The sequence below is a fragment of the Haemaphysalis longicornis genome, unplaced genomic scaffold (genome assembly GCF_048455015.1).
Source record: "Haemaphysalis longicornis isolate Haplotype H1 unplaced genomic scaffold, Haemaphysalis longicornis Haplotype H1 scaffold_12, whole genome shotgun sequence".
Classification (NCBI taxonomy): Eukaryota; Metazoa; Arthropoda; class Arachnida; order Ixodida; family Ixodidae; genus Haemaphysalis; species Haemaphysalis longicornis.
In genome coordinates, this window is record NW_027526225.1 from 59,441,955 (window position 1) to 59,513,853 (window position 71,899).

The 71,899-nt window shown below is 48.4% G+C and overlaps 1 protein-coding gene across 1 annotated transcript; it reads left to right on the plus strand.

Moving 5' to 3' along the window:
* Positions 1-510: 510 nt before the first annotated feature.
* Positions 511-54,758, plus strand: LOC144162710 (uncharacterized). Its single transcript, XM_077693353.1, has 32 exons — positions 511-778; positions 10,125-10,166; positions 11,516-11,676; positions 12,256-12,504; positions 13,184-13,330; positions 14,465-14,660; positions 15,740-15,980; positions 16,649-16,814; positions 17,818-17,985; positions 18,580-18,729; positions 19,721-19,865; positions 21,014-21,297; positions 21,984-22,106; positions 23,398-23,726; positions 26,068-26,250; positions 27,226-27,496; positions 28,263-28,404; positions 28,877-28,983; positions 29,852-30,011; positions 30,641-30,999; positions 32,919-38,963; positions 39,637-39,957; positions 40,624-40,789; positions 41,982-42,157; positions 42,967-43,250; positions 44,629-44,969; positions 46,385-46,620; positions 47,045-47,411; positions 48,408-49,175; positions 49,716-50,161; positions 50,858-51,295; positions 54,099-54,758. Exons 1-32 carry the CDS (start codon positions 733-735, stop codon positions 54,189-54,191), a joined length of 13,350 nt encoding a protein of 4,449 aa, XP_077549479.1. The 5' UTR covers positions 511-732; the 3' UTR covers positions 54,192-54,758.
* Positions 54,759-71,899: the final 17,141 nt, after the last annotated feature.

Below are 71,899 nucleotides of genomic sequence, written 5' to 3' on the forward strand. Positions count from 1 at the left end.
TTAACCCCAAGCTTATTTTGGTATTTTCATGTAAATTAAGGTATTCATCCCCTGTTTCGCAAGCATTACTTCAGCGCTCACGTTTTCTGTCGTGAGCGTCCTTCCTGGTATACGAAGCATCGTAGCATCGTCACCTTTCTCTTATTTTTTCTCAAATTCCTTAAACTGCTCAAATTTCCTAAATTCTCATTCACAGCTATCCACACTCAGCTATTCGCATAGAAATTCACACTCCTCGCGTATTTTATCAACGTCGGTTCAGGTCTTTATCAACCTCTTTCTTGCTCTTTTGGTCCTCTTGAAGACAAGATGGCAGTCGCGTACTGCTCCTCCCCTTCCCCAACCTGATATCTTGAGAGACCCGCTGTCTTGTGGCCCCTCCTTAGCTCTATCTTCCTTCCCGGCCCCCACTCCTCCCCCTCTCGCCTCTCTTCTGGCCTGGAGAGAGGGAGCAAGGTTGGCAACAGTGTGCGCGCGACGCGCATGGCATATAAGCTCCGGTTTTGGCGCGAGCGCACACCATACGCGATCAACTGTTGGCCTGGCCACAGTCGCGTCTCATAAAACTCTTTCTTCACTGCACCACGTTTTTCCTTCTTCACGAAAAGAGGCAACAGCGGCGACGACAAGAAGCTGTGGGTGTCTTCAGGGGGGACTCGGGACAACCTTTTTGTGTTGTTGGGGACCCACGGATGTGACCGTCAGCGCCGGCAGCTTTTGTCGCGTCTCATCATGAAGTCCGCCATCGTACTCCTCTGCGCGGCAGCCGCACTTGCAGGTAGGGCCCGATTGCCACCATTTGCACCGGACTGGGAGCGCGGGTATTTTGAAATCATGAAATAAGAACAAACTGTGGCTTTACCTTTAAACGTGATCGAAACGGCCAAAACAGAGAAGTTTACTTTCGGACTGCGCAGAAAAGCGAGACGAATTACTGCAAATATTTTAGTACGCTATTATTGTGCCCACAGGCATTACCAAATTCATTTCAATTTATGTGCCAGCTCACCAACTCTGATTTGGAATACATTCAGGACAAGATAATTGTATTTTTATACAATATTAATAGAAGTCAAGGCTCTTCAGTGCAAAATATATGACTTGAGAATATGGGCCCCAGTGCCGGAATACTGTGGTGGTTCAGTGGGATTCGTCATACTTGTTCAGATTCACGATAACGAAAAAAATGTGCACTATGCTCTCATTACTGCACATTTTGCAATTCAATGTATGATTACCAACCTCATAAAAATAAAGAATGTTATGTATCCAGGAAATTAGCTCATGTGTGGTACCGGCTGGGGCCCCGCATTCGCGATGACTAAAATTTTCTAACTGAAGATGAATGTAAAACATTATGAGCTTGTGCATTCTGCAGACCAAAATTACTTTTAGGAAAAACAATTTCTGGACCTACATGTTTGACGTGATTTATTCGTCACAATTGTTTAGGCAGGTAAATCATGTTTTACTTTCGATGCTCGAAATCGAAAAATAATATTCCTGCTAAGAATAGCTTACGGTGTTTGTTTAGAACCCCACTTGCTACCTACCTGCCTTGAATTTTTTTAGAAGTGTAACCCCGAAAGATATTATTGACATATATTCTGCTGGGATTTGCGCTTCTTTTCGGTCAAACTGAATGATTACTGAAGCGTTTGGTGTAAGGACCTTGCAGAGTTACAACTATACGGTAGGACAGACCTAAGGGAAAATCACCTGGCATCATTACAAAGCCGTCGTTAAAGCGCTTGTGTTTTGCCTTAAAGAGCTTTTATTTGCCCTTCTCTCTTGGTTGTCCTATACATTTAACAAAAATCTCTCTTAAGCTTTCGCCTAGCACATATGGAGGACAGTTAAACCCGTTTAGCTTTGTAGTACAGTTAGGCTGGTTTCTTCAGCAGTTTAAATGTTTTCTACCATCTGCGAGAAGCTTTCCTGCGGCAGCTGAAGTGAAGATCTTAGCGAAAAATTAAACCCTGTAACCAGGTCAGAATTTACTCTATTGCCAGTTTTGTGCTTTCATTTAGCCGTGATGAAAGGGAACTGGTCACAATGATGCTACTACCTCCAACTCTCAGCTTTTGCTAATCGTTTTGGATTTCTACAAATTTTGCCAATAATGACCGCTCGATTCGTGCTTGAGGTAATTTCGGGTCGGAACGGGTAATGACTGTGGCACTCCGACCTAAACCTGCCCGGCTCCAGCCAAGGCACGAACGTTGAACTCCTCAGCCCTTCCCTTTTCCCCTGCTGCGTAGGCTTCCAGTTGTTTTTAACGAGATTCTGTATCAAAACAGTGAAGAAGCGCTTGACCCCGGCCGTTGCGCCAGAACCATCTCCATTTCAGTGAGCCAAATCACATGAAGTACGAAGGCGAAAGCAAAAAGGCGTTTTTTTTTTCTTTGGTCGTTGATGCGTAGACGTGCCTGTGGATGTGACCTATCTCGTCCCCGGTTTGCAATCTCGCTCGGCGATACCTGAAACAAAACACCCTTGGTTGCGCTTACTCAATGTGGCCTTGTGTGCAAACCGGGGCAGCAAAGATAACAGTCAAAACACCTCAAACTGACGCAGAATCAGAAACTGCGTAATATTTTTAAGGCGTTAGGAATTTGTTTTAAGCAAATCTTGCAAATGGCAGACCACTTCTTGGTGCAACCTAGGTCTAAACAGTTTCCTAAACGAAGACAAATTCGCTCCACTTGCTTTTGCGGCATAATTTCATCCCCATGAAAGAACGTTTACTGTCATGCTGTTTCCATTCTTCCGCAATTAATCTTTCAACGAAATTATGACTGTAACTCAGCTTAGTAAAGTGCCCGAATAACAGGTTGCTTAGAGTGCCTAAATGATTCTTCCTCTGCCTTCACAGTTCAAAATTGGTCTACATTTATGACATGACTCCACATTCTGAACTAGCGTGCCCAACCACTTACATACATATAAACGCTGAACTGTGACGCCACACGTTCGCGGGTGCGCGGAGGTCAGCAGTGCTAACAGGGGTGTAGGTAAGAAGAGCTAAAAAAGGCCTTGAGAAGAAGCCTAAGGCAGCGCGTGTGCACTGCAGCGCCCTCTCGGAGGATCTGCGCGCAGCCACAATTGGCTGGAAAACCGATATGACGTCAGTCGGCGCATGCGCACACACGCTAGCGGGTCAGGGAACCCAACTCGCTCTCCAGAAGGCTGACCAGTAGCTACATATACCGATTTCCTGCAGTAAGTAAGAAGGTTAAAAGCGCTAAATGCAACTGTTGCAAGTGCTTTTCTTTTATGTTTATGGGTACCTGCTAAGGTGCAGTAATATCCTCTCAAACGTCCGAGCTCGAATCGCCTGTCAGGGCAAGCTTATCTGGGCGCTCGCTGCTGTGGACAATACCCCTCCTTGTTTACAAATACACCATTTGTCTATGCAGCCATTCTCTTGTACCCTGAATGAGTTGTTCGGGTTTTGCGCAGATGCTACGAGGTCATGGGCTTGTGCCATCATGGTCTGATGGTTTTCGTTTTCTTGTAAGCCAAAGAGACACTCAGAGGGGTTCTTGGTCGACAAGGAGGAGCGAATCGCAAACAAACAAAGCACTTGTCGAAAAAGTCCACACGTGTTGCCGAGGGCGGCGGAACAAGGGCAACAAAGCTGATTCTCACCGTTCACCTTTTGTCCACTTGAGATCAGGCTTACCCCTTGGAGACAAGCACAGAGACACGAGCGGAGCCGTAATTTTATTGGCTAAGAGCAAGGTCACGTGGCGTCGTCTCTAATGCGTCTGCGGAGAGTAGCGTCAAGAGTAGCCTACCCGTGGCCGTTGGCCGACCACAGAGTAATCTTATTTTCTTGTTGAAGTGGAGGGATATCTTATCCTCCACGACGTTCCGGCTATCGCACGTTTGCCTGCTCCTTCTGTCCCTGTCTTTTCGCCTTGTGCCAACGCCTGCGTCCCCGCTTTCTTCTCTGGAAACGGGGAAGACGCTGCAGGGCGCAGTGTTCGCGAGCACCCGTTCCAGCTGCACCCTGCTGCTCTGCCCATACTTTTCCTGTACACGACAAAACCTACACCCTAATGTGGAAATATAAAAATGAAGGAAGCACACACTAACACGTAAGACCTGAAGGTAGCGAAGCTGTACACAACCCTCCCGACCATGACAAAGGTTGAAGCCCACGATTGCAGCCCGGTTAGCTTCTTCTTCGCTGCCGCAGCGACCTTTACTCCGCCATTGTTGCTATAAGTGTGAGCTTCCTTCATTTTTTTGGAAGTGTTAATTATTGGACATCACCTTGGAGGGGCGTATGCTATAACGTGTCTTCCTCGTTCCGAGCAAGTATTGCCACGACGATGGAGAACGATGTAGTCTTTCTCATTCCAGAAAAGATGATTTATCGCAGCGAAAGACAGAAACGGTGAACGGCCGAGACGGGCGCTAATTCGCAACTGGATTTTTCACCGGCAGTGTCTCTCGCTGCGCTAAATCTTTCTCCTGTAATATATACCAACTTGCCCATTAACACGTAGTCTTTCGCGTTCCGAGAAAGTGTTTCATGGTTACGGTGAACGCTGGAGTTGTTTTTTTTTCCACTCTTGGTCAATCTCCCTAAGTGGGTATGATTGATTTGACGAACGTGCGTAGGGGACGCTGGACGGTCGTCGCGAGACATGCACACGCGAGTGCTAGGCATTTTCTTGCTTTTGGTTACTGCCGGATGGTCGCCGCGAGGGCCGCGCTCACGTGCGTAAGCTCAGTAATTCATGGTATTTTTAATTGCAGGCACGAACAATTACGCTCTGCTAAACAGCTTCGCTGTTAAACGCTCTATTTATGCTTAAAGCAGGGAAAAAAGTACCGCGAAAAATGTGTCGTAATGTAGAATGGTACAGTTCAGACAAATGCATTATGAACGAAAGCTGTGCAGCAGCAGCGTCAGCCGGTTTTCAACCTGTTTCAGCACACGGGAAAGGCGCACTGTGTAGTATAATGCAAAGAAAACTTTCTAAGGTAAAAAAAAAAAACGATACAATGTAACCAAAAATTCACTAGCAATGTAAAGGCGGCACTAAAAGAAATGCGAACAACGGAGCGCACAGACTTCGATGTATGCTGCACTATCTGGTTGCAAGGTCAGTAAATTGCGCGCATGCGCACTTCTTCGAGAGCGTCTGAGAGTGCGGCCTACATTTATGGGGAATGCTTGATCAAGGAGCGACGCCGGTCGTTTATTTTGAGGCGTCTTTTCACGCTGCGTCACCACTGAGCAGGATGATCGTTGAAGGGCATTATGCTAGCTGCAATCAACCTGCTGTGCGCTTGGCTCCCAAATGTAGTAGATAACAGGATGCTCAGTGGTGACATAACATTTAGGCGCCTCAACATAAGTCCCCGACTTCGATTCTTTATCAAGCATTTCCCCTAACAGTAGGCCACACTCCCAAACGCTCTGAAAGAACTACGCATGCGCGCTGTTTACTGGCAGTGCAGCCAGACGATGCGGCATGCGTCGGACGCTGTGTGCTCCGTTTTTAGTATTTATTTTAATCCCCCTGTACAAGCGCAAGGAATGGGAAACAGCGGCATACTAATAAGCCCATTCTTAACTACTTGAAGCTGTAACATATATTCTAGTCAGAGGAGCGGGTTGTCGAAAAGAAGCAAATGCTCACTTAATTCAAAGTGATCTAGGTATCTGAAAGCTGCATCAGGCAATTTTAAAAGCAGCCTGACCGTGTAAGAAGGTCGCATTTACATCCAGTTCATGGAGGATTGATTTCGAGCGCTCTGAAACTGCCCGTATGACGAGCGTATGGAAAATTTTAAATACGTCAATGTATTCGCGCTGTAGCGTATCTAACATACGAAGCAGTTCAAAACCATTCTAGATGTCGAAAGCAGGTTTTATCTAGCATTAGGCCTACCTCTTTTTATGACTATGAAGTTTTACCAGTCGCAAATTCAGCGTTTCGTAGATGAAACACTCACAAAACTCGCACTTCAATAAAGCAAAGTTGTACATACTATGACAATGCTGATAAAATTACCTTAGCCGATTTCAATTACAAACAGCGTCTGTGCAGTGAAAGCACCGGTGTGGCAATGGCACTCAAGCATACGAGTGTTTACGGTATCGAACCTTTTAAAAGCAGGAAGAGATGAAGGTCCGTTCGCGCAAGCTACAACGCAAACAGCTGTTATTTGCGTTTTACGCGCCAACTTCCGCGTACTTGGAGTCAAGTGAAGAAAAACGATAACAGTTTAGTGATAAGAGATTTCAACAAGCTTCGACTTGAAATGAATTTAGTCGCTCGTGATGCAATGCAAATACTTTTAGGTTGCTTACAACAGTTTTTGGTCATGAAATGGGACAATGCGCTTTTTCTAGGAATAATAACTCAGCAAAATAAATGCTACCATGTCCTTGCATGCCCCTGCCAAACTGGCCTATGCGGTGTGTTCCGTTGCTGTACAGGTATGCGGTGTGAAAACAATGACGCCTATGTTCATTTCACAAGTTCCGTGCAGCACAGTGGATGCTACATTGCTTTGAAAAAATCACCCTTTATCACCGTGTATTCTCACTGTGAAATTCTATGGTGGCCGGTTGAAGGCAAGCGACAATACGCTCCACCTGCCCAGCAGTGACACAGATAAGACCTCCTAAGTGTTAGTGCCTATTGCGGCTTTTCTTCAACCGGCAACCGTATAATTTCGCGGTGAGGTAGACGCACTGATGACGGATGATTTGTGAGAGCAGTGTAGAATCTGCTTTGCTGCATGCAACTTGTGAAATGAACTAAGGTGTTGCAAATGGTGTCTATCTTCATACTCCACCTCCTAACTGGGCGGTAGATGACAGTAATGAGGAGTAAAGTAATATCACTGCCTCTCAAACGTACCACGTGGTTAGATCCTCACCCAACCGCGTGGACTGACGCATCCCTTGGCGTCTGCCTCGACAGCGTTAACGGTATCTCGCATTTCAAAGGTCGTTCGGTGTGGTGGTCATCACCAAAGGACAACAGGCGTACTCTAAGGGCAGAGGCTCGTTGTGTATCCTGAACAGATACTTGCTGACAGCGTCTAGCGCTGTGCTCGACCGCTGGGCCTGGAGGAAGGAGGACGGAGGAGTGTTTAGACAAGGTCTGCTTGACGAAAAACATCGCCGACGGGACGCATCTTGAAGTGGCAGCAACCCGATAGAGAATTTGGGCGCTTGCAGACGACAGCAGTTGACGCGATAGCTGCTGGGTCTACGTGTGCTTAGAAAGACCTCGAGGAAAGCAGAGCCAACGTGAGAGGAAACAAGTTTGAGTAGATGTTCAGTCCGTAGTTCAGTAACTTCGGTTTAAGGATGCATTAGAAACTCATAAATAGCTTTCTCTTTTACGTATCGACACTCTGTTCTTGCGTTGGAAATATGGTGTAAAATGGCAATTACAACCTCTTTTACGTATCGACACTCTGTTCTTGCGTTGGAAATTTGGTGTAAAAAGGCAATTACAGCCTGGCTTATTGCACGGATGAATAGCGCATTCCTGCAGCCTTTCACGACCCCTGAGACCATGTTTGGGGGGGGGCATACGAATGTGAAATTACTTGGAATTTCCTTGTGCAGCATCTTAGCGTTTCTGTCACGAGTTGAAACAACTCATCCGAACTAAAATGTGATGTACATTGCTACCGAAATCACAAGCACGAGTTACGCTTTATGGCGTGAGATGTATGCAAAAAATAACTTCTCCCGAAAAAAGAAATGTGTTTAGAACATTTATTAAACCAGGAAAAAAAAAACGTTTGCTCTATCGATGTCAAATTGCTTTATCAATCATTGGCATAAGACGTCTTCTTCTGAATTGGAAGTTTTTTTTTAAACTAATGCACGTGCCACGTTGTAATGGTGGGTCATTGGGAAGGAGTATACTTAACCTTACGCACGTGTGTGAACTGGCGATGGCCAGGACATCGGCTGATAAATGTCTAGAGTGGGAAAGAATTGACTACAATCAGCAATGGGTGTCTCAAGAAGTTGATTTCTTCCTTGGCTGGATTTTATCTTCCGACGAAGCTTGAAATCTCAATGTGAGAGCTCTATACTGCTTGCTTTGATATCAGTACTCCATCGGCTTCTCTTGAGGTGAGAAGTCTGTTCCGATTAAGGCGGGCTACGCCGCCACACGTGAACCACCACTTGAGGCGAACTCCGGTGATATCGGTGTAGGCGGCTTGATGACGTCAAACGACGTAGCTTCTTCTTCGCTGCAGACTCCGCTGCTTTTAGTTTAGAGCGAGCGAAGTACTTTTCGCTGAATCGCCTACTTAAGCAAGAGGCAAAAGAACTAGCAGCGTTATCAGCTGAGACATGTAATGGCAAGATCTAATGGAGTTCTCAATCCTATGATACTTCTTCTGGTTATCCGAATTTCATTAACCTCCAAATTTCGATAAAAATGTCGTGGCTTCTCGTGTGAAAACGCAGCGCCCCTCCGTTCTGGTCTCTGCCTCGTTATTATTAAGGGCCTCGCTGTCTTCTTTTGTTGTGTTTCCAAACAATAAAAGGTTGGCTGCGGGAACACATTCCACGCGAGCGGCGCGATGGCCGGGTTGTTCGGCAGCCACGCCCGCTGACGGCCTTTCTCCGTTGCTTCTGCGGCCACGTCGACATGATCACGTAACGTTGCTTCCGAGCTACGTCGAGAGCGTACGTGAAGCTGTAGGGCCATTCACCTCTTCCCAACATTCGTACCGTGCAGTGACTTACTCCACGTAACGTGCACGACCACAATCTCTCCTGCCGGCTTTAAGGCCAGAACCTGGAGTGCCCCGTCGCGCAAAAAAACCGCTGTTCTATTTGTCCTATATCAAAAATAGCCGCCGCTGTAAGAGATAAATAAAAAAAATAGCAGTGGCTTAGTTCGGCCGTGCAACGATATACGTAGCGTGAGCTAAGGTTCAGCTGGTTATTCTTAGGCTTTCTGATTGTCTAAGATTAGATAATTATCATGCTTACTGCTTCTAAAACGATTTCCAATCTAATATCCAATCTAATCCAATTCAATTCAATCCAATCCAGTCACGGCAGCGGCGGCTCCGGCGCGCCAGCTGTGCGCCGTGAGACGTCACTGCTCCTCGCGCATGCGCAGCACGGTTTTCCAGGAGCCACGCGAAACTGCTCAACCTCAGACAGTAGCTCACGCTACAAAACACGAGATTTAAAGCTGCTCCCCTAGTGGGAGCCGAGTTAGCTCTGTGCCACCACAGCAGTATGAGCGCAGCAATGTTGGTGTTACTTCGCTCAAAGGAAACCCTTGACATTCTCGATGGAAAACGCAAGTGAATGAAGCAGCAGTGTTATTCTTTTCGCAAAATAAGCGTTCCAGTCAATTGAGAATGTTTAAATCCCACAGGGCACTCACTGCCAACAGATTGGGGTTCAAATATGGTGCGCGCGAAACGTCCTTTGTGGCGATCACAAAGACTCATTCATTGCGCTCAGTGGAGACTTCGTTGGCGCCACTTTTGAATCTTCGAAAGTCGTTGTCCAGCAGAAGAATGGGTCTAACGTACGCACTAATTCAGTTCCTCTGAAACAGACTGCATTAGTTCTCGCCACGAGAGATGTTGCGTGATGATGTAAAGTTGTATCAATTATCTCGAAAACTGCTGAAGTCACAGACGGGAGACGGGGCTGTTTGTTTTCTAATGAACGCCTTCATTATCTACACCTGCTCCTACAGAACACTGGGAGCCGGTAACGTCGCTGAAACACACTTCTGGCCATACCATAGGAATTGACTGGATTAAAAGCGAACTAAATGACAGACATCTCGCTGCTAGCCGAAACTCTCGAGCATGTCCACAACCCCTATCCCCCTTACTAGACGGTGGATACTGGGCTGAGGCACTGGGAAGCTCCGACCTGACTATCCCACAAGCAGTCACGACGAGGGCTGCTGCAGTGACCGGTTCGCTGGTCACCACGTCCTTCTAAGGGGTATTTAAATGCTCAATAAAAACTTTGATCTCTCGATCTCCCTTTCCACTGCAATTTACACGATCGAGCAACTATATCCTTTGCACATATTGAATGGCGCTTGTAGAACCTCTACAAAACTTTTCTTCCTTTCCTGCAGGCCCGGTAGACCGCAGCAAAACCTGCTCGAGGCATTGCACAGGTAAGATCTTCTCGAAAAGATTCCTCTTCTTTTCTCCGATATTGACTGCCACATACGTCGTTCCAATGCCCGAGTAGTACTAGTATTAATGGGGTGATGGTGATTAGAAGACCTAATGTGCACCTGCAGTACGGAACTTCTCTACTGTGACCAGTTGCACTGGCCAATGGAGTCACAGATATTGGACCTCCTTCTGTATAGAAAAATAATTTAATGTATAGTTTTGGCGCAAGAAAACTTATTTTAATTTTGTTAATGAAAATAAAATGTAAATTCCCGGACCTGTTTTCCCCAAAAGATTAAATTAAATTTCATGCTTCAGGACCCACACACAGACTGGGAAATAAAACAGCCTTCTTGAATGCACTAGAAGGAATCACAATGATCAAATAAATCTTAATTAGCAAGCTACTCATTACGTCCTTTTAGAAGCACAATCGTCCCAAACTTGAACTTAAGTGTCATCTGCAACGGTGTACTGGGCTTGAATAAGGTCATAATTATGGCTTAGAAACTTTTCCGACAGCGAAAGTTATAGCATGGTCTTATTAAAACCTGCTCCTTTGAGTTTCAGTTTTTTAGTATCGCAGTTCATTTTGTGTGGCTAGCACCGCTACTTGAACAAAACTCTGAATAGTACTTTGCCCGCTGGTTGTACACAGCTTTCGACTCCCGATGCTAGTTTTTCAACACTGTGGCTATCGCCATGGTGACACGCATAAATACTTATACGAAGTTAAATTCTGAGCCCTTGGCTTCTAGCTCTGCCGGGGATTCAATAATGTGTTTTCACCCGCAGAGTGGCGCGTTAGTTAATGTACAGTCAAGAACAAATGAAATGGGTACACCAAAATATGAATCGGAAAACACAAATGGCGCGTTTGCTATCCATGCAAGTCAAATGTTGCATGGCTTAATAACAGTAACAAAGTTAGAAAATGTGACTTTTCCAACCGCGTCTATATGTGATCTGCACGAACAATATTTTTTTTAATTTTGCGTGTTCCAGTTCGTATTTGTGTGTTCACTTTTCATTTGCCATTCATTTTCATTGAAATTCCCATTTCTGAACACGTTTCCATCTCAACTACAACGTTTCTAACCACTCTCGTGGGGTTAAATGTCGATCAAAAGTGCTTAGCGAAGCTCAGCGAGTGCTGCGGCTAGAAAAAAATCAACGAGGTTGATTGTTTAAAATTACTTCACAGTTACCTGCACAAAACTTATAAATTTGAACTGGATACGCGGTCCAAAAAAGTTGCGCTAGTCTGCTTCCCATTTCGCCAAAGGTAACTTGCAAGTAAGTGTTTCGTTCCCGCGACACACTGGCTCCTCTTTTTCTATTCCAGAAAGCCGAAAGTTTTCTTACCAACCTGGTACCACCTATCTCTATGACTATGCGTCGACAACGGAAACATCAATGCAAGGCACGACCTCCCAAAAGGTGGCCGTCCATATAGCCGCCCAGATCGAGATTGAACCTTTGGGATCATGCGACTACTCGATGCATGTAAGCCGCTCTTCGAAAATTGTTTCCACTCTCGTCTTGTCCTTTTCGATTGCTCGCTGGGTCTTGCATTTTTATTTCACGCCGCTGAGCACAGCTAAAAACTTTTTAAGTGTAAGTGTTCGTAATCCACGGGTTATTCTTCCAGCGAGAAACTTTTTTTAATGTTAAATAGGCTTTAAACACTTGTCACGAACCATTTAGTGGGTATAAATATTTCTAATAAATTATGCACTACCGCTCAGATTCTCCAGTATTTTACTTCGGGAGACGCCCTGCGGCTGTCCAAAAACATCCCAAACTGCCCAACAAATCCTTCCTACATAGCCAAATATTTTAATGTTTTTCAATGGCCTATTTTGTCATTTTGTCGGACTAAGCTTGAGGGCGGGTTATTTCCGCACAGTCGTAAACACGCGCACCACCATATTACATAAGAAATTGGCTCCCCTGATCCCAGCAGTTAACAAGCCACCCTTCAATAAAATTTTGCGAACTTGCATGACTGAAAGGCGAAGTAATGGCTTTCCTTCATTAACATTTGCGGGCACTTCTCCTAACGCGACTTGGTGCGATGTGTAGGTCCGGGGGGCCACCCTGGAAGAAGAGGACCCCTTGAGGCCGGGTCACCGGCGACCGTCTCCAAACCAGGCTGAACTCAGAGCGGCCCTGGAGCGGTACTCGCTGCGGTTCTCGTACCAGGACGGTCGCGTGGACAACGTGTGTCCTTCCGAGGGCGAGACTCCGAGGGCGCTCAACGTCAAGAAGGCCATCCTGTCCATGCTCCAGAACAGCATGAAGCAGCTCGAGGTCAACGAGGACGTGAGCGAGGTGAGATCACGATCGAGGACAACGTACCTTTTGGCGAGCGCACAATATCAGAGAACAGACTCTGGTAGAGGCCATGAAGCTTAAATTAACCGGAAGAAGAGGAGGTGGACTGATAGTGTAATGCGGTTAAGTGACAAGCGGTGGACCAAAGGGTAATAGAGTAATCAACGCGATACGGGACTAGAAGAGGAAGGCAGTTAATTGAATGGAGGGATAAAATCAGAAAATTCGGAGGCAAAAAAAGATTAGGGCATCGCAAGACGGGAACGGCTGGAGGAATATGGAAGAAGCCTTGGTTCTGCAGTGGATACACATGGACTGTGCCTAAGCAGGCAATAAACAATATCTGGGGGTGACAACTATGATGCTGATAATGGTGATGAATAAAGTACTTGTTCTACTAGACCCTCTGATGGCACTCGGTCAATTGCAATACTACCCCCGGAAATATTAGTCACGGTTTCTTCAAACTTCCTGCATTTCTCAGTCACGCGGGAATCATGTACACCTCAAATGCCTTTATCGCAACAATAGCCACTGCTGGTGTCTCGTAATCTACATGTGGTTCACAAAAGTTTCGTGACGATTGGTTGAACGAAACGGTTTTGCCTCATTCGATGCCGACAAGTGGTGTGGGTATTGTGACTCAACTTTTCTTACAATTTTTCTCATCCGGAAGCTGGACATCGCTGGTAGGTGTCCAACGATCTACGAGACGCTCCCCAAGGGCTGGTCCTCTATGAGCGTGCGAAGGATCAAGGATCTCTCCCAGTGCAAGGACCGCGAAAGTGCAGTCACCGCCCTGCAGGCCTCTTCCATCGAAGGGGTGAGCAGATAATTTGCGCATCTTGATAGGCTCCTGAAAGGAACCATGAAGAGAAAATACAACTTCGTTTAATTTGAAAGAACTAAGATTCAGTATCTCACTCAGCTCCATTACAGCCGCAAAAGACGTTTTTTTTAATGAAGAAAAAGCAAGAAGTATTTAAAAACTTTCAAATTCTGCGCCACAGTGACGTGTTATGAGCAAGAATGACGTTATACGGGCCAACAATAAAATATAATTTTCAGTGCGTTAACTGCACGTTAGCATTCAAGTGACGAGGTCAAATGCAACTAGAGGCCCCATTAAAGACGTCCAGTCATGAGTCGTCGCGACAGGTCAGTTAGGCGGCCGCCAATCGCACAAACAAGGTTCCGTGACGTCATAGAAAAGTTGCGGGAAATTGGCTAAGGGGTCGCGACTGCTTCACACGTTTTCTTTAATATCTCCGTTATTTGTTCGAAGATTTCGATGATATTAGTATCATTGTTAAGGGACTAAGCAGTCTTTTTAATAAACCCAACTTGTATTTTGTCTTCATGGCTCCTTGAAGTATGGCGGCGATTGTTGTTACTATTATAATTCTCTTCCTTCTAAGGAGGATGGGGCAATGCCCTTAACGAGGGATGTGGTTACGAAAAGGAATAAAACAGCTATTTAGCCAGGCGTGAGGTTGTACAGAAACATGAAAGTAGATTCTTAATGTTCATCTGCAGTGCCTAGAGCAAAAAATAAAAGTTCAGCCTTCCCAGTCGGCATGTAACATCGCAACACGCAAATATTCGATGGCGGGTTTGGAGCAGCAATCGGCAAGGAGCGCGAGCAGCCGGCTTATTATAAGTGCCGCAAGAAACATCGGATTTTAGTGACATTTAGAGATGACGAAAAGTGAGCAAATGAAATAGTTTTAGCGTAGTCAGAAAAAAAGGAATAAATTAGGCCCTAAGCAAGCCAGACGTATAAAAAACTGATGAAATGGTTTTTGAAAGACGCAACGTCTACGTGAAATTGACGCAGAGTGAGAAAATACACTACGTGAGCTACTTCCGGCCTACGTAGACGTGAGGTGCAGATCACAGCCGACAAATTAAAGGTTAAAATGGACGACGTAAATGTCGCGTGCTGCATCCTCTGCAGAGCCTGAGGTCGTCGCCAGTGGTCAAGGGCCGCCAGGAGTGCAAGCAGGTCTTCCAGAACGGCCTCATCGACTCGGTCGAGTGCAAGGAGTCGCACATCGTGCGCCCCTTCTCGAAGCGCGAGAACGGTGCCCGCACCGATGTCAGCCAGAAGCTCAACCTCCGCAGCCAGCGACGTGGACAGGCTAGGCGCCTGGGTAAGATCCGTTTGTGTCGCCTTTTCTCGTCGCAGGCGCCCGTCATTCAGAATTTGTACTTACCACCGTCAGTTCACGGTTTATGGTTGGGTTAGGTTAGTGACCGCGTTATTGCCTTTGTTTCGGTTAACAAAATTAACAGCTTCCCAACAGAAGTTGTAAATGCGGATTTTTTGCTAAATGCGTGCAATACATAAATGAAAATGAACAGTCATCGCGGCTTTCGGTTTAATTAAAATTCAATGCCCCGTATTATACAGGGATTCTTCGCCAGTGGTCTTCTCTCCCTCACTTAAGAAGAACATCACTTTCACAGTTCAGAGGGGCAATTTTGGTACTGAGAAATTGGAGCTCTTGCGCTTATTATGGGTACGTTCGCCCCTGCAAATTGTCATCAACATAAAACGGCAAGAATTTTGAGGCAACGGAAGGCTAGCTTTCTTAGCTAAACAAAAGGTTCTTAAAAATTCGAAAACAAAAATATTTGCTGGAACGAGGGCCCTTAGTTTTGAGGGCTCGTGAATATAGCAGAACAAACAAAGCATTCAGCAACTTTACAGGAACCAATCGAAAAATTCACGTCTTTCGTGTATTGTAGTTTCTTTTCAGGGCCGTTAAATGCTATTTCCGGCAAATTTGTACAAGGCATCACTCTCAATGCGCGTGTAAAGATAGACGTACCCATTACGACTACTGCCATTTCTGCTTGCAACCAGTACGCCGCGTTTTATTTACAAGGATGAATTTATCTATTGCTTTAGAACCTTCATCCATGTTGTTGTTGGCATTTCTGAGTGTTAAGTAAACGTACGCGCAAATACAAATTGCACCTAAGTAGGTGGAACATGAGTTCGAGAATAGGGGCAAATGTCTTCGAAATGCGTCTCCTTGCTTCCCTGTTTGTGCGTCTAATTGAGCCCCACCCTATAGGCTTTCGAACAGCTGCCAGAAAGCTGCCATAAAAAATGACCTAAACTTACAAATCCTTGTTCTAATCAATCATTAGTGTGTCTCTATGCTCCAGTTAGCGAGTGGTCACTATAATTAAATTGACGACGTTTCGTGTCGCCTGTGTGCAGCCTACAATGCCGGAATGGAGACCGACCTGCTGTTCGACCACGACTACGAAGTCGAGGACTCCTCCAGCTCCATGGATCGTGCCGAGAACGCGTTGCGTGCCATCGTAGAATCGGCGGGAGACGTTGTCAAGTCGTCCTCTCCCGGGCTCTTCACGGAACTCGTCTTCAGCCTCAGGAAGCTCAGTCCTGCTGACTTGCAGACCATGCTTCGCCGCTCGGAGAGCATGTCGGCCAAGGCCAAGTACGTGGACGCCGATTTCTCTTCAACAGCCTAGTGTAGCAAAACGTAAATTAGGGCACTGTTTGAACAGGATTTTTTTTAGTTAAGCGAATGTGGGATTTTTCTGCCCACGCAGAGGCAGCGATGACGTAATACTTGGGCGTTCTATTGTTTAAAATTCTTCGCCCTGCAGTGCATCGTAGTAGGATGAGGCTGCTGCTGATGACGATGATGATTTTTAACCCATAAACATCGGCTAATGGGATCTACAATGTCCTACACAAATGACCTCCAGGAAATTGGTGTTCTCATCTTGTTGTCGGTGTTTTGTGCGCTTTTGTGAAGTATTGTGAATTTTTGAAAGTGTGTAAACTTTTTCTTTGCTTTATTGCTGCACTGATATTTTGCTATGTTTAAAGCGTAAACTTGTATTTTTTGTGATTATGCTTGTCACTGAGCCCTGTAGGGGCTTCTTGGGCTCCGTCAAGCTGCTTCTGCAGCTTTTACCCAGGAAACCACTCGGTTTTATCTGGAAATAAAAATTGATTTGAATTGATTTGATTTGATAATTATGCGGGGACTCCCGAAAGCGCTAAGGACACTGTTGTTCCATTGCCTCATTGGGGCTTTTCGGCGTTTTAAAGGTGCGCACACACGAATTACAAGCACGCTTTTTTTCACCTTTGCAGGCAGTTCTTCGTGGACTCTCTGCCAGCCGTTGGTACGCCCGCTGCCATTCGCATGATGACTGACTCCATGGTCCGGGGCGAAGTTTCCGGTGTCAATGCAGACATTTGGCTCACCTCTCTGGCCTTCGTTTCCAAGCCCACCGCTGACATGATTGAGCACTCCCTGGTACGCTACTGCTGCCTCGTCTTTTCACTACTTGTTCAGGGAGCATAAGTGATCTTGGATTGTTTTATTCAAGAAAGAGAGCCTCCCGTAGTAATTGTGGTCTTGCGTAAAACTTGGAAGCATTAAATAGGGACAGTCTAACCATTCTACGGCATCGGGAAAACTTGAAGCCCTCTGTGTTCCGGAATTTCCTAGCTGGGTACCTTCTCTTAGTGCCATTTCTTGCTGATTACAAGGAAGGTCGCCTAATTTCTACGCTGTTGGTTTGCTCAAAATGCAGCCATTTTATATTCTTCATTGGTGGGTACATTTTGAACACCGAAAATTGAATCGCACGTTAAGGCGCAGAAATATGTTGAGCTATGTCACCGAACAGTTATTGGCTGGGAGTTGAAATGGGAAAGGATATCCAATTTTTTTTACATTATGAATTGCATCAAAAGCAGAATGTGATGCGTAGCGTAGTAACGTTAATGCAGTCGCTTCACTCCAAGCAGCCTGTACGTGAACACCTGGCGGCAACGTAAACTACGCCTGTCATTTGCTGGCAAATTAGATTACCATGGTGATCCCACAAAGCTGTCCTTTTCTCTCTTTCGACTTTCGAATTGCGGTGAGGGTGAGCGCAAAGCGTAAAGCACGCCTCACTAATCAGAACGTTTTCCGAGCGTTGATTGCCTCTTTTGTTAAAGAGACCATATCCATGCCGTGTAACCGTTACAATAAACCAAGCATTCGTTATTACGCAATCGCTTTATTCGAAGTCTTGCGTCATTCAACATGTTTCATGGTACCACCCACTGCAATGTATAGAGAGAGTATCCTACCTACTTTTAACAAAATATCGCTTATAAACAAGTCAAATTTTTGTCCGAAGACTTTCTTATAACAAGGGTTTATTTGTACTTCTTAGCTTTGTTGTTGCGAAAAAAAAAGTAGCGTCACAGAATCTATGCCCATTCTCATCGTGAAATAACGGTGTTCTTAACTTCACATTTCGCAGCCTTTGCTGAAGCTGGAAAGGCCCCAGGCCTACCTCGGAGTCTCTACTATGGCTCACACGTTCTGCCGCAACAACGCCAACTGCGGATCGGCACGGCCCATCAAGGAGCTCGTCCGCGCCCTCTACCTGACTCTCGGCGATAACTGCTTTGCTCGCGATGCAAAGACGGTGTGTAGACTGTTACGCGTCTTTCTGCACTCCCGGCATTGATGTTATGTTAGGCGCTTACGTTCTATGTGCTTGCCTGAATATTATCTCCTGGAAATTATGTGAGTTGATATCCCCTGCTCGTGTCGAAAATTTTACGTACGGCAAATCTTTTTTGGTGAGGCACATAGCTCTTAGCTGTGCACTTAGCGTAAATGAAAAATTCCAATCTCTCGGGTTCGCTGATGATGAAGCACGCCTGCAGCGCAGCCCAATTATAATTTATTTATTCCATACGTACGAGAACTAGAGTTGTTATTTTTTATCCCTGAATAACGTCATTTAGCGAAATAAGAAACAAGTGCTATTTTATGTTATGTAAAAATCTTGCAAATTCTTGTGAGAGATTTATTGGCGCTTGACAGTATACGGTCGACATATAGTATCAATAGTATTAGATACAATAACCCTAAATGTCTCCCGAAGAACACCTCACTCTCCGAATGCTATTGCATTTATAGGCTCAAAATGGGTTCATATAAGTTCAACGCGTAAGGGATCAGACTAAGCGATAAGCAGCTCTCTAACCCGTGTCCGTATGTGTTCTCGTGACAGACCCTGACGGTGCTCAAGGCTCTCGGTAACCTGGGCCAGTCGGAAGGCGCCGAGGAGACGCTGTACCGCTGCTTCCAGAACCCGCAGCTCGACATCGAGATTCGCCTGGCGGCCGTGGAGGCCTTCCGCCGCTTTGACTGTGATATCCCCGTGAGTGAAGCCCGCATTAGTACAACAAAGACGCAAAGAAAAAATTCAAGGAATTTCAAACACTAATCTGCTTAAAAATGAAAAAAAAAAGAACTACTTCCTCTATTTTCTCACTGGCATGCTTGGCTTCTGGCTCTTTTCAGCATATATAAGAAACGTAGAGATACGCAGAGACCGGAAGCAAGCGTCTTTTGGATTAAGGAGCGCACTGTGGTTGAAGATATACTGGCTCAAATGAAGCAAAAGAAATGAAGATGGGCTAGTTACGTAATGCGGAGACCTGTAGGTCAACTAGGCTAGCGGAGCAGTTACCGAACGACAGCACTGTAAGTCGGAGCAGTCCGTTAAATCAATAGAGAGATAAGAAAATAAGACTTCGTTGAAAAGAATGGATTCATTATAGGAGGAGCTTGACGTTGATGGCAGAGGCTTTCACCCCGCAGTGGACATAAACAGGCTGACGATGATAATTATACATGTTTCTGTGTCGTGGCGAATTGATCTCGGACACAAAACTGAACGGCGAAAGATGCATGCTAAAGATGACTCATTACTTCTGAACAGTAATGGTGTACAGGGCTTGAAAAGTTATGAGTGTGATCTGTAGAAGTGAACTGCATTAAAGTATAGTTGCGAGCATTAAAGTATAGTTGCGAACCTGTCCAGTTTGCACAAACATGTGTTAACGTGGACCTCTGAGAAGCCACGGCGGTTATCAATCCACGCTGCTATATCGTGATAAAATATTATGAAAAAAACATAGATTAACATCGTTTAGAAAAGCTACAGTATAAAAGAACGCCAAGTAAGAGATAAAACGTCTCTTCCGTCCCAGCTGCGCCGTCGCACTTGCGGTCATCGCTTCTTTCTAGAAGTAGCAGTGTTCGGTAAAAGGTAGAGAGAGACCTAACAGATATTAATGTAGCCGATACGTTAGCATAACGCATATATTTATGGGCGTCTTCTTGTTCTTCTTCTCGTCCGCTCACAGCGCAACCAGATGCTGGCCATCTACCAGAACATCGACGAGAACGTCGAAATGAGGATTGGAAGCTACCTGGCTGCCATTCGCTGCCCTTCAAGCCCCGTCATCGAAGCCATCAGGAACACCCTGCGCACCGAGTCCATCAAGCAAGGTTCGTATCTGGGCTATCAGTTAAGCCGCCCTCTTAATGACGTACCCCACTAGCCGCGTTTACATGAATGCGACAAGTGGCGCATCGCATCGCATCGCATCAATTTTCTAGCGCATCGCATCCATGTAAACGGGGCTAATGCGCTAGGAAAGCGCGTCGGATTAATGCGCCAGACCGGGGTGGATTGAGACGCGTAAGTCGACTTTCGAAGTGCATGTAAACGCGAGCGCATCACATTAGAAATTATGTCGAGAAGAAAAGTAAGCCCTGCAAACGCAGCTTTGCATTTGAAAACGTCTAAATCGAGTGTAAGACGCCAGAAAATGCGAGTCGTGAAAAAAGAACAGAACCAGCCGTGCCGGAAGCTTTGGGAGCGCCAGAAACGCTGCGTTACCTTCGATGTGCGACACCGTATGGCGCCACCATCGCGCCAGGGATAATGGGCTACATGTAAGCGCTAGCGCATCGCATTACTCGTGATGCGCTAGGAAATCTGACGCGCTGCTATCGCATTCTGTCGCATTCATGTAAACGCGGCTACTGATCTGAGCAAATACCAAAGTTTTGAAACGGCACAGCCAGGGAATGCTTATACATGTTCATCGGACTTCTGAACTGATGGCGTTGCCTCAATGCAACGACTCTCTATCTAAGCGCCACGGACCTTACACGAAATGAAGTTATATAAAAATAGATAGGTGATTTAATTAGGCATACTTATTATTCTTGTGCATTATTCGTGGACATGATATAATAAGCGCTGGCTGGGGATAAAATTTATAGGCGAAGAATGAACGAAGGCCTCGCAAGTGATACTGGCTGGAGAAACATGGGAGACGTCTTTGCGTTGCCGTGGACACGAATAGGATGATAATGATAATAATTACGATATTGGCGAAGTTCTCTGCGGAGCAAAATATTTTGTTTACATGCACTGAAGGTGCCGGTCGAGCCACCAGCAAGAACATATTCTTCACTTTCACCGCTTTACTAACGCACCATCGGCAGCAGCAATGCCTTTTCAGCACCGCTGCCCTCTCTAGGTATTCTGACGTAGTATATTTGCTAGTTGCGCTTTAGAAGTCGCGTTACTTTCTGCTATTTGTCGCCAACTTCTCACAACCTTTAACCCTTATTTGTTTACGCAGTCGGCTCGTTCGTGTACTCGCACATCCGCAACCTGGCCCGTGAGCCCAGCCCGTTCCAGCGGGAGAACCGCGTCATCGCCAACGACCTCGCCCTGAGGAACCGCTTCGAGCTGGACTTCCGCAAGTTCTCGCGCAACGTCCACTACCGCATGTTCTTCGACCCTCTGGACACGGGATTCGAGCTGGACGGAGACGTCGTCTACACCCCGGACTCGTACTACCCGAGGAGTGCCCGTGTCGCCACTTCGTTCGACATCTTCGGCAAGAAGATCGACCTCTTTGAGGTTAGTCAAGAACATATTATTATTTCATGGGTGATGTAACTGCTTTCCCGTAGAACTTATTTGATGAAAGTATTGCGTTCAATGCAATGTACACTGACTGAATGTGAGCAGACGCGCTCAGGCGAGAGCATCCCTGCCCCTCGTACAAAGCTCTTTAGGGAAGGTGTCAACTGTGAAAAAAATCCCGGGCCATCTCCACTAACGTGAAACCTGGAGAGGGGCGAAGCATGCAGTTTTCAAGTGTATTCTTGGCGCCTCGGCGTTTTTACCAACGGAGATGAAATCGTTGGGGAGTGGAGGTATATGTACAGCTTTTCTGTAAAAGTCTCTTGTCTTTGAAGCACGAAGCGCTCCCGCGCGAGGCGTAAACCAGTGTCCGGGTGTTTTTTTAGTACGCGTTTACCCTTCTCCCGTTTACAGTATTCACAAAGATCATTAGTATGTCACAGGTACCACATCACTGATAAGGCTTAGAACCTTTACACTTATACGGGGCCTTAGAACAAAATCGCAAGCTCGTTCTGTGCATGACTGACAGCCGTGTCGTTTAAACGCAGCGAGTTTAGTGCAAACGTAGGGAAAGTGCGAACATCCATTTTACAACCAATTAGTGCATAAAAATGTGATTGCACGCTGGTTACAAAAAGTAGCTCAGTGCTGTAAATCTGTGGTTCTGTTACGCATAGGCTGGCGCCCGTGTCGAGCACATGGACAAGCTGATTGAGAAGTGGATGCCAAGTGACAAGAAGGACGATGTCCGTGCCAAGAAGGCGATCGCTAACAACAAGATCGACGACCTGGACAGGAGGGTGAGTGCTCTTGTCACAGTTCAACGCATCACTGATCGATGCGTTCGAGGCTAAGTTCTCAAAATATATAAAGTGCTCAGGCGTTATGGACAGTCGAACTTTGAAATCGAAGCTTTCATGCCCTCACAGATGCCGTCGTATGCCAATACGCCCTGCAGGAAAGCCAACTTTCTCTGATGGTGATGATAAATGATCGTGGGTGAAGCGAAAGAAAAAAAAAAACGCTTCCCGTGGCTGCAATCGAACCTGGTTCCCTCCCGTTATGAAGCCGGCGTGTATCCAATAGCTTCATTGGTCGAAGGGCTTTGGGAAACTCAGACGACAACCAAAGAATCATTCAAGAGAAGAATGGCGTTCCTCTGCATGCCGTAAGGCTGTTATCCACAAGACGTTAGGCCTAACTTCCCATTTTGGGGTTTAGGACCTTAGGCCTAACGTCACATATTGGGGTTTAACACCTCAAACCGACACCCACTCAAAAAAATTGCTCGCTGAAAGCCAAGCAGAAGGTACCGATTCGCACCGTACACACCAAACCCAAATGTTAGGCAAACGGAGTGCGCACGTGAGAGTTGCTGTGGGTATTCTAGAAAGGCGGTGCGTACATCCAGAGTGCCACATACTCGCAGTGTGGAATTAGCCAACCAAATAATCAATAATGAGACAGCTTCGCGTTCAACCATCGTCGTCGTTAGACAGAGGGGTGCGCGATTTTTCTAAATTAGCACGAACAAAACGCTTCATTTGACATTGCATCGTCTCCTGACCATTTTTTTAGACAAACACTAGTAGTAACTTAGGGTCCTTTAATAAAGCCATGACAAAAAGTTTGGATAAGCGTATCGATCTCGTGGCATGTTTAACGCATTCGTGCAGAAAACCTTAAAAAAAATGCAGATAATAGGCAACGCAAGACAAAAATAGACACTACTTTAAACATTCTGCCTACCTTACATTCGGGCAGTTCGTTTCCGTTTACTAAATAAGCCTGAAGCCGATTTTGAGCTCTTACGTTATGGACGGGCTCAATAAGCAAATGTATTTGCTTAAATTGTCAGTTATAAAAACCGTCGAGTTCCTCTACAACGTCGCCAAAATATTAGGTAACCATTCAATGTGAAAAGGCCCGATACAGTTTTTGTTTGAAAGTAGACACCCATTAATTGAGGAAAGCCGCATGCCGCTCTAGTTTGATATGTTTCACTTCGGTCACACTGTGTGACCCAGAGAATTAACCCTGATGGCATAACTTCATTTTCCCTAACGACGTGATTTGTCTTCTTCCCGGCAGTTCGCAATCAAGGCCAAGTACAGCAGCGGGCCTAAGGCGTCTGCGTACATCAGGCTGTTCGGCAACGAGATCGCCTCCATGCAACTGGCAGGTGGTTCGCTGGGCTCGACCGACGACCTCTACCAGTGGTACAAGCAAATCGTAGACCCCAAGGGCCTCGACCTCACCAAGAGCATCCTCTTCGCCGACACCTCGCTCACGGTCCCCGCTGGCAGCGGTCTTCCTCTGCGCGTCTCCGTCAACGGATCGGCGACCGTGGCCCTTAAAGTGGGCGGCAACTCCCAGTTCAACAAAGGGTCGTTCGACGTCACCGGACTCATGAAGCCCAGGTGAGCACCGTTGGCGAGCAAAATCAGCGTGAGGTATATTCGGGTACAAGTTAAGAACGGCAACGGAAGTTGCCGCTGTGCCTCATCACCGCAGCCGGATGTTACTCCGCGCGGCGCAAGTAGTGCGTTACTGGGAATATTTTGAACATGGCACGAGCTGTTTCCGTGATTCTATCGACTTAATATGCTTATAAAGGACTGCAGCGACGACAAACAAACTGCGTGAGAAAAGGCAGATGATATCACGCATTCATAGCAATCTCAATTCAAAACGCGCGCGCCCGTTGACATCCGCGTCCGTCGCTCAGGCGGAGTTATATCTTACATGAGCAATTGACGTTCTTAACTTGTTCCCGAGCATAGCGTAATTGAATGATATCGTCTGGGTTTTGGATGGTTTCTCCGCGTCAGGCTTTGCGGTTTACACCCGTTGAGGTGGAGCCTAGAAGGGGATAGAATAAAGGCACAGAGAATAAAGGCACAGAGTTAAAGGGAGTAGTCCGTATCCGTTCGCCGGCTTAACTGAATAGGCAGCTCCTCCTGATTATTATCCGGGATGTTGGCATCATTAAGCGTGGAGGATGTAATATCTCTGCATGCGTGTTGTAGTTACGATACTTTACAGTTAATCGACTTCTTGTTTTCGTTTTGTTTTGAGCAACAGAAAAGGCGTGCCACTATACGTAAGTGCAATCGATTGCTTATATCGCGGGAATGGTAGACGAGAACAGAGTTGCAAAGGAGTTTTATAAGTCGTCTTGTCGCCTCTATTCACAGTGACAAATTGGTTATCCTTGATTGCACTTTCGCGGTGTGCTAGACCAGTAGCCAACGTATTCCCATGTAAGAAGTACAATCGCTGTGATTCCTGAATGGTTAAAGCCAAGGAATACATAAATAAGCATAATTTACAGAGGATATGTTCCGCAAGCATACTAAAGTCTTCAAAGTTTTTAAAAGTTCAACTTCAACCGTTTTGTTTCAACTTCAGTGTATTTCTTTTCATCACACAGATGAGGGTAGGCCCAGGGAAAAAAGAGACCTGATGCCACTTGAGGAGACCGGAGCCCCCCTGTTACAAACTTACACCTCGATTACAAACTTTTCAAAGTTTGTAAACTCGATTCAAAGCACAAACTCGATTCAAAGCACACACAAGAATAGAAAAACCCCACGAAATAAAAAAAGGGAAACAAAGAAAAAAGGAGGAAAAAGAGAAATTGTACAACAGGTATTAATAAACACCAAAATCCCTAATGGAGACGGACATATTTAACGGTGAACTACATGAAAGTACATTGTATGAAGAAAAGACGCGTGTCATTATTTTGAGAAAAACAGAAAAAAAAGATTCATCGCAGGTAGCGTGTAGCTTTCACTTGCCAAGTTCCCCTTAAAAAAAAACAACTGCCACCTACAAAAGGGCTTGCGGAATAGCATGTATGCTACTGCGTTCGATGCCAAGTTTGTTCTCAAGCACTTTATTAAGTACATGTGAGGCAGTGTAACGAAGGATTTGCCGACCAAAATCTCTTCTCCAGAAAGGAGTACACCAGTAATCTTAGTTCGGAGTAGTATAAACACAAGCAGTTCTTTTCAGGTTAAATAGACTAAGAACAGTTTCATTGTTATTATTGACAGCTCGTTCGTAACGAAGGGCCAAATAAGAAAGAAAAAGTTTGTGGACTTTTTGCATGGTGTCCTCTTTGCATGTTGATTATTGAGTGTATTTCACAAAGCCGTTCACTTTCTTTTCTCAAAAGTGCACACTAGTCTGCAGTTAACGTGGCACGTTAAAGGGACCCTACGACACCTTCGATAAGCGCTTTCACTCTTTCTTTCGCGTCTGGAAGCACTGCGAAAGCTATAGTATCGCCAGCACGGAGCGACACTGCGTGATTTGCTCGTCGCACCAAATACGCCTTCCATTTCTGCTTTGTTTTAGTTGCTTTATTTTTAAAGCGGCTATCGAAAAGCGATCATTGCTGCAGCTGAAGGAAAATCGGCTAACAGCCGCTACATGGCTTTCATGACGTAATTCGAGCGGTCGAAGAGCGTCAGGACCGGGAAAGAAAGAAAAATCTCTTGAGCGAGCTTCCATGTTATATGCTGGGCATATAGCAGTAGTTTTTGTCGGAGGTGCTTTGCGACCCCGTAATCTTAATACTGGGTATGTTGGGTAACTACGTTATGAAAGCATTTAAGATTAAAAAAAAAGTTGAAAGAAGTGTTGCAGGGTCCCTTTAATATGCCATTGACTGTGAGGTCAAATGTAGTGCTATAAAGGAAGACACATCTTACGGACTCATGCCAATTACGGTGTTTTTGCTTCTCAACCCAGCGGAGCCGTCGAGCTGGCCATGCTGATGAGTGTGGACGCGCACAAGTCGACCTCCGGAGTGCGCATGGTGGCCACCATGTCCTCGTCGTGGGCCGTGGACGGATCCGTGCAGCTGCAGCGCGGAAAGGCCATCAAGGCCAAGCTGAACATGCCGCAGAAGGAGATGGAACTCATCGACGTCAAGTGAGTCCCGCTTCGGATGGACAGGGCACAGGTGCCGCCATGCGTGACCGCGGATGTTCTTATCGGAGAATGTAATGCATGCCTAGCCTATCATGCAGTGGTAAGGCCTTATGCTGCTGAGCAAGCTTTTTATGAATAGATGGTATTCACTGAAAAGTTTAGCTGTCAATTTCTTCTCTTGGCAACACTGGAAATGGCCACGGACATGGCGTGGTTTGTGCCGCTACGGCCGCACGCCGTAGAAAAAATAAACACAGTCTGCTACGTTTCAACCCGACTCTCAACGGTGAGCTCACCAGAGATGTTAGTAATCGCACTCACGTCGGAGTCGAAGCGTTACTTTGCGTTCGGTGGGGTAGGGTCTGGAACGTCCAACACACATCATGTGTTGTTTTACCACAACTCTCAGGAAACAAATTATGTGTCAATTAGCCGCTAAGAGGACTCTAGCATTACGCACCACATCTTCGCTGGTCATCCTTGTTCGCAGAGTGGAAGGGCACTGAAATGTTCGGCGGACATCTCGCAATTTTACTCTTAAGCCGAACGCTCCCTTCTCGAACTCTTTTCAAATGGTTTAGGCTGCGTACTCCGAGACTGTTCCTGTCGCTTTATAGAGCAATGGTACTGCTTCTCCGCATTGTTCGATTTAAAAGAAGCTGAATTTATGCATTAATAAAAGGAAAAGCCCTAGCTTAAACGCCATAGAATGACTCAAAAATGAAAAACAAATACAAAGGAAAGCACCAAAATACGGGCGACCAACGCCACTTTTAAGCTCAAGTTTCCCAGTCTGTGCGGTATGTGGGGACCTTGCATAATTATCGGACAAATAACTTTACTACAAATGAGGCCGAGGTTTTCAAAGATGCGGTACAGGCCGCCGTAAATTCGACACCGTTCGCTTGTACTCCAGCGTCCTCTGTCAGTTACGCTGTCCACGCGCTACAATCATCCTTTCTCCGTCCGGTTCAGGAGCAAGATCTTCCTGGTGAACGGCGCCTCGGAGCTGGAGCACCGCAACGAGCCACAGAAGAAAATGGAGGCCGAGGCCTGTACTGGTTCCACCATGGAGGCTGCGCTGGGCGTGAAGCTCTGCGGCCGCGCTGAGTTCCCGGTGTCCGACAAGACGTACCGCAGTCCCATGTACCCGTTCAGTGGCAACGCCGAAGTCAGCCTGCGCCTCGTGAAGACCGACCCGACCCTGACCTCCTACGACTTCGAGTCCAGCTGGACTAACACCAAGGTACCAACTTTTCATTTCTTGTTGAAGGTAAAGATAGAAACCCTTCGGAGTAAGCTGTTAGCAAGCGACACGAAGCGAAGTGTTCGCGCAGTAAAACTTCGAAATTTCGCCCGAAACTTCAGCCGCGAAACGTGTTTATAGTTTCGGGTTAAATTTTTTAGTTCAAGTTAAGGTAACTTCTGTGCCAAAATAAATATATAGTACTTAACCAATGATGTCTCCAAATGTAAAAACTGGGAACTCTAATTATATAGCGTATACGCTCTTCGCTGCCAAATTTCTTCCTCCCAACGTGATGATTCCGTTGCTAAGGCTCTGCACGGCTGAGTGCGAGTTCGTGTGGTCGGTTCAACGCCACGTCGGTTGTTTTTCTGGCATAGACGACCCACAAGAACACCCGCATCTATGAAATTAGGCTTACCGAAAGAAAAAAAGGCCAATTCTCCAGAACAAACCGTGGCGGCCAATGCAGCATGCCTTTTAGTCCGGTTTTATAAACCCTGCATAGGGCACGAACTTTCCAAAATTATTGTTACGCCAGCCAGTTTCTTTCGGAACCCATACAAATACAAGAACACTAAAATCACGGCCATTTTGTTGGTAATAATGGCGCTTTTCAGCATCTTAGTACCTGAGATCAATTGTCAGTTCAGCGTTAAAATATCTTTGGCCTCATTTGTCACGTTTATGTTAGCATCCGAACCCTGGCCTGTCCTTTATGCTTCAACCAACACGCTTGTTGAGTTAATTCTTTTGTTTCCCCCAGGACTTGGTCGGTGCCATCATCAGCATGAACACCCCGGGCACCGTGGCTGACCGCGAGATTATGGCTTCTCTCCAACACAACCTGCGCGATGGAACCATCGCCCTCAAGCTCAAGACGCCGCCCAAAAAGCTTAGCATTGAAGGTGAGTGAACTACTGCTGTGAACTACTGTGAAGAAGGTGAACTACTGCTGCTGCATTGAAGCAGCAGCAGTAGTTCTGGTGTCGGTGTGTTGGGTGAAGATTCCTAAAACAAAACATCTGCTCCACGAAGAGACATACTCCGCCCCCCTCCCCCCTCCCCCAAAGGAGAGGCAAAAAGAGGTGAATTGCTACAATTGGAAATACACTTTTTCCCACTTTCGTACTGTGATTAGGGTACGCGTTAATTTGGCTTTCATGGAAATCAATTGCACTGTTTGTATGTTCTGAATCTGACTCACATTTTCGCGATCTTGTTTCATTTGTTCACGACTGTACGCCCTGTGAAGAGAATAGTCCTTGGCTTCTCACCCAATTCATACCAGGCATCACCACTTGCATTCAAAAAGAGCAAATAAGGAAAGAATACTCAACAAATTACCAACGCTTTGTCACTCCTATATCTTACTTTCAGGCCAGTACAACTTCGACCAGAAGCTGAAGAAGGTGAACCTCCAGGCCAAGTCCGATGACGAGACCATCATGAAGCTCCTCACTGAACTCAAGGCTGACTTCTCGTCGGTAAGTAAGAAGTTTGTTTGCTTCCCCATAGAGGACCGCCGTGGAACTATTACACACGAGTAGGGACGCAAACATCAACTGCCTTTTTTTAACACAGCACGGCAGCTCGCAGAGAGCGGAATTTTACTAGAATACAATCACGGTATGCTCTATCGCCGCTTTCGGAAGCCAACACTAACCCAACTCAACCGACAATTTTAAATGCAGAGCACTTTAAGGGCTCTCCTTGTCGTCGTAGCTCGCTCGCTGGACTAAAAGTAGAGCCACACGGCGTTCCATCGTAGCGGCTGCCGTCGTGGCGTAACCCAGTGGCTTCGGAAGCCAAGAGATTTATATAGTCATAAGCATTCGGAATTCGTGAACCGCTGTCGCTTTTCATACATCTCCCGTTTTTTAGCGCAAAGAAAACTTATGCTGCTTATGAGGCAAAATATGAGGCAAAACTTATGAGGCAAATAATAAGTAATTACCTGCAGCTACCGCGTTCATTTAGTTAGGAACGCTCGTTGGGTTGGATTTTACGATAGTAAGCGAAGCAAACTGGCAGTGCAATGCCGGCACGCGAGGGAGGAAAAGCAAGCACAAAGAGAAAAGAAATCCCGCTGGCGCAGTTCAGGCAGGGGGCGCGGAAGCACTGCGAAGGCGGGAAATTTGAACTGCATTGGGTGGTAGCAGTGGGCGGATAACGGCGCTAAACTTTCGATAGCTTTTACATTGAGTGAAACGGCTTTAATTTTTCAAACGCGTACTCCGTGACTGAACTCTGAGTGGTTGAATAAAATCGTGAGTTTCGCTGTAACCCCTCTTTTGTTTAAACCGACTTCTTTGTATGTAATGCGAGCGCATTGACGCGTTTCGTTCTACGCAGAACGACGACAGCATGGTCAAGTACACGCACCTTACGGAACTCACGTACCGGGACCAACAAATGGCTCTCGTCAACGGTCAGTGGGCTGCCGTCAAGGGACGCAAGTACAGCGGAAGCCTCAACATTGAGAAGCTCACCGAGAAGCCTGTTCTCCTGAAAGGTGAGTGGACCCTGGATTAGAAGAAAGATGAAGCAAATTTATCTTTTAAAACCGCGTTTTTGGGGGGCTGGTTCACTCTGAGCCACCCGTCCAAGAGTTGATAGAATGCAGAACAAGAAGTATATAGTATCGGCAAAACCATACCTATCTACTAAAACTGGTGGCATGCTTCATATGTGTCAACAGTACTCAACAAAAAGAAAATATTCAGGTGTGCCTGAGGCAAAACGTAAGTACACAATTGACACTAGACGCATTCTTTACCCCTTTTAGCCCTAAAATTTTCGTTTCGATCAAGAATTGGTTTTAGCGTGTATTTGTACAGTTTCGGACCTCAGAAGCGTAGGCATTAAAACAAAAGTATGTACTGCAAGTATTTAAACATGACAATTAATTAGTTCATTAGAGAAATGAAGAGAACTGAAGAAATGAAATGAGAAATGAGAGATTTAGCGGATTGGTTGTTGGGATAGCAAACAAAAACGCCTTAAGGCTGTGTCGAAGTGAGGCGGGATAAAACCAATAACTAAAAAAGAAGCTCGAGCTTTTCTCGCCACCTACTTGCGTCGACGACAAACGTTAGAGACTAACGACACTGCGCACTTGTTCCTCCCCGCACGACCCTGCAGTGGACGTGGACATGACGGACAAGCGTCGCATGCGCTACGAGGGCTCCATCCGCTCGTTCTTCGTGGACGGCTCCATGAGCGGCTACACTCAGTCGGGCGACAACTGGTCCACCAAGATGGACGGCGAGTTCAGCCTCATGAGCGGCCGGCCAGAGAAGATGGGCCTGACGGCCAAGTTCCGCGACCTGTCCTCGGGCGCGCTCACCAAGTACAGCGGGGCGGCCTCCTTCCAGAACACCTTCGCCCCGGCGCTCAACACCGACCTGCAGTGGGACTGCCAGAAGACGGACGGCCAGCTCGAGAACTCGCTCCAGATCGTGCGTGGCGAGGGCGGCAAGAAGAACGGTCACACCATCAAGGTAGGCCTAGGGATGGCCTTTTCATATAGCCGGGTAAACTCTCGGTATAACGAAGTCCTCTACTCAGAATAGTGGCTTCGTTATAAGGAATACTTTGTTATAAGCGAGTGGCCTGTGGATGGCCTTTTCAGATAGCCGGGTGATCAGTCAGTGCAGTCAAAACTCTCGGTATAACGAAGTCCTCTACCCAGAAAATTGGCTTCGTTATAGAAGATACTTCGTTATAACCGGGTAATATGGGTTCTCTGTATACACCACATGGGTACGGGAAACACTTCGAATAAAGCGATATTTCGATTAAAGTGATTTTGCTACGACTAGGGCTTACTGTGTGTGTGCTAAACCCTCGTCGTCGCTACAGCGTAATTGCTTTATTCAAAGTGTTTCATGATCCTAGTAACTGTGCAGAGAGCACGTGATACCTGCATTTACGAAGTATCGCTTATAACGAACCCAACTTTTCATAATAACGGTTTCGTTAAACGCGGGTTTACTGTACGATTTAAGTAACGTGCCGCTGAAAGAAAATCAACACACGATGACTGCCGGGCCCCGCGGAGTCACGGCTGGATGTTGTACCCGGGAGCGTGGTGGCCTTGGAATTATTACACGCGCATTACAGCGGATAATTATCTACTTTTGTGAACCTTCTAGCTATTTCGGCGTTACTTAGTGAAGAGCTAGGCCTCACCTTGTGCGTTGTTTACACTCAGTGCCACTTGTCGCTCAACCAACTTTTGCTACCTTCGAGGATTGCTTTCCTGCACTTCTATTCTGGTGACGGCATCTGTTGATGCATCGAGAATGTCAGCGTAGAGCTATGGGCCTTGGTTTTCAACGCTTGGTTTCGAGGAAAGCTACGAGTGCGATTACAACGCTCGCGAATCTGTCTATCTTGAAGACAGTGTTGGGTAGGGTAATTATTATAGGGTAGGGTAGGGTAGGGTAACAGGGTAGGGTAATTATTTAGCCATTCTCGGCAGTTTCTGTGATGTCAGCATCAGTCTCACGTTTTCCTAAAAGCTTGGCGTACCCTTCCAGGTGACTGATCCCTTCTCTGAATAGGCAAACAGCGGAGACGCAAAGTGAATGCCTTAACCAACCACATTAGCCACACATTCACGTTTGTAATTACGTGCTAGTAGTTTTCTTAGGTAGCTTCGGATATATAACTTTTGGGGATTAGTTCATAGAAGGTGTTTTTAGATAGACAGTGAGTTGATATTGCCTCAATCAATGCAACATTGTATTTTGTATATTGATTGATGTGCTTGTCAACAAGTGTAGAGTGTCGTTTCAACTACGCTCCACGTAGGCAATGATGTGGACAAGCGAAGTACTTCGCGTCATTTACCCTTTACCATGTCTAATATACCACGCTTCAGGGTGCACATTTCGCGTTTACAAATAATTTCTCGCGCTCAAAGCTTGACGCTGTGGAATCATTTTCGTTTTTGTGGGTTTCGCTCACCTCCATTCAGACCACAGAAGTCACGTTCTCGCAATCATTTGCACATGCTGTCGCTCCATAGCCATCTACACCAAAGATCAACCGCCGACGGCGACAGTCGAGCTAGCGGTCGGTTTTAAATTTCAAATAATTGTGGGTAGCTCAGCGATATTGTGTGTGGGGGGGGGGGGGAGGGGGGAGGCTTCGCTGGTCAATTAGTGAAAGGCATAAATCAAATAGTGTGTCCTTTGTTTGCCGCAGCCTTGACTCGCAGTGACTGACACTCTGATCGGTTCCTTGAAACTGGCAGATTTCAAGCAGAGACGCTTCTACTCAAGAATAATGACTCACAGAAAGCATCGCGGCTAGCAGCTTCACTGTCCAACTTCGTTTGAATGTGTCTTAAAGTGTTTTACGACTCCTTTACCAGCCAAAACCATACTGACGTTTCCTTTATTTGCCATCGCAGATTCAGCAGATCGCTCGCTACACCGGCACCCTGGCCAACAACAACGCTGGCCTGACGCTCAAGCTCAAGTACCCGCAGAAACGGCTAGACTGGCAGATGGAGATGAAGCACGAGAACACGCCGACGAGCCTGGCTAACCGCATGGACCTCACCTACGCTCCAGGGCGCCAGATCAGGACCGTCATCGACGTGTCGGCCACGCCCGAGCCAAAGGCCAACCTAGAGCTCAGCTACCCCGGCCGTGAGATGAGGATGATGGGAAACTACCGCACCGTGAGCTCCCAAGAATACCGCGGCGATGCCCTGGTCCAGTGGAACACGGGCAAGCAGGTTGAGGTATCTGGAGTCTTCAAGCCGGTCTACGACCGCCGCCACTACAACCCTAGCTTCGAAGCCGAGGTCCGTCTCCCAGGAAAGCGCCCTGCCACAGTCACCGGCTCCCTAATTGCATCCCGCGGATATTACGCCGTCAACCTTGGGTCCCAGTGCAGCCAAGGCCGACACGAATTCAGCAGCTCCTACCGCTCGTCTGCGGACGGTTCCACCCAGAACATCGACCTCAAGCTGAACATGCCCAATCGCATTTATTCTGCGGCTGGAGACTTGAAGACTGCCTGGGGCAAGTTGGCTGCTAATGCCAACATCAAGCTGGACCGCTACCGCGACATCATGGCAAACATCGAGATGATGGCCGCCAAAGAAGGCAAGACATTCAAGTTCGATTGCAAGTGGGACGCAGCTCGCGACGCCTCTCGCCGGGCCAGCATCGATGCGGAAGTGCGCAGGGTTCCGGGAGGATACAACGCAAACTTCGCTGTCAAGTGCCCGAAGCAGGACATCCGAGGAACCGTAGCAACAACCCTCGAAGGCCGGGGTGACGCTTACTCTCCACTCCGCGTAAGCAGCCGCGGAGAGCTGGAGTGGATGCCTCGCAAGAAGATGACGTACACGACGAGCCTTGATTGGAACCCCGACTACAGGCGACGCGCCCTCAAGGCTGACGTCCACATCACGACGCCTTTCTCCACAGCGGACACTCTCGGCGCCGTTCTGACCCACAACGACGACGGCCGTGAGTGGAACACGGAAGCCAAGGTTACCCTTCCCCGCAACCGCATTCTCGCTCTCTCCACCGATGGCCAGCTCCTGTCAGACCGGTCACGCAGGGTAGCCAAGGCGACGCTCAAGGCGCGGACACCCTACAACAACGAGTACATCCTTGAAGCCATCCACGGAGCCACATACTACGACACCACCAACAAAATTTCCCTGCGTTGGGCCGAGGGAAAGGTCCTCTCCGCTGAGGTCAATGGTGCCTACGGTCGTGGAACCCTGAACGCCAAGGCTGAAGTGCTGACTCCCGTCCCTGGCTATGAGATGATCACTGCTTCGTTCGACCACACGCACACGCCAGAGTCGGTGAAGTGTCAGGCACTAGCTCAGTGGAGCAGCTACAAGAGGATGACGCTTGACATCGATGGACAGCTGAACAAGAATGGCGCCAAGGGAAGTGTGGACGGAAAGGTGCGCATCACCACCCCTTTCCGCGGCGCTGAAGAAGTCACGTCACAACTGGCTTTCAGCAACAATGGCCGCAAAACCATCGCTGACTTCCAGGCAACCCGCAACGCCGACAAATTTGCAACCGGGTTCGCAGTTGGTCTGAAGAAGTCGCGCTACGACGTATCCCGTGAAATGAAGGTGTACTTGTCGAGCCCCATATACGGGTACGAAAACCTTGAGGCAACTGGATCGTACTCAAGCAACCCAGAAAAGTTCAACGTCATCGTTTCGGCACGTCTTCCCTACGAGAAGAGGGTATCTCTTCGAAGCGAGAACAAACTTGGACCCTATGGCTTCGAGTCTCTTCTCCACATTCAGCTTCCAATCCGTAACTACGAGCGCATCAACCTCGAAGTTTCTCACACAGCGAACAACCGCAACGCAAAAACCACTGGTCTCTTCATTATTGGCCCCCAGAAGTTCACCTTGGATGCCAGTGGCGACTACGTTTTCGCTCGGGACAACCACGAGATCAAGGGAACCATGGTGATTACAACTCCGATCCGGGATTACCAGAGGATCAACATTGACCTCAGGCACACCAGGTCTGGACTCACCTATGAAACCAGCGTCAAGGGAACCAGCGAAACGTCGTCCCTCACTCTCGACCACAATTTGATGATCAGGGACATAGGAAACTTTGAACACAGCCTCAACCTCGTGACGCCCTTCCCTGCCCTCCCGATGCTGATCATCAAGAACAAGAACCAGGTCCAGAGGGGTAGCGCGTACCATAACAGCGAGGTCGAGTGGAGCAACCGACGCAAAGTGGTGCTTACCTTTGACGGCTCTGCTCGGCAGTCCCGCTACGCCAACGAGATGGAAGGCAAAATGCAGTTGTCTACCCCGTGGCGTTCACTGAACCTTGCTAACATCAGGGCCAACTACAATGCCAACAGCCAGCAGATCGAGCCAAAGATTACTATCGAGTGGAACCGCAACAGCTTCATCTCTATGGAAGGAAGCCTCAAGAACAGTGGTTACTCCACTGTTCAAGGTTCTGTTGCTCTGACCAGCTCTATCCGTCCGATCGAAGCCATTACGCTGAATGCCAAGTACGATGTGGCTACCGAACAGAAGTATGGAGAGGTATCACTGCAGTGGGATCCCCGACCTCAGAACAAACTCACTTTGACTGCTACTGGTTCCCTGAAGCCGACCCAGGCTGACATTGACCTGTCTCTTACGACACCAATTCGTAGCTACGAGCGCATCCAGCTGATTGGAAATGTGGCGGCTGAAAAAGCAGGAATTAACGGAAAGCTGTCTCTCTCTTCCAGTCACAAGAAGTACGAACTCATCACCGACATCAAAAACACCCGCTCTGGCTCTAGTTTCGACATTGCTCTCAACACTCCTCTTCGCGGCCTAGAGACGCAGAGGATGTCTGGAGAATACAATGTGCTGTCCGATAAGATCATTTCCAACCTCAACGTTGAGTGGCAACGAAAGGTTCTCAAAGCTGAATCCGAGATTTCGAAAAGTGACACCGACGTCAAGGCTATGCTCACTGTCGACGCTCCTTTCCGTGGCTTCAGAAACGCCCGTATCATCCTGAGCGGAAGCGCGAGGGAAAACACCCGTGCTCTTTCTGGAGTTGTCGAAGTCGACAAGCGAAAATTCGAAATGAACGGTTTCTTGGACATGTCCGGTCGCTCCGTCAAGCTCGAGCTGCGCAGTCCTATCGCGAACATGGAATCGCTAGAAATCAATGGCAACATACAAGAACAACGCCGCGCCAGCAAGGCAAACCTTTCCCTCCGCTGGTCCCCTAATGAGGCTATCACTCTGGAAGCCGAGAAGAGGACTCCAGGGACCTACGAAGCTGTTTTGACCACTCCGTACCGTGGATACCGCCGCCTGGGCGTCAGCACCAATCTCGACCTCGACCATGAATCTAAGATGGCCAGCATCACTCTGGAAAAGGAGGGCGAAAAGATTTCTCTGATTGCATCCGGCAAGTACGCGAATAATAAGTACGAGGGAGACGTTGAACTGACAACCCCGCTCAGGTCTCTTGAATTCGCGAAGATGTCAGGAAAGCTAAAATCGAATGGCATTAACGACTGGCAGGGTGCCTTCAGTCTCCAGACTCCGATCAGGCTTCTTAGCAATGTTGAACTTGCGGCCGAATATACACACGTCAGGGGCTCACTCAACGGCCTGCTGCACATCACTGCCCCCACAGGAAAGTACGAAATAAAGTCACAGACGAGCTATCGCGGTATCGAGATGATTGACAGCAGCCTTTCCGCTGAGTATGGCCCCATCAATGAGAGGAAGTCCAGCCTGGCACTCAACCTCAAGACTGAGGGACTGAGGACCATCAACGCCAATTTCCTGCTTTCTGAAAGCGGACGAGAGCACTCGTTTGGAATCAATATGAAGAACCATGGTCCTTACGAAGGATCCATTCTAGTGAACTGCCCCATGCTTGAAGGAAATAAGGCTGAAATCAACTACGTTGTCAACATTCCCGGCGGGTATGACAGGTACATGGATTTCAAAATCACCGGAGAGTACGCGCGTAAGGTGCACATTCTTGAAGGAAGCTTTGAGAACAAGCTCAGCACCATCGAAACCCAAATTAAACTGAACTGCCCCATCCTCAAGCAAGGCCCAGCTGCTGCCCGGCTGCTCCTGTCTTCTCGTAGCCCTAGTGACGTAAAGGCTGAGCTCAGCATTGGTTTTGAACGAGACATGAACACCATCAATGTCGAGAGCTTCTGGGGTCGCGGTAGGGCAAATGGCAAACTGAACATCGACTCCTCCTACCTGCCCAGCCGTACTTTGAAAGCCGACGCTACCATCACCACCAACCACCAGGGTGCTGACCTTTCCATTACCATCGAAGAATCCCGAAACACTCACCAGTTCAACGGAAACTGGAAACAACTTTCAGGAAGCGCAGATGGCCAGTTCAGAATTGAATCGCCGTTCATCAATCCCAGAACCTTGACTGGAAACTTCAACTTCGTGAATGACAACCGAAACAACCGCATTGAAAGCTCCCTCATCCTTTCCACGCAGCGAAAGAACCTTAAGTGCTTCCTTGCAATCTCGGCTCGAGACCTGACCTCCATGGAAGGGAACCTCAAAATCGAAACGCCGTTCGAGTCTCTGCGTTTCGCAAACGTCGACGCACGCTTCAACAACATCCAGAACCGGGCCATCGATTGGTCCCTTGGCGTCAAGTCTTCCATGCCTTCGCTCCAAGATGCCAGTGTATCGGGCAAAATGCGCCAAAAGGAAGGCTCGGTCGAGGCTACGCTGCAGGGAAGCCTGCCAATCAGGGCTCTGTCCAGCTTCGAGAGCACCTTCGTGTGCACGTACAACAGGGACTTCACAAGTTTCTCGCCCCGCCTGAGCATTCTCGTTCCCCGCGCAAACTACGTCAGCGAAGCCGAAATCCGTCTGCATCCCCGTGATTATTCTATTGCTGCATCCCACGAGTGGGGACCTCGCCAAAAGATCCACGCTTCTCTCGCCGTTACCAAGCCAAAGGGAGAGTTTAAGGTGGCCACGTCCCTGATAACACCCTTCAGGAGCATGGAACGCTACGAAGCCGGTATGGCATGCGGGCGCGACGGTGAAAAGCGAGTGTTCCGCGCATTTTACACGAACCCCAGGAACGAGCTGTTCGAAGTCAAGCACGCCAACAGTTACCACAGCCCGCTGAACTTCCTTTTTGAAAACACCTTGGTGACTCCAGTGCCCCGCCTGCAGTCTGCGGGTCTCAGGATCCTTCAGCAGATCAGCCGCAGCCGCCTTGCGACCAGCATTGAATGCAACCTCGAGGAGAAGAAGGTCTCCCTGAACCTCGACCACGACCGCCGTGATGTCAAGGGAGCTCTTTCTGTCACGACGAGCATGCCCAAGGTTCGCGCTGTGAGGGCCACGTACGAACTGAACCGCTACAAGATCGACGGAGAGCTGAACGTTAATGACCGCAAGGTGGCCAAGGTCGCCGGTTCCGCTGAGTACGTGCCCGCACTCCGCGCCCACAAATGCGACCTCGCGCTTCAGGTTCCCAGTCTGCACCTAGCCATGGACGGTCACTACAAGCCAGTCAACTCTGGTAAGGAACTCAGCGCCACGTTCAACTCCGCTCGCCGCACCATCCAGCTGCAGACGCTCTGGCAGAACCACCCTTCGAGCCTCGTCCACCAGGCGTCGCTCAAGTGGGGACAGGATCGCGGCGACGAGTTCTCGTACGACTTGAGGATGACTCAGACCCGGCGCCGCCAACTCGCCAACACCGACGTGTCGTGCAAGGTCAACTTCCCGCTGAGGGCGTTTGAAGTTCGCGCCAGCAAGAGCGAAAGCCAGAACGCTAACAGCCTGTCCTGCGAGCTCTTCTGGGATGCCGCGCGAGACCAGGGCAAGCACGTGGCGATGACGATGGAGCACCAGAACCTGAGCACCAGGTCTGCGTGGGCCCACAAGGTGTCCGCGTCTCTGAAGCACCCCAGGCTTAGCAAGGTGGGTGGCGATTCCGCATCCTGCAGTCTGGTGGCCTTTTGATACTAGGCGCTGCAATATCAAATTGTCTGCAGGTATAGCCATGAGTCCAAGCCATGCCAATAGCATGCTCAAATTTTAATATAAAGATTCCGGTTGATTAAACCAATCAGTTTAATGCCATGGCGTCGTAAAAACGACATGAAGTGCACGTATAATACTGAGCGGTGGCGCAGCCGCAGATACATTGAAGCTTGACGGTATTCGCCAATGGCTCTGACCAACAAACGTATGCTAAAACTACTACTCGCACTCTTCTTGGGACGTGAGCATCGAAAAAAAGCAATCTAGAGAAGAAACAAGTAGGCTATAACATACGTACACTTTCAAAAACCCTTCTGTAGCGTTAGAATTCGCATCATTGGCAACCTTTTACAAGACGCGGAGAACAATGAACAGTCAAACGCGGAGAACAACACGACGGCAAGGAAGTTTTATAGCTTGCTAAATTCGCGCAAACCTATTATTTCATTTCATTTATCAGTGCTACTGTTACTGTTGTTACTGTTGAATAGCACAGGTTTTTTGGAAACGGATACTGAGACATGTGTGTTCTTGTTTCACTTGTTCTTACTTTTCAAACTCCACCCAGCGATGATCACATCTAAGTAGACATTTTGGGTGAAATTCGCAGGACATTACGATGCGCCTTGAAGGCTCTGTGAGCGCCGACGAGGTCCACGGAAAGACGGAGCTCGAGTACTCTCCCGACATCCGCCACAACCTGATGGTTGAGGGTCGTCTCAAGAACCACGGCCGCTCCCACCTGAGTGCCGAACTTACGGCCCGCCAGCCTATCTCGCTCATGGACATCCGCACCGTAGCTGACCTCAAGAACGGCCGCGAGGAGGCGTCGGCCACGGTCACCGTCAACTACATGAACCGCAACCGACAGATGCGCGTCCAGGAGCTCAAGGCATCCATCTTCAAGCTGCGCCAGGCCATCGACCTCCTGGTAAGTCCTGTTACTTGAGAACATTCGTCCTCCTTATCCTAGTCCCGCAGCGGTTACCGTTAAAAGTGCCTTGAATGTTTCTTCTTAAGCACATTTTAAAAAGCACGAAAATAGCGTAAGGGATTAGCATCTATGGTAAATAAGAGATCGGTAATTCCGTTTTGAAGCAAAACCGGAAAGATGACGTAGCGGCTTCGCATGGCTCAGTCCTAACTTATTATGGCGAGTTATTGGGTTTTCAAGGCACGCGAAAGCCGTTCCCGCGAAGAAATTGCTTACAGGAATAAACGGCGCTTCAATTGCAACCCAGTTAACTTAAAGGGTCAGTATTGGTTTGGTATTGTGAGTAGTGGCCGAGATTCATAAGGGAGTCTTGGCTCATGTCGCGGCATCGTAAGTGCCTATAAATTTGGTGGCAGAGCAAACAAGAAAGGAAAACGAACAAGACAGGCTGGTGGTAAGCGTGCAAATGTGGAATGCGAAAAACTTAATGAGGTGCCAACAATAAGAACTTGATTTGGTGCACGTTTTGCCATCTACCCAGCGTCTGCGCTAATTTCTTTCCTGCGAGTATTTTCCCGCCCTTTCCTGAGCTTTAACATCCTTATAAAAGATGCCTGGTTGTCAGCGGCAGGCCTCAATAGCTTCTGCGCTTTTTTGAAACAGCTTCGCAGTGGCCGAGACAGCCAGCAGCTGAAGGGCGAAATGTACAACCGCAACCACGAGCTCGGAGCTACTTTGGAGCACAAGGTCAACGACCAGCCGCCAACCACGGCCCGCCTTCGCGTCAACAAGAGGCACAGCAACGCCGAGCTCGTCTACACCGCACCGGGTAAGAACTGGAGACTTCGGTGTCGGCCGCTTCGGCGCGCGGCTCTTTCCCCGTGTGACTGTGCAGTCAATGGATGAGTGGAGAGTGAAACGGTGATGGTGAAGAAAGGGGACGGGCACGAGGTGCGACGTCACTTACATCACGCGTTGCTGTGGGCGCCGCGGTTGCCAGGGCGCACTCCGGGCGGTGGCGTGAGCGCGGATTTTGAAATCACTCCAATTACGGGGGCGTTGCGCGTCTTTTGGTGATGTCTGCACTTCCCATGCTGCTGCCAATGCCGTCATTGCTAGGGCGCAGTGCACGATATGAGGTGAGCGTGGAAGTTGGTGGGATCGAGCTGGATTAGTGCACCAGCTGGTAAGACCAGTAAGACGTTGGGGAGTATAAACGGTATAAACCGCATGTGCTATCATGGTCAGTCTGGGTAACGCGTATTTTACGTATCCAGGTAATTCCCTCGTAGCAACTGCACCGATTTGTATGTTTTATTGTTTATCTTAGGGTAACGATCACCGCTTGCCATGGCCTCTCGCCGTTATCTGTCACTTATGCTACACATAAGCCATTTGAAATTTGGTTCAACTTGGGCAATGAAACACACCTACAGTGATCGACAGCTGGGGTCTTTCAGCTTGCGTAAAACACGGAAACATATATATAAAAGAGCGCGATGTTTAAACTCTGTGGTCTCTTTAGCGCCCGAGGAAATGAAGTGACACTATTTTGTATCAGGGATACCCTGTTCCATACTAATAGAGGTGCGCGTACTGGTACCGCAAATACCTCGCGGCTTCTTTCCCCAGAAACGCATGAACTGTAGTCCTGGATGATTTTTTGTCGTACATATGTGCAAAATGAAACTCACAAAGAATTGTTAACCTTAGTTACACCAATATAAACAATAACGTTCATTTTTATTACCTACAATGTCAATTTAAAACAAACGGAAAAGCCCGCTCTTCTCATCTTTTTACCGGAGCTCTTCACAGAGAAATTAAGCATCGATGCAAAATGAGCAGTGAGAATTCCTCGCGTGAAATCCACATTGCTCATATAATTTCCGAGTAAAGGCAGCGTTAAGCATGTTTCTTCTGCTCTTTCCAGTGCGTTATGTCATCGAGGGTGCCTATTAGCTACGTGTTTGAATTCGAGCGTGCAGTTAACTTTGCCTCGGTTGCTGTTGCTTCCGCAGACTCGTCCTCTGCCTCCATGACTGCGTCGGCGTCGGCGAACAAGCACGAGATCAGGCTGTCGCACACCACGCTCGGCCGCAGCGTATCGGACATCCTCATCAAGATGGGACTCAAGGAGAAACGCTTCCTCTCTTCCGAGATCAACTGGAGGCCCGAACTGGCCAGGGAGGCTTCCGTGAGTCCACCTCAATTACACCCATCACCCTCCGGCATCGGCGCCGCCATTTTTGCACCTCACTAATCCTCTGAAAGCATTGCCTCGTAATCCACCCACCTCTCTCTGGAAATATAAAACCGGATGCGCCAGTGCGTAATGATGTAAAAGGTTTGCAGAAAACTATATGGACTGGATTTCTTAGGCCTGTATTCTGCCTTCTCGCTTATAAATGCGGTTACAGCTAGACCATAAACACACTGAGTAATCAGTGAGCGGCATTCAAAACGCCGATATCTACACCCCCTCCTTCGTAAAAACGTACCGAATATAAAAGCACGTCCACAAAAGGCCATTCGCTACGCTATCTGCCCTGGATGGCATTCTTGTGTATTAAGGATTCACCGTGTCTCAACTGAAATCAGCTTAAGTAAAAAGTAGATAAGAAGCGGTTTTATATATGTGGAGTTCTCCCGTGGATGGCATTCTTGTGTATTAAGGATTCACTGTGCCTCAACTGAAATCAACTTAAGTAAAAAGTAGATAAGACGCGGTTTTATATATGTGGAGTTTCTCCCAGCGTCACAGGCGTGTCTTACACTCTGAAGAAACGTAGTGGCAGCAGAGCTGCATCATAACACGCTGAGCACATTCCGAGTGTTATAAACGTAGCTCCCTTAGTCACTGTGGACTGTTGCGCTGCCCTATTGCCGCTGGGCATTTTATTTGCCCATAAAATGCCTATTACAAGAGCAGTTTTGCACTGCCCACGGACTGCTCGGAGCTGCTCTGGACAGGCGAATCACCCTCCTCTTCGGTGTGGTTCACAGGAGTACGCCGCGATGAAGTACGCCAACGCCCGTAGCCAGCTGTACGACATCTGGCAGAGCTTCAGCCGCGAGGCGCAACAGGAACTTCGTGCCAAGCGAATCATGATGGGCCAGGCCATCGGCAACGAGATCAGCCCGCTGCTAGAGGACATCAGCCGCGACTGGCGCGCCCTGAACATCGAGGTCAGCCGGGCCGTCGAGACTCTGAAGGAGCTCTACCGTCAGGACCAGTTCTACGTCAGGACCATCGTGTCCGCCTGCTCCGGTGTCATCACTGCGATTGGGTGAGCGCGGTCGCTGCTCTAGAAACGTTTGTACTCAAAGAGGCCATGAAGACAGTATACAATATCCAAGTTTGTTTCATTAAAGTAACTCTTTAGTCCCGATAATAATAAAAATTTTACAGCAAACTTCGAACAAGTAATGTAGATATACTAAAGAGAGCGGATGAGGCAGCTGTAGTTTCCGGCGATTCTTTATGACATCACAAGATCTTGTTTGTGCGATTGGCGGGCTCCGACATAGGCCTTCCCCAAGAAAAACGTCTGGGCAATTGAAGTGGAGCCTTTAGTTCCGTTTGATCGTATCAATTGAATGCTAACGGGCAGTTAACGCACTGATAATGCTGACTTTAGTGTCGGCCCTTATGACGTCATTCCTGCCCGTAACACGTCACTACAGCGAGACATTCAAGCTTTCTAATACTTCTTGCGGTTTTTAGGTTAGAAAAAAAGGATCTCGTGCCTGTAATGTGAATGAGCGAATTAACTGTTAGTCCTTTTTTTTTTAAATTGAACAGTTATATCCTGTTCGCATGGCCCCTTTAAGACCAGTGGTATCTCAGGTGAAAATTTTCTTAACTCGGTTGTCGGCGATGTAGATCGAAATTAAAATGCACTCTTTTCTACATCGTCTTTCCTTCTTAGTTTTTTTTAAGGGGGGGGGGGTGACCCGGGATAGCCCTTTTGTAGAATGGGGACTGTTTAGACTACAATTCTTCCCTCTACCAGGCACGTTTTGCTGGATGAGTGATGATTGATTGATTGTAGGGTTTAACGCGCCGACGCAACGCAGGCGATGAGGCGCGCCGTAGTGGAGGGCTCCGGATTAATTTTGACCACCTGGGGATCTTTAACGTGCGCCGAAATCTCGTACACACGGGCGTTTTTGCTTTTCGCCTCCATCAGAAAAGCGGCCGCCGCAGCCGGGAATCGAGCCCGCGACCTCTTGCTGGATGAGTGTCAGTGCACCATCGGCAGGCAACGCAACCGAGTTATGAACATTTCTCCTTCGTTAATTTTACTCTACTTGCTGAAGAGAGTTGTGTTGATTTATTGGATGGGAATGGAGAATTATTTTAATGTTGGGAGACCAGATGCCCTGGAGTGGAGAGGGTAACAAGGTGGGGGAAAAGAGCATTTCGGCAGATGGTCACTGTTCACTCAAGGTTTTCTGTTCAGGCAAAGGCTCGCTGTTCATACGCGGTTCACAGCTCACTATATGTTTCACTAGTCACACAAGGTTAACGCATTGCAGATGGGGTGGAACGGGCATGGTGAACTGTAAGGGAGTCGGCCAGACAGCTACACCAGCTTGAAGAGAACGTCATCAGTGGTACCTTGAGTAACCATTTCGACGCTTCGTTCGTTTGTTTTGTTGCAGTCAAGTCGTGGCCGACACCGTCCGCCTAGTCCTGGTCGCGACCGACTACGTGATCCGCTACTCATCGGCTTGGATCGAGGTTGCCTGCGAGAAGATCGCCGACATCGCCGAGCGGTTCGCCCAGTCCAGCCGTCACACGCTCATCTTCATCGAGCGCCTCCTGAGCGTCGCCATCAACCGCGCTTCGATCGCCCTTGTGGACGCCACGGAGGCCCTCTTGTACCGGCTCGAGGCTCTGCTCACCAAGAGCGCCGACAAGGTGGTCGAGTTCTGCGAGCGCTACGGCCCTTCCACGTCCGGTGTGCGCGATTTCTTCAACAGGATCATGGAGAGTGTTTCCTGTGAGTGTCGCCCATTAATGCTATTTTGTTTGTTTAACCCTACTGGAACGTTCCGTATATACGGATTTATGGTAATACCGAGTTCACACAGAGTGTATCGTGCCGACGCGTAACTAAAGAAGATATTCTTTCCTTGAGAACCAGTTGGGCTTGTTGGTACATAGTTAAAATGGTTTCAGCGCAAAAACGACGACGGACGAGTGAGGAACAAACGGGACGAGCGCTATATTCTTTCCGTAAACAATGAAATCAGATGGTTTTTCAAAGTAAAAACGTTTGGCATAATTTTCGTGTTTCCACCTTTCATAACGAACGAAATTAGGCTCCGTAAGTTGTTCCTATAGGTGGAATTCATTGAAAAGATCAGCTGTCAATTTCTTCGCTTGGAAACACTAGAAACGGCCACGGACATGGCCGCTGTGCCACGGACATGGCGCGGCTTGTGCCACTGCGCCCGTACGCCCAAGAAAAAAAAAAACACCGGGAGTGCGTCGGCTGCTCCGTTTCAACCCGATTCTCAACAGTTGTGTCAACGTATATATTATTAATCGCACTCACATTGGACTCGAGGCATTACTTTGCGTTCGGTGGGGTACAGTTTGGAACGTCCAACACACATCACGCGCTTAGCACGGACAAGTACCTCCATCCCGCGGAGCCTGATGTAACCAGTCACAGCGTTCTCACATGGTTGCCTTCATGCGTGCCTAGCTAGTGAATACGAGCTATACTCCGTATAGCTCGTAATACTTTTTATTACGGTTCTTTGTTTTACGGCGGCCATGTGGCAAGCTAAGTAAGAACTCTGTATTCCCATAAATTCAATTATGCGGAACGTTTAAGGAGGGAATTACCTTCCTTAAACTTAATCAATCAAGTAGTTTAAAACTTTCTATTCGTTTTCACTTATTCCAAATCCGTAAATGCAGTATGGACTGCGAGCGATACTGAACTAGCTTGCGGTGCTAATCTTGGTTTACAGCGATAATTCCAGGTCCAGAAACAAATTCCAAATAGGCAGTTCCTAACTTTGTATATGTTTTGCTAAGCCAATTTTAGGTTAAATCAGATGAAAGTTGTTGCTACCCTTATATTACCCTATCACAGATACCTCTGGTCTAGCTTCACCGCAGTGCAAGTGAATGACCAATAATTGCAGCCAACAATGATAGTTCGGCAGATTACAAAGTAAAGCACACGATTTGACTCAAATGCAGGATGCTCTGCATTGTACATTTAATTTGCTTTGTGAACGGCATAGATTGGTTACTCTAGTGCATTGTGATGAGACTGAACCACGGGACCACCTTGGCGTGTAGGCTGCGCCGGAATGCAAAGTTTTTCGTGCCACAGATTTGATGGAACAGTGGACTAATTATATTTTTCCCTGCCGATTTCGTTCTCTATTCATGCAGCCTACACCGCGCCGCTGGTCGAGCGCATCCAGAAGAACGCCTTCGTCAAGGGACTGTCTCAGTACATCGAGCGAGCCATAGCAACTCTGGGCTCGCTGAACACCGAAGCCATAGCCAGGCGCTACCGCACCGCTTACAAGACCGTCAACAACGCCGTCAGTGACGTCTACGAGAACGTCGTCTACCACCCCCACGTTCAATACATCAGCGAAGTCACCCAGAACGCCGTCAGGAAGGTGAGTTCACTTAAAAACGCATTATCCGGATTCTCGCGTCCAAGCGAGTTAATCTCTATGCTAATCTTTACATCTCCAAAACATTTATGACTCAATATAACTATATACCTTATAGCTCTGTTGGACGACACAAGAGGAATAGAGCTATTCCTCTCTTTTTTAAGTAGCAGATTCCCATGTCATGGTCGCTGTGGATTAGAAAGATACTAAATAGGCTGGCGCTTCCAATGTCTTTTTATTACCGAGCCATTCATTTTCCTTCTTTCATGTCACTATGTATGAGTATCTAAAATGAATCGAGAATCTTGAGTCTTTTTTTTTTCAAGTAGATGAACATCCGTGACTTAGAAGAGTACGCAGTGATAGCTTGCTTGAAGCCCGCATCATTAAATTTTCCTTTTGCTTTCTTCGACCTGCCACAAAGGTCCGGGACGTCAGCGACATGCTGGGACTCCACGACATCACGGCCGTCGTGATCGACATGGGCGCGCAGCAGATCCAGGACAGCATTGTCGAGGGCTTCACCGACGCCGTGCGCGAGTACTCCAACCTGCGCTCCGGCCTGCGCTACGATTTCACCCCCGAGCACGGAATGATCAGCGCTGAGATCCGTCTACCTGGCCAGAAGGACAGCATCGCTCAGGCGCTTGACGTGACTACCTACCCTGAATTCGAGCGCCTGCTGGCTGCCAAGGACCGCTATTTCGACGTCGGTGCCAACTCGATGTGGGACGCCTACTACCAGTACAGCCTTTATGCCAACCCGAAGAACTGGGTGCCACCGTTCAAGGGTTAGTTCCCTTCGCTCTGCATGTTGAAGAGGGTGTAGGGTCATGGCGAGCAAGGCAACAGTGCGCGGGCGTATAGAAAAGGCCAAATATTGTCATTTCTATGTACTCGCATCTTGTGTCCTGTCTTTCAGCGCTCGCATTGTGTCTTCGGTGTCACAATAATGACGAACAGCAGTGAAGAGCTGAGTTTAGTAAGGTAACTGGAACGTAATGCGGCCACTTTAGTTGTAGCCGAATGCGTCGACTAGAGCTCTCAATTCAGTGTATTGTTTCAGACCTGATCCAGCCTCAAATAATACCACATATTCAACATCGGTTGTATCATTGGTTGAATTCACAAGGGCAGGTGGTATGAATACCAGCTTCATTTTTCAGCTGCACTTTATTGACGGATTGTAACACTACGCTGTTAACCTGTACAGTTTTACCAGTTTTCTTGCTCTGAAAACAGCACGCCAGGAGCGAAAATTAAACCCATAGAGCGTTTTATCTTACCTAACACTATGTCATCGCACAAACCAAATGTTTATATTCTGGCCAAATTTATAACTAGCCACTAAATGAGCCTTTGTTAGCTCTTGAAGTTTCGTGTCGTCTTGAACGTGGACTGTTTCTTTCGCGGCTGGAGTGATAAAAATTGCCCACATTAATCTCTGATCAAAAATGGTCGAAGTTGATACTATTTTGCTCCAGCATTTCATTCTTCGGGTCATAGTGTAGCTCCTCATTAAACCTCGATTCTCCTATCATCTTGAGATGGGGAACTGCAACCCTTCTCCTCTGTACCGCGCTGCTCAATGCTGTAAGGAGGAGGAACGTGTTGAGAGAGCGTGCTCTCAAGTCGTGAAAAGCAGGGAGGGTTTCCGCGCCTAATTCAAATTTACGTGGCACGCGCAATGAATCCAGAAATACTTCGGTTCCAAAATATTGCAAGGCCTTACGACCTAGAACCACTAATCCTTGGCTTGCCTTTTGTTCCTCCCCATGGTATTGCAGCTCGCGCCCTGATGGCAGGCTCGCAGCACTACCGCACCTTCGACGGCTTCCACTTCGAGTTCGCCGGCGAGTGCAGCTACCTGCTGGCCAAGGACTTCCTCAACGACAACTTCGCCGTGCTCATCAACTACGCCCGCGACGGACAGCGCGTGTCCAAGAAGTCCATCACGGTGCTGACCGAGGGCGAGCGCTTCGAGATCAGCAGTGACTACAAGATCACCAAGGGCGGAAGCAAGATCGAACTGCCCATTGAGATCGGAGAGACCACGCTTCGACGAGAGGGTCACGTGATCATCGTGGAGAACGAAAACGGGTTCAAGGTCAGCTGCAACCTGGCTTACGACCAGTGCGTCACGGAGGTCACCGGAGACTACTTCGGCAAGACCGGAGGCCTCTTGGGAACGTACGACTACGAAGACCAGCTGGACCTCATGACTCCCGACAGGAAGATCACGACCGACGCCGCTGCGTTTGCCAAGGAGTGGGAGGTCGGTGCGGGCCGCTGCAGGAGCCAGAGGAACCTCGCCGAGTCTGCCGTCACCGATCCCAGGGCGAAGGACTTCTGCGCCGAGTACTTCGAGAAGGACGACTCCCCGCTTCGCAGCTGCTTCAAGATGGTGGACCCCAAGCCCTACATGAAGATTTGCCTGCACGACATGAACGCTGCCATGGCCGAGGAGATGGAAGAGAGGATCTGTTCCGCTGCCGCCGCCTACCGAGCGGAGTGCCAGGAGTACGGGGTACCCCTCGACATGCCTAGGGTCTGCGGTGAGCAGCCTACACATTCATTTTACCCTTGAGTGTATATGCCATTGTTGTAAAGAATGTGAAAGCCTTAAGTCAAGGTCATATAGGGAAAGAATGCGGCCCGAGCAAGATAACGCATTGATGGGCAACTTCCAGGATAGTCGGTATGGGACGCTGCAGGCAGTAGCGTTCGTAGCGCGCCGTCTGCTGCAGTGCACAACCAAGCGACGCTCTCGACTCTTGATTGTCGCTCTTATATGTACTCCTAAATATGTGTTTTTGCCGCGTAGCGTACATAACTTCAGAAGAAAGAGCTTGCAGGAGCGATTATAACTTGAAATTAGCTCAAAGAGGATTTTAATGGCAAGAAATGTTTCTACAGCTTTCCTCAGTTGAGGGTGTAGGGAGTAGGCATTCAGGCATGTTTGTTTATTATCTACTCCTAGTTCTGTTTACAAAAATGAAAAAGGAGAAGTTTTAGACATGATATAGAAAACCAGTAGGCCTACTTTGAGAGACTCATTGGACTCATATGTTCTTTTCTTCCGTTTTCTACAACAGTTCGCTGCGCAAAGCCTGACGGGTCGGAGATGCTGGCCGGAGACATAGCCGCCGTGACGTACGAGGAGTCTCCCGTCGCCACAGCCGACGTGATTTTCGTGGTGGAACGCAAGATGTGCAACAAGAACGTCATGCCCAACCTGATCCGGCTCGCCCAGAGCATCGAGGAGCGTTACGCCGCCCGCGGCTTCGTAGACACCCGCTACGCAGTCGTTGGATTCGGTGGTGACGGAGTGGCCGAGAGGCCTCACGTCGTGACGGCCGACGGCCAGATCTTCAGCAGCATCCGCGCCCTTGTCTCGGCCATTGGAAGCCTCAGCGTGGGCGACGGCGAGAGCGACCCGTTCATGGCCCTGACCTACGCCAGTCAACTGCCCGTCAGGATGGCGTCCACGCAGACCATGATCCTGGTCAAGTGCACCACGTGCAAGCCCAACGATGACAGCGTGAGTGCTTGAAGAAGGTTGCGTGCTCGTAAAACTGTACTTACGTTACGTGAAAACACTGCCGTCTCCCGGAGTGAAGTTCTCGAGCTGAAAAAAAACGGATTTGCAGTGAAGTTAAACCAATCCCTTTAGCTGTATTTTTGACTGATGTAGATGAATGCGCGCTCGAAAAGCATGCAAAAACTCCGCATCAAATGTTCGATCTCCTGTTGTATGCAAAGCTCAAAAAAGGCTCAAGAATGCCACGTCTTTTGTGAATTTTGTTTTGTGCTTTTAACTCTCGTCGACCAACTGCCAAAATTTGCGCTCTAACAATGAAATTTCTGGATTTGTATAGCGCACTCTGTTCGTAGTTTTTCTTGAAGTTCGAGCCTACAACCTAAAAACCCTTTCGCAAAACTCTGTTGCGAGTAGTGTTAAGCTTGGGTTGAATAATATTTAAGTTTTAGACTAAGTTTGTTCACCCTTCACCCCACAAAGTCTGCTCAACTTGATTGTTTGTACCTAACATCAATTAAGCAATACCGAATTAGATTTCTGCGATTTTAAACTGTGCTATAACAATCACGCAGAGCGCTGTTTTCGAAAAATGCTTTGTATTCACAACATGAAGCCAGACGCTATAAAACCCTATTAAAAATTTCAAGGATCACCGCAGTGAGCGTCTAATATTTTTGTCCGCATTCTCCCTTGCAGTCCATGTACGCCGACATCTACCGCATGCTCATCGACCGCGGCATCCACCTGCACATCCTGGACGACGACGACTTCAACGTGCGCACCGCTTCCAAGCCTTCCAAGAGCAAGCGTATCTTCGGCGTGGACCGCCGGCTGGCCTTCACCGTCAAGGACATCAAGGACCTCCAGGGCGACGCCGAGCTGCACTCGCAGATCCGGCTGCCCAAGGACTTCTGCGTCCCCCTCGCCCTCGAGAGCAACGGCACGCTGTTCAGCTCGATGAAGATGTTCGAGAAGCGCAACGTCAACAAGAAGTTCATCGACGTCATGGCCAGGCGCGTGGCCCAGTCCAGCGCTCCCGACTGCCAGATCTGCGAGTGCGTCAGCCTCGAAGACGGCGTCGGACAGTCGGTCTGCTCGCGCTGCGTGTCGCCGACCATGGGGCCCGTGCTGTCGGTACGTGCACTCTCCAAGCGAACCGAAACGAACGTTAAGCCGGAATTTTAGAGTTATTTTATTTTTACAGTAGACTCTCGGTAAACGGAACTTAAAGGGACCAAAAAAATTAGTTCCGTTTAACAGGAGTTCCAATTAATGAGATAGATGTGTTAATGTGCAAATTTATGTGCCTACACACTCTTGATACAATTTGTTGGAACTCTAAGCACTAGAAGGTGACTGCTATGACTAATAGTTCTTCAGAAAGGAAGAAAACTACGAGAGGTTTAGGCACAGCATTCACAAAGTTGATTTGGCAACAATGAGTCGCTGTGCACTACAAAATGTATCAATTATTTTTCTTTGAGTACTTGCAACTGCATCTTCACGGAGGCTAGAGGCCTCGACTTCGCGAGTGCTTACGAGCCACCAAATTTAGAAGACAGCAACGCTGTAATGAAGCGCGAATAGCACCACGAATGCACGAACGAGGCGGCAGGAGCTGAGCCCTCTAGCCTCGGCATCTTGAATCGAGGCCGAATGACTGGAACAAGAATTACGATGTTGCATTCGTGACGCTAACACGGCTGACCACTACCGAGACGAGGCTTACGATGCCAACGAGGATGAAAACAAAAAACACGGAGGAAGAAAAACACACAAAAACGAAACAGCAGGAACCGTAAAACGCTGATTCTCATGTCAACGGTTTTCACAAGTCCCATTTCTGGTTCTGTTTACACGGTGACGCAGAAATTAGAGTTCTGGTTAGCGAGATTTTTTTTTACATTATCTGAATACAAAACCAACCACCTTACAGGCTACTGTTCCATTTAGGCGGCAATTCCGTTTAAGCGATTTCTCTTTATCGAGATTCTACTGTATTTCACATTGAAAGCCGTGGTAACATCTACCTCCTCACTAGCCAATCTCTGCTGCTGTGATTGTACTACTGTGCAATCCGTGCGGGCTACTGGACGTTGTTATTGCTGGGCCAAATCTCCTCAGCATCACCCCTATCCATGGGCGTCGGAAGGCGGGTGCATAATGGAAACTGCCGCCCCCCCCTTCCCCCCCAAGTTACACTAGCACTTTCCTCCCCCCGCTTGCCCTCTCCCTCTAGCCCCGCGACGCAACGAGTTTTCCCCCGTCTAGACAAAATCCTACGGACGCCCATGCCCCTATCGGCTGCGCCGCCACCACGGATGGTGCGGCCGTAAAAAAAAAAAATTCCCCCGCATTTCCCCGAGGGGGAGAATGTGAAAGTGCGAATGCACGGTTGTCGGCCCGCTTGCGGCGCTTGCGCTCGGCCCCCGCAGCCCACCGCCTCGCCGCCTTCTCTTCCATCTCTTCCATCGGGTTTGTAGTATCACGTGTACACCACGCAGTTATCAAGCCGCTATAACGCCGCTGAGTCGCCAACGCACGCCGCTGACGACGTAGTTTGAATGCGTTAAAGATATAAGGCGCGTCACTAACGCTGATATCACGTCGCGTCCGTGGCTTGGTCGGTAGAGCGTCGCGCTGCGGCCGCAAAGTCCGCGGATCGAAACCTGGCGCCGGATGCTGTTTCTTTATAGAGGAGCACTGCGGACGCCGACGCCGCCGCCGCCGCCGACGCCGGCGGTGGATGGTTTGGGGTCGCTTACAAAGTGCATTTTAAAACGCGTTCGCTACGAGCAGAGGATCATCAACGCTAAGAGATGCCGCCTCAAAACTATGATGTGCCTGGCAGATAAAAGTTAAATCAGACAGCGACGACACCATTAGGACAAGTCATAGTAGCGTCTTTGCACCACATTGACCATTTTACGTCAATCCATACCTCCACAATTTCCATTGCGCCTTTAACTGTCAAAGAAACTTGTGTTGGCCCTGTCTTCGGCAATTTCGTTTGGTCTTAAGCCCATCTCTGAATTGGCCTGCACGTTGTCTGGCGTAACGTTTGTGCTCCGACCACCTCCGGAATAGTCTACAGGCAGTGATGAATTGCTACGCAAGGCAGCTTTGCAAATCGTGTCTCGTGTTCTCAACGCTCTTGTACGCAAGCTCTTTTTGAAGCGCACTGGGGCGCTGTGCATCGTCGTCTTGATCTTTCACATTGCAGCATCAGCTCTGATGTGATCAATCATTTCACCACGAAATACGTCTGAGGTAACGGGAAGAGCTGAACCTCGTTCACTTATACGAATGCGATAATAGGGCAAATAAACGCGTTAACAATCCCATCTTTGTTGGTAAACGTCTGATATATTTCACAACTTAATTCCTTGATTACTCTAAATTAAAGCGTTTGCAATAAAAGGCATTAACGGTAAGCAGAAATAGTCTCTTCCACGCCATCGGTGGATAATCAGAGCACAGCTGCTAGTAACGGCTCTCGACTAAAGCATTTTATAAGCAGACGCACTGTTTAAATCTCCAGCGTTATTAATTAGACACGTCTGATTCCAGTGAAGTGGCAGAGAAGTGAAACGAAAAAAGTTAGGATATACGTATCTCGAAACAAATATACGCTCGTCCACGTTGCGCAGACTTGATAATGATGAATGGATGCTAATGACGCAATGCCAACTGGGGGATAGAGTGACAAATCAGTGGGTATGTATGAGGGGTGAAGATGTAAACACTAAAATCGCTCGACTAGAACGAAAGTGAAATCAGTGAAGACAAAAAGGGTGGCTGGTGTAGAAGGCCAGGTTGTGAGTATTTGTGGTATGAAATTAGGTCAAAAAATTTTTAATCGCGCTGCTTGATTTCCCATGATTTTAAATTGTGCCAATTACAGAGTATTGATGAGATTTCATTTCTGCTTTTCCAGCCTGACTTCTCGCCGATCATGTATGAAGAAACAGTCGGACCCAAGAACAAGCGACCAAAGACCAAGAAGCTACGAACGCAGCAAAAGAAATGATCGCATTTTTAATGACACTTAGTTAAACTGAAGGAAAATGCTCAGTGGAAGAAAGAACAACAAAGTCGATTTCGTAGCGACTTTTGGCTGAGCGATGTGTAGCTTTTAGAGACTGGATTCGTCGCGTTTTCTTTTTTTTCTTGTAAGATGTTTCTTGTGCTGCATTTGATATATACCTTTTACAATTTTGAATTCAGTCGCTCTTTTTTTTACCCTCAGTTGAAGTTTACTTTTGCTTTGTACAACACCCCACCGCGAGATGTTCAATGCAATAAAATTATAAAACGTAACAAGAGGGAGTAAGAGTGCATTTCGTGACTAGATAACGGATGTGGAAAAAAAAAGAGTTCCAGTCGCTTAGTATAGCGTAGCGCATCCTGAGTTATCAGTTAGGAACGCTTTGTAAAGGTGGTAGGTAACAGCATCGCTTTCATCTTTCTGTTTCTTCTTTATTCGATCCCTTCTTCTTAGGAAGCTGTGTGCTTTTCATACACACGCATTTTCTTTTCTTTCTGTTTGTAATACTCACCTCACAATCACCATCAATAAAGACGACAGACTACCGAACTAGTGTTTTCTGAGTTTTTTCTTTGCGATTTAGGTTTCTACTGTTAAAATCGCCTGCCATGCTTATTGAGATTGCACGTGCTCAGAAGACTTCGAGTGCAGCGACAAAACAGGAAGCTGCTTGTGATACATTGGTATAAACGCCTTCTTGCAAATGGAATCAAGGAAGGAAGATCCACTGAAAAGAGGCGATACAAATAAAGTTTAATGAGTCATGTTTACTCGTTAAAAGAAACTAAATCAGGAATGAAAGGTGTATGCATGCCACAAGGCTCTTTGTCACTGCGTCTATTTACAACGCAGCCAGGCTCTTTGTCGCCTGCATGAACTTCGCCTTTATCAATGGCAAGCACACCCCTTTCGAAGTGACGATGACTGTGATCCCAAATCTTAGAAGTCTTCAGGCGTTGATTTTGATTGATTGATTGGAGGGTTTAACGCGCCGACGCAACGCAGGCGATGAGGCGCGCCGTAGTGGAGGCCTCCGGATTAATTTTGACCACCTGGGGATCTTTAACGTGCTCCGAAATCTCGTATACACGGGCATTTTTGCTTTTCGCCTCCAACCGAAAAGCTACCGCCGCTACCGGGAATCGAACCCGCGACCTCGTGCTCAGCAGCGCAACGCCTTAGCCACTGAGCCACCGCGGCGGGTCAGGCGTTTGTTTTAAAGGAGGGCACAGGAAGGGAAAACAAGAAACCTCTAGCCGGTACCTGTTAGTCGCAAGATGTTCGGGAGTAATTCCCCCGTTCACTCGAGCCTGAAGAGCTGAGATACTTGAAAGTGATTTTTTGCATATAAATTCATTCAGGAATTCTCCACTCAGGGGAGTTGGAAAGCACATGGAGTGGAGGACAGACTTAGAATAAGGCCATATGTCTCGGTCATCTGGTGAGTGGATTAGGCCGAGCGGAGGGTTAAAGGACGCCGTCGTGATCGTGAACCCTTGTCTTGTTCTTTAAGAATAAAACGCAGCAGCTTCCGGTATTTTTCCCTGGTTGAAGAACAGTTGCCCCACCGTTCACTCACTCACTCACTCACTCACTCACTCACTCACTCACTCACTCGCTCCCTCGCTTATAGGCTGGCATTGCACCGTTTTCAGGTTCGTGTGGAGATACCCGCTTTACAAAAGATACAGTACGCGCGGGGCCACTTTATTCATTAAGCAAAAGCCATACGCAGACAAGACTGCTCACTCACTCACTCACTCCCAGCACTCCCTCAATCAGTCACTCCCTCACTCATTAACTCACTCACTCTCACTCACTCACAGCACTCACTAACTCACCCTCACTCACTCACAGCACTCACTCATTCACTCTCACTCACTCACCCTCACTCACTGAGTTACTCTCCCTCACTCACTACTCACTCTCACTCACAGCGCCCACCCCTCACTCAATCTCACTCACAGCACTCACTCACTTTCACTCACTCACTTACTCACTCTCACTCACAGCTCTCACTCGCAGCACTCACTCTCACTCACAGCACTCACTCACTCTCACTCACTCACTCTCACTCACTCACTCACAGCACTCACTCTCACTCACAACACTCACTCTCACTCGCAGCACTCACTCCCTCACTCACAGCACTCACTCACTCGCTCTCTCACAGCACTCACTCTCACTCACAGCACTCACTCACAGAACTCCCTCACTCTCACTCACTCACTCACTCACTTACTCACTGAACAATTGCTCACTCACTCACTGAACACTGAATAAACAATTCATTCAAACCTCCTGGCTACTTCCTGTAGGTCCTTTGTGGACTCGGAGTCCCTCCCAAGCCTCACACACGCCCACACGGCACCCCGTTTAAAGGTGGACGCCGTTCATGCGAGCATTCTCTAGCAGTCAAGTCGTTACTTGGGAACTCTTGTTGCCGGCATGGTAAAAAGCTGGCATGCTGTGGTGAGAACGATTAGTCCACCTATTTACCTCTGTCGCAGTAAAACCTGTACTTAATTGTGGCATCCAGTCGCGGCAATTTGCGGAAGGCGAGAGATTCGCCGTTGCCTTTGGTAACATATTCGACCCCTCAGAACATTTTGGGAGGACATGGCGCGCCACATTGCTAGGCCTTTTTTTTTTTTGTGAAGCCCATTATGACGATCTAAATACCCCGTAAACTGTCCGTGAGTGTCCGTACAGCGTTGGAATTCCGTTGCCGTACAGTGCTTTATAGAAATTTATATGGGGCCCATGTTACCTGCTGCGAATCCCAAAAAACTGCTACAAACTTCCGGCAAGCTGGCACACTAGTCAGCGACACACCTTTTTTGCATTTGGTTAAATGGGGTGGGGGTTAAGTGGGCACGCTTCTGCTTACCCCTTTTTGTGGGCAGGCTCGTAAAAACGATAGCCCTTAAAACTTAGGTAGTGTTCTGACGGTGATTTTCACGGCAACCGTGAGAATTTGCGCCAGAAACTTCTTACGGCAGTAGCCGCTCATTGGCTGCGCACGGTACCCGTAGATTCTATGGAATAAATATTCCGTAAAAATCAGTGCTTTGCAGTTGCCCCTGTAGCGTTGTGGTATAGTACTCGGTTTTAAACGGAAAGGCTCAGGTTCGAGTCCTACATTGAGAATTTTTTTTTACCTTTCGGATTTTTTCGGTCATCGTTATTTTGTTGATGTTTTTTTTACCCTGGTTTTTACTATATCAAAAGATCGACGCACAGAACTTCTAGAATGGGTTGCATTACGTTTAATATAGGTTCTGTTCTGTGTCGTTGGGCTGGGTTAGCTTAGGCTTGTTGCAGTTGGGCTGGATTTGGGTAGGTTATGACGCGTTCGGTTAGGTTACGTTAGGTTCGGTGAAGTTACGTTACGTTAGGTTACGTTGGGGCGTAATATTATTCAGCGAATTTTAAGCCAGCCACCTTTTATGAAAACTGCCGTGAGAATTTGCCGGTGGTAAATCTCACCGCTGCCGTGAGATTACACGCAGCCTGAAATTTACGCGTCTCACGCTAAAGCTTGATAACATACTAGCGGGTCACGGAATGGCAGGATTGGTGCGCTCTCAGAACACTTCTATTTCAGCCGACAGGCCCTCGCAGATATCTCTGGTTATCAATTAAGTAATGCTGCGCATTAAAATACGCAGTTGTTAATCTCTACGCGCGCCACTTTCTGATATCATATTCCACAAGCACATGAACAATTCAAGCGCTCTGGACGAGGTTGTATGTTCTTTTTTAGCCCTTTCAACGCCTAGTGAACGCCTCTTATATCACGGGAGGACACTTTAACGTTGGGTCCCAGGTTTGTTGGTCGTAACAGCCAAGTGTTACGACCCAACAGGTTTTACGCCTGATGACTTGGCGACATGTGTAAAAAAGCGTACCAAAATTTCCATTTATCTCACGTATCTAGCCAGTATCATCAGCATGTTTGGAGGAAGAGGGGGTAATCTTGTTCTTGTACAAAAATGCTGCTTTTGTTCCAGAGAGACTATGGTTTCACCTATCAGGTGTAGCCTCGTCTGGTATCCAATGAAGTCATACATTGTCGGACCGGGCGGACAAACCTTACCGCCTAGACGCACTTAAAGGAGTACTGACACGAAATTTCAAAGCTGAGATAACTATGTAAAACGCTTCCTTTTTATCAGGAGATATCTCCCAGCAAGTTTCAACAGCAACCGTTCAGCGAAACATATTTAAAATCCATTTTAATCTTCGCCCGCACGAGAAAGCCCAGAGCGGGCCGACGTGACATCATCTGCTACGTGCCCCAAACTGTCGACGTCGGGGCTCCCGTGACGAAGCCGACGCGCTGGCTGTGGTTGGCGCGCGCTGCTCGGGCGTGTGTACACGTCATGGTTTTGGGACTGACGTCATGCTGCCCGGGCCTGTGGGGACGGCGAAAACCTCGGCCGGTCTGGGCGCGCGCGTGCGCTCGCTCGCGCGCGCTTCCAGAGAGGCAGCGATACGGCAAGAATGGTGACGCCATGTGATACATGCTGTCATGGCGGCCGCTCGGCGTTTTTTTGTCGAAACCGAAACTGGCACGAATAAACGATGCCGTAAATGAATGTTTACGCTGCGTTCGACCGTCTAATCTGCCATTCTATGATTAGTGGGCTGGTAGGCACGCATAGCAGCGAAAAAAACGTAACATAAAAATTTGGTGTCAGTACTCCTTTAAGGTGAGCCTGTTTGCGTGTCGTATTTAGGCGATCGCACAACTAATAAATATGGCGGTAGGAAAAACGAACCTAAAATGTGCCAAACTATGCTTGTTTTAAAGAAAGTGTGCACACCTGACATATAAGAACTTGCTGGGGCAAGAAAATGGCTGCGCCTTAGCTCGGATAACCCTGGGTACGCAAAGCGAAAGCTTGAATTAGCCTAGTTAAGTCTTGGATTCCCTTGGTTAACCTTGTATTTAGCTACAATTATACTATTCGTATAAAGCCAGCCTTTTTCTACGATTGCGGTCGGTCCCGCTTCCGGGCTTTTCCGAGAAGGCCCGGCTTCGATCTCATTCATGACCAAGCTTTCATGCACGCGGCGAGTCACGTGGTCAGACGCGAACCAGATGCGGAGAGCGCATGCGCCAAATGAGCAGCGGAGGCGGAAGCCGCGAATGCGACCCTTTGTGGAGCTCGGTCCGGCGAGTCACGTAATGCGCTGCCGCGGTCAAACGAAGGTAAAATCTACCGCTACGGTGACATTGCCCGGTTAGATTATTAATAAAGGTTGGCTTCAAAATTGCTGGTCTTGCGAAAATTTGCACCACTGCGGCTCGATCCCAGGCTACCACCATGAAAACCAAAGATTCCACCCCAAGACCACTCAGCTGGAGCCCCGTAGCTGTACTAGTAGTTGTTTAAGAGGGGTGTAGCCCGAAGCAACTCATTCCCGTTTGAACCCGTTCCGCTTGAACCCATTCCCGAAACGCCCTTCCTGTTTGGCCCGTCCTGTGTGCGCTCGTTCCCAAAGCGCCCTTCCCGTTTGACCGCTTTCTATTTCAACCCGTTCCCAAAACACCCTTCCCGTTTGAACCCGTTCCCAAAACGCCCGCCTCAAATAGTTCTGGTGACTTTCTGAGCTCGCAGTGCGTTTTTAGCCTCCGGAATTGCGCTGGGCAAGGTAGTGTAGGTTATTGAGTAAGTACTGCAACATATTTTAATCATTTATTGCCTAATTATTTAGCGCGGGGGGGAATCCTATTTCACCTTCACTTTAACTCTACGTGGTAGATGGCGCCACTGACACGGTTTCTTTTTATACCTCTACAGGCGATGGATACAGTTTTTTCAAAACAACTACAGTTATTGTGAACTGCAGCAACAAAATTATGCGTGATTTGCTTTGAAAATAATTCATGAGATGTCGCTACTTGCGCCGCGGCGGCCGGAATACGCAAACCGCAAACGGTGTGCTAACCGGTAACACTGTAAATGGTGACGCAAACACGGCAACGATATGCTAGAACTCTCTATTATGGACGGCTAACGACATAAATGTCTTCTTTTGCTCTTCCCAGAATACAGCTTGGGGGAGGTTCTTAACGCCTAGATGAAAAATTTGTGCGAACCATTTCCTCCAAACAAAAATTTCAGCTTTAGACTTCAATAGCCATTCTTTTACAGATATGTGCATATAAAGTGACCCTTGGCCACACATTAAAATGGACCGTACCACTGGCCTGGTCCATAATAGTTACCGCGTTCATAAAATACGTTTTTTTTTGTAGTTTGCTAGATTGGGTCATTATATTTCGCGATATGTTTTTCCTGCCCAGAAATAAAACATTAGCCCTGTACTACCCCTAATAAATTAATAGTTGCATTTGTTAAAACGCACAACTTCGTTTTCGGCAAGAGGTCCGGACGCTACAAACTGGCACTGCGACCACGGAAAGGTTTTGTAACAAGCGTTTTTTTTCAGTTTTTATCAGACGTCAAGTTTTTACAGCTTCTTTCATATCATGCATAATCATCCTGGCCCTATACACCAGCCATCTTCAAGCACTCGCTTCACTTTTGTTTTTACTGAGGCAATTTAGTATTTAATTGCACATCTGTCCTCATCAAATAACTTTGTCTTTGGCGCTATTTGCCCTTGTCGGCTTTGCGCCATTAAACTAAAACCATCATCATCATTACGTGACAAGACCACGCTAAACATCATCATCACCATCATGCCTTGGCGGGCAGGAGGAGAAGCCACCTTCGCTGTGCAACTCACCAGGCTACGGTTATCAAAGTTCATCAATATCTCACTCCCCGTTTGTTAAGACTTTTTTTAATTTGATATCTCATTTTTTACTTACTCTTCAAATTTCATTGTGTGCCAGCGTGTTCTGTCTTTTCTGCACATCCGCATTGTTTTGTTTAATGAGTTCTTTATTCCCGGCCAATCTACCTAAATTGGTGTCAGCAATCCTTCCCCGGCACCACCATGCATCCGCCACCGGAGAACGTGCAGCGTGCCATTACAAATGGAGATGAAGAAGGTGCAGCAACGGTCACTGAAACGCACAATCGCTTGACCTTGCACAAGGTAATGTAAGGGCGATTACTGATGCGCAGATTAAGTCAAAGAGACTACTCGTGTACCAGCATGGTGACAATAGGAAGTAATACCGCACATGCCGAGGGCATAGGAAATGCTAGCTCTGAGAAATGGAAGCGGGGAATCGGAATCCGCAAATATGCTGTCGCGCAGTCAGATAATCACTGGAGGAATTTATCGTCTGAGGATTAAATGCGACGAGTAGGGCTAGTGTCGTCGCATGGGTTTGTTGTTCGTTAGCAATTTGAGTCTTTGAAGGCGTGAAGACGGATTAGACGCACTTTCAGCGACACTTGGACGCACCTTTAGCTTCGCACTTCCCTTAACTTACTGTGGGGAGGGATGGTAAATTTTTTTGGCCATATTTTACCACTATGCAGTTCGCTGGTCCCAAACCGTTCGTGTAAGACAAGCCTCCCCGTCTCCACCAGAGGAAAGCGGCATAGCACGGCAACGGGCTGCCGCTAGGTGACGCAACAAGTCCTCTCTTACGGACATTTCTGGCCAGCTCTCCACCGTGATGCCACCTGGTATCGTCAAGGGAAGCGGGGCGAAATCGGGGAAGGGCTCAAAGCCTATAAGCCAAATGACGACGCCCATCAGAACTGCTGGCTCTGGAAGGGCGTCGCCTGCTGTGAGTACAATTCTAAATGCGTTACACTCATCCTCGAGAAGGCAGTAGACACTCTTACTCCGAAGCGTATTCAGGCCAGCTCTGCCGCGGCAGTTCAAATGCAGGTTGTACTGTGGTGCGTTCTGTACTGGAAAGCGCGAACTAACGACGGTTACAAGAGAAGAAAACGAAGAGGACACAAAGCGCTAATATAAATAATGTAAACCAAATTTTTATTTCGAAACAGCACCGCATATATACATTAGCTTTGGACTCTCAAAAAGGGTGATATCAAGGAGCCTTCGTTTTCTTCTCTTTGTTGTCGTACCCAGTTCGCGATTTCCGCTACAATGAAGTATTGCCAATTTGCCCGAGCTTCCGCTCTTTCGGTATACCATCATCCAACGCCAGCCATGAATTCGCGTAACCGTAATTAAGTTACAATGCCCATAAGAGTTCCCCCGCGGTTTCTTCTAGGGCAACAAGGTAGAAAGGGAAGAGGTTATTCTTATGGTAAAAGAACTACAGTGCAGCAGTTCAGAGACCGATTGTGTAATATATATCTGCACTCTTCACTTGACGAACGCAGTACCGAGTGCATGATATAAATGTTCATTTTGCAGCAGCTTCCCACTACTATCAAAGCACTACTATCAACCGCATTTTTACATCGAAAAAGCACCCCGTATATACACTAGCATTGGTTACTGTAAAAAATTGCTTTCCACTACCATGAAGTATTTCCAACTCGCCCAAGCTCCCGCTCTTCCACGTTCACCAGCGCAGGGCTCACGTGGTACCATCCAACACCATCCATCAATTAATGTAACCGTAATTAGGTTACAATGCCCATAATGGTTCCTTTGTGGTTTCTTGTAGGGCAACGATGAAGATAGTGACGAGGTTATCTTCATGGCAAAAGAACTACAGTGCAGGAGTTCAGAGACCGACTGTGCAGTATATGTCTGCTTTCTACACTTGTCCAATGAAGTACCAAGTACTTTACACAAATGTTTATTCTGCAGCAGCTGCGGACTATCATGAAATTCCCAGTCAGAGGGCAAATTATGAGAAACTTCTTTTACACCAACCTAGCTGTTGGTCAGTGTTCAGTATAAAGAGTTCCGTAGAAGTGCTGAGTGCAACGGCAGCGCTGCTGTTCTGGCATTGTGTAGTGTAATATATGTAAGACTAACATACGGCTGTAGTGCTGCAGGTCGGTCGGCATGTCTGTTCGTCGTTCACCTTCAAACACCAATGCATTCCCGGCGGCAACAAAAAGCTAACGTGTACACAGTAAACACTAACGTATATACAGTCGCGGAGCACTTTAATTTTCTTTGCCGTGCCTATTTTCTCAGAAACCTTTTTCTTTTAAAAGAGGATAAGATGGTCAATTTCGTTTGGAAGACCAAGTTCTCGAAATACATTAAACCGCATGATTAAAAAACGGAGTGTTGCAATTTTTAGAGCGAGAATTCTAGTGCGCCACGTCTCTGAAGGTGAATCATTGCGTCGCTACGATGGTGAACCATTGGAGCGCAGTACGCGACATGAAGGTGCGGAAAGGCGTCGCAGCTGCTCTCGCCCGGAGCCTTGCCGTTTCGGCACCACGTGACCAGGCGATGATTTAATGGCTGCTTCGGAGGCGCTTGGTCGTTCAGCCTCACTATAGATGGCGGGCTGGCCGAACCGTCTGCGCATGCACTTCAGCGCAAGCGTAAGGCTTAATCCTGTCATTCAGTAGACTACCTTTCATGAAAACGTGTGCGTATAATCCTTGCAAAACAAAGCCAATCATTCCTGTCGCGAGTGATAACCGGGCTTAGAAGGGTTCAAGACGACCCATTTTTTTCCCTGAACAGGGGAAGACTTCAAAATCGGCTTATTCGCGAAATCTGCTTTTCGTAAAATCAAGTTTAAAAGCAGCTTCAGCTCATATAAATCTGCACGCGATTCCGGGGGCATCGCCAATAAATTGAAGCGATCGCAGGAGCCAGACGGGCTCCGCCTGTGTCGGCTGAGCAAGTCACCTACCCACGAGGGCTACGGTTTCGGCCTGCGCGAAGACAGCGCGCGCAAGGGATACGTCGTCGACCACGTGGACCCCGACAGTCCGGCACAGCACGGAGGCCTGAGGCAAAGGGACAAGATCGTTGAGGTACGCGCATGCGCAAACGAGCAGCCCGCAGACGTGGGCGAGCGGCCTCACTGTACCAAGTTGCAATTAGCAGCAACGTTTTAAATGACCCACCGCTAATGTAGCGGCAAATAAATCCCGGGCCACCTTCACTAAGGTGAAACCTGGGGAGGGGTGAAGCACGCAGTGTATAAGTGTATTCACAGATTGTAAGTCTCACTCTTGCAACATGGCGCACGCTGATTGGGCGCCGGAGGTGCGCCGGTGGGATGCGCAATCGCACGCTTGCTGAGGCGGTGGCGCCCTCTCGTGCGTTGAACCCGATTAAGAAATTAAATGAGAGACCGACTGGTCGTAATTTCGCCCACAGAGATGAAACCGTGGAGGGGGGGGGGGGGTAGAGGTATACAGCTTTTCTGTAAAAGTTTGTGTTCTAGAAGCAAGAAGAGTTATATCGCGAGGCGCTGGAAAACGGGTGCCCCGGTGTGTTCTTTTAGTATTCGTTACTTTCCAATGCGAGACGTTGGAAAGCGAGGAGTGCCCCGGTGTTTTAGTGACGTGACTACTGTAGACGACGCCAGGAGACGCCAACAGCCCGAACCCCTAAGGTGATTCCGCCCTAGAAATTCTCGGGGCATTTAAGCGGGTTGGGTGGGAGTTGGGGTTCACGGGTGAGAAAAAGAAAAGGAAAAGCACTGGGTATATTTTGAGCTCGGCAGGGAGCTCACCTGCATACAACCCAGTGCAGGAGAAGGGAAGTAGAGGGGGAGTTACAGGATAAAGTTAAGACTGCCAATGTTCTGTCAAAGAATACTTTAGCTCTATGTGGTATCTGCGTCTCTTCGCTTTCGTTTCGTAGTTTGCTGTCGCGAATTACGTGGCAAGCAGACTGGTGGCACTTCACTCCACAACTTCTTCAAGACCCAGAATTCTGGGCGGCTTGGGGGCAGCTGTTCTTCTCACGCGCCGTCACGCTCACCATGCACGTTGCACGCACTAGGCTTACCCATGTTCTGCCTCTCGCAATGTGCAGTGGTAGTGTGCTCGTAACCCGCTCAGCTGCTACTCTGGAGACCCGGGTTCAATTCTCACACCAACTCAAATGTTCGTGTTATTTATTCTTTATAGTGGCGGACATTTTCTGCACCGGGTAACAACAGCTACAGCAGAAAACAGCGATGGTTTTGGAGCACTCACGGCTTTAGCCTTTACATTACTCTGCCTCGCTGAACTTCGAAACAATTTAAGAGATATGCGTTCGTGAAGTTGGAGGTTAAAGGGGCCATGAAGAGAAAACAAAAGTCTATTTTGTAGGAAGCAGAATCGGTTGTTGCGGCTGATGCGGCTTCCTACATTTATTTGGAGAGCGTGGGCCCAGCCAGAAGTGGGAGCGGCGAAAACGAGCTACCACCCGGCTGCACAGTCGTGTTCGTTCTCTCGCGTGGAACTGCCGACGATGGCCAGGCACCACTGATGATGACCCTGGCGCTCATGATGACGATTGCGATGGTGTCGCTACAGGTTTATTGAAAAGAGTGCCTCGTTAGAATCATACTGACATCACCTTTAACGTAAACTTCGCTCAAATAAGCCATATAATTATGAAAAAAAGGAATTGCCGTGCGACCCACTAGCTCATTTCCCGCAGCAGAACCTATGATTTCATACCAGCCAGCTCTGTGATTGGCGGAGGCCGGCAAAGGCAAATGCAAATTAGGCAGAGCTTATAAGCTTGCCGAACAAGCTATTTTCGCTTACATTTAGGGCACATCCTTTTTAAAAGCAGTAAGGATGGTGGGACAAACAGTGGAAGTTACGAAAGCACACGTAAACATAGAAGTACAGATGCGTACAGCTGTTGGTACTGCGCGCACTATGCTTAGTTTAACTTTACAGGACTGCGGGGCTTAGGGGTTGTCTCAGTCATAGAGTTTCTTACAATATACACTAGAGAGGAATCTGGCGCTAGCGTCTATGCGGCTCACAACAAGGCCGTCTGTGTTGTCATGGGCTGCCATTATACATCGCGCTCGCCTTAGTTCCATCATTGGCTTGGATTGAAACGTTTGAGTGACCGCAAATTTAACAAAGTGCCACAAAAACGCGAAGAATAGTGTGCAATTATGTAAGTGGAAAATAAAAACAGGCTGTTTTTTTAAAACTATGAAAAAAGGAAGTAAAGCGCATATTTGCCGGAACGGTTGTGCCTGCTATTCCGCAGGCCAAGGTTGTAGTTACGAACAATGTTAATATTTGGGGGGGGGGGGCCTCATTATAAACTCTGATTTTATTAATTTTACCATTATTTCAAATAATAAGTTGTTTGAAGAGTTTCGAAAGTTTTTTTGAGCGTGCCTATGAAAACTTTGCCTTCGTGGTGAACCGGTGCACCGACCGTCAGCTAGTTTAACAAGAAAAAAGAAAACGTGGCGTTAAACCGTCGTGCACGATGACAAGATAGGACGCATACAAGCGCCCGTATCTGTCGTATCACCGTGGTCGTATCTCGTCTTCGTCGAAGTACGTTTTGTTTCTTCTTTTCATCGGCTACAAATTTTACGGCGGCATATTACCCGCTCAGTCATGCGTCCTTCGACTGCGGCATGAGCAACGTCAGGTGCGATGACGCTTTGCCTGCTGTTTCACTGAACACGGCTACCACAGAAACGGGAGGATTGCGGCTTCCTTGTAGCTCGTAAACGTGTTAGTGCATAGTGAAAAAAGCAAATCCCCAAAACCGCTTAAGAATCCACTTGTCATGCCAAGCCCAAGCCAAAAGGGAGGTCTTCCCATGAACCCCCACGACGATATTGCTTACCAGGCGCAGTTTCCTCTCTAGTATACTTACTAAGAAACTCTATGGTCTCAGTCGACTCTGGCCGATAGACGAAAGAAATGCGTCCAGTCGCAGTTTGGGTTTCATCGGGGGCAGCTAAAGGCTGGATTTGGTATAAACAAAGCTCTGCATGTGACCGTCAGAGAGAGAGAGCAACAACATCTTTATTGCCTGCGAGAGGTTACCTACTGTCGCCGGCCTCCTGGGGGGGGAGGCAGCGTGTTCGGCCGCTGGCGTTCAAGGGCCGCCAGCGCAAGCTGAACGGCCTCCCGCTGTAGGTTGCAGTCTGTGCTGGCCACCGCACTGGCAAGGCGTGGTGGCAGCGTGTCCATGAGTGGGTCTGTCTCTTGGCACTCCCATAACACGTGCACCATGGTGGCTCGATCCCTGCCGCACACCGCACACACATCACTTTGGTATACCTCCGGGCATACATGCTTTGCGAGTACTGGCGTCCATATTGCGCGTGCCTGCAGCTGTCGTAGCAGTACTGCCTCCCGTCGGGTGAGATTCCGGTGTGGTGGCGGATAAGTCCTTCTGTTTTCTCGATACCAGGTCAGCACCCCTTTATATGTGCCAACCGGTATCATCCCGTCATTGTCGCCTTCCGTAGGCCGTCAGATGAATATTACAGAGCAGAGCTGCCGTAGCACTGTCGAATCCGCGTCGCCGGCAGTTTCGGCGAATGCCCCTACGTACTGATCTCGTCAGACGCTTAATTAAAAAAGCGACCATGCACGCGACGCACGCGCTGCGAGTGCAAATTGGTGCCGCGGCTAGAGAACTACGCGCGACTCTCGAGACAGTGGGTGAGGAGACGCGCGCTGGGAGCAGACGGCCGGTCACCCCACAGGCATGCCTTTACATGAGTTAAGCTTGACACCGCGGCGGATATTCGATTGCCGCTCTTGAAAGCGGTGGAGATGACGATTTTTAATGCAATCCGCCATCGCCTCATTAATTTGTTTTGTGGGGATCGCGACTTTCACGCGAACCCCTTTTCTGGCTAGCTTCCCGTCGCGGCCGGCGTGCACATGCGCCTCGCTCACGCGACGGGAACCATACGGGAGGGCGCCAGTGACCGGACGGTTTGTTTTCGCCCTGGTGGAAGCGTTGACCCTTTTCCCCTCTGCCTTACCCGAGAACCAGTTCTTCCTCGATACTAGCGCCACCGTAAGGCGAAGTCTGGTGGGACGTAGCATGACGAGGGGACGCTCTCTTGTCTTGTGGATCCGGTAGCGCGCGGACGTTTCGGCGCGCTTGTCCTGACCTGGGGAACGCGCCACAATGGGACGCGTCCGGACGAGCTGGGAGACCGCAACCGCGTTCGCACTCCGCAGCGCTCCGCTGCTCCGGTATGCCATCGGTGAGTCGAACCATCTCGATCTCTAGCGTTGTTTAATGCCTCGCATCCCAATGTTACCGTTATGGCCTACGATTAGTCTGTATGCAGTGTATTTGATTTGCACTTTGCAATAAATGCTGCCATTGATGTTTTGCCCTCGCCGCCTCCTGCCTTTGTCTGTCTCCGCAAACAACGGACCCGTCCGCAGCCTGCGCTCGCAAGGCATGTTTGCTGAGTGCGGATGGCTGCGGGGTGGGAAATCACTAGTGTGTGAAATGTAGAATCCCACATCTGGCGCCCAACGTGGGGCCTTGTTTGCGGAGACGAGCAGGAGGCACGGCAGCATCCTTTGTTCTGGCGTCGGACGATCCGAGCACAGACAACAGACTTCAGGCCTAACTGATTGGAGCGAGTTATTAACAGAGGCGAACTTTCCTGAGAGTGAGGCGAATTATTTATTGCTGCTGCGTTTTTAATTTGTTAAGCGCCGAGTTTGCAGCAATCGTGTATATGGCAGGAGATCGCTGCCAATTAACACGTGGTCTCCGAATTTTTGTCGGGACGTTGTTGTTTATGGAAACGAGGGTTTCCGAGTTTGCATCCACGCGAGGCCGGGAGCCCGCGCCGTTGTGTCAGCCCGAAGTGAGTGTGTACGGAAGCTGCAATTTGGGTCCGAGTTTTTCTTTTTGTTTTGTCGACTCCGGGAGTCGAGGCTCTGGGAGCCGTGTGGCTGGGCCACGTGTGCCGCAAAAGGCTAGCTGGTATTGCAGCCTGGCATGGGCGCTCCGATACCGCGGAATGCGGTAGGCGCCGCTCGCTCATAAGCTGCTTGTGTTGCAGCGAGCGTGTAGGACCCTAAAAAGCAGATGTCTCCTCACGGCTGCACGTACGGGCACGTTCAGGGTTTCTTTCGTTTGGTCCGTTTTATTTTGTTGTGTTTTTGGATGCGGGTCGTTTGCCGAAGTGAGTGACCCGAAGGCTTTCACAGCCGGTCCTCCCGGAGAAGGCACGACCTTGGGAACAATGCGAGGGCGCATGGAGCGCTCCCCCTCTTTTGTTGATCGCCTCGCGCGAGAGAAAGGAATCTCTCCCGCCTCAGGAAAGACTTGCTTTGACCCCTCGCTGCTTGAAAAACTGCTTTCCGCAGCGTAGTTGTTTTTGTTGTCGCGCCACGCGGGCGACGGGACTGAAGGGGGTCCTCATCCCTCTTCCACTGACGGGGAGAATTACGCGAGGCAAACTTTGCGCCCGCTGATTGTAACGTCGCAGGAGCCCTCTTGTTCGGCTCGAGAGACCAAGCTCTGTTCACGTAAACTAAGCGCCAGTGTGTTGAAACGTATTTCAGCATTTTTACGCAAGCGGTGTTGTGTGTGAACATAGGGCTGTCGTTGGGAGCAAATACTGTTTCCGCGTTCATGTGTATGAATGAAGTGTTACTGATGCGAGCAAATACTGCTTTCGCATTTGTGTGGTTAAGCATCGCGCCGGGCGGTCGATGCGACCGTGTGTGTTCTTTGTGCCCTGTACCGTAAAGGGTTAGAACAGGTTCTAGCTCTGTGGACATTTCCAGAGCGGTTGCATTGCTGAGAAACTTAGCAGCTGAACCATCGGATTGTGTCACGTTATCGATGCAATCGAGTTCGTATTTTCCCTACCCTGCACGCTGCAGGGTTAGGACAATTTGGCGTGCTTTGTTGACGCTAACAAGCTGGTAATTATGCCGAAGCCTTGGCAGTTGTGATATTCGACATCGAACAACATGATCGATGGGATCAAAGGGCTACTGCAGCCTGTTTTTTCCTGCCCTATACATTGTAGGGTTTGGACTATTTATTGGGCTTTGTTGACATTAACAGAGCGATGGCAATGCTGACAACTCGGCAGTTGTCGTTAGGATCGCGCCACAAAGGCGGTGCGATCGGAGAGCTATTTTTCTGCCGTACACTGAAGGTGCGGGGAGTTTCTTTGTGCAGCTAAGCCACCCCGGCTTGGACCACATGACGGAGCGTGTTTATGCTGCTGTCTACTGTTCCGGGCGAGCTGCCGAGCCTGCTGAAGGGGTGCGGTGCGGCATGCCGTCACCAGCCTGGCTGAGAGAGTCGGCAGTCTGGTCGCTCGGCGGCCACGGGCCATCACGGATGTACCGCCACTTGAGCAACGCTTGCTTGGGTTGGCTGGTGAGATTCTTCCCGGAGCTACCCGCCTGCAGACATCAGCGGGCGACGACCGGGCCTGCTGGTACACTACCAGCGGTGGCATTGGACGAGTGGAAGCCGGCGTAGGCAACACGATGCAGTGGCTAACGATTTAATCGACGAACGAACTTTTCGTCGCCTCTAGTCCTGTAGTCAGCTCTCACCGGCGTACGCAAGGAATTTAGGAGGGAGGGATGTGGGGATCGCGACTTTCACGCGAACCCCTTTTCTGGCTAGCTTCCCGTCGCGGCCGGCGTGCACATGCGCCTCGCTCACGCGACGGGAACCATACGGGAGGGCGCCAGTGACCGGACGGTTTGTTTTCGCCCTGGTGGAAGCGTTGACCCTTTTCCCCTCTGCCTTACCCGAGAACCAGTTCTTCCTCGATACTAGCGCCACCGTAAGGCGAAGTCTGGTGGGACGTAGCATGACGAGGGGACGCTCTCTTGTCTTGTGGATCCGGTAGCGCGCGGACGTTTCGGCGCGCTTGTCCTGACCTGGGGAACGCGCCACAATGGGACGCGTCCGGACGAGCTGGGAGACCGCAACCGCGTTCGCACTCCGCAGCGCTCCGCTGCTCCGGTATGCCATCGGTGAGTCGAACCATCTCGATCTCTAGCGTTGTTTAATGCCTCGCATCCCAATGTTACCGTTATGGCCTACGATTAGTCTGTATGCAGTGTATTTGATTTGCACTTTGCAATAAATGCTGCCATTGATGTTTTGCCCTCGCCGCCTCCTGCCTTTGTCTGTCTCCGCAAACAACGGACCCGTCCGCAGCCTGCGCTCGCAAGGCATGTTTGCTGAGTGCGGATGGCTGCGGGGTGGGAAATCACTAGTGTGTGAAATGTAGAATCCCACAGTTTCTCGTGTGTGCTGCCTTGTTTGGGACTTGAGTGCGATTTCGTGCAGCGGTAACAAGCTATCGCTCTAGCTACCTGCGCCGGCCTGCGCCACTTCGCGGCCGTGGCCGTGGCATGCGCAGCGACCGTGTGGCTCGCGCAGTGCACTTAGCGTGTCCCCGGCGCATTTTCGCGTCCAGTGTAATAAAAAGCAATATAAATAGAGTGCCTGTAATCGCTCTAGAACTTAGGTCGAGCCAAGTTGCCCGATAGGCCAACGAAATCCCTTCGCCTCTGCCTCCAACGATCAGATCATTCGTTGCTCGATAGCAGAAGCACCGCCGTCCGATCAGAGCGAGTAACCGGCGGCCAACACAATCTCGTGAAGTGTTTGAATGTTGTTTATTTACTCCACATCCAGGGGATGTCGATAGCGCGAGGCCGTCCGCTGGCTGGTCGGTTGCGTTTCGCACACTTTAAAATTAATTTTAAATAGGCAGTGTTTGCCGTTGATATTTTGCGGATATATGTGTGTTCACACCAATCTATCACCGAAGTTATCTTAGAATTTTGTGTCAGTACCCCTTTAAATACGTTCAGGTTCTACATTTTATTTATCATGAGCCGCTA

What these genes read in the sequence shown, in the direction of transcription:
- LOC144162710 (XM_077693353.1), top strand. Translation starts at nt 733, where the DNA reads ATGAAGTCCGCCATCGTACTCCTCTGCGCGGCAGCCGCACTTGCAG. An exon ending in ACATGATTGAGCACTCCCTG is followed by an intron (nt 16,815 to 17,817) that starts GTACGCTACTGC and finishes CACATTTCGCAG; the next exon opens with CCTTTGCTGAAGCTGGAAAG. An exon ending in CCATGGGGCCCGTGCTGTCG is followed by an intron (nt 51,296 to 54,098) that starts GTACGTGCACTC and finishes CTGCTTTTCCAG; the next exon opens with CCTGACTTCTCGCCGATCAT.